At 44.2% G+C, this 65841-nt stretch overlaps 2 protein-coding genes and 1 pseudogene across 15 annotated transcripts; 1 reads left to right on the top strand and 2 right to left on the bottom strand.

Annotated features, from left to right (window-relative positions):
• Positions 1-1575: 1575 nt before the first annotated feature.
• LOC148648571 (GTPase IMAP family member 7-like) lies at positions 1576-10809 on the bottom strand (annotated as a pseudogene). The gene is made up of 3 exons (XR_015926513.1): positions 10322-10809; positions 9492-9521; positions 1576-4009 (listed from the first exon to the last, which is right to left on the bottom strand). The product of XR_015926513.1 is annotated as a GTPase IMAP family member 7-like (transcript).
• A 19354-nt stretch (positions 10810-30163) lies between these two features.
• Positions 30164-41256, bottom strand: LOC148648570 (GTPase IMAP family member 8-like). Of its 2 annotated transcripts, none has more exons than XM_088606997.1 (3): positions 39940-41256; positions 35766-36491; positions 30164-32483 (listed from the first exon to the last, which is right to left on the bottom strand). In XM_088606997.1, the coding sequence occupies exons 1-3, from the start codon at positions 39962-39964 to the stop codon at positions 31567-31569; spliced, it is 1668 nt and encodes a 555-aa protein (XP_088463123.1). In that variant the 5' UTR covers positions 39965-41256; the 3' UTR covers positions 30164-31566. The 2 variants fall into 2 exon arrangements, with proteins under 2 accessions (XP_088463123.1, XP_088463124.1); XM_088606998.1 differs by lacking the exon at positions 39940-41256 and adding an exon at positions 37719-38541.
• Positions 41257-43309: 2053 nt separating this feature from the next.
• LOC148648569 (GTPase IMAP family member 7-like) lies at positions 43310-57495 on the top strand. 12 transcript variants are annotated; one of them, XM_088607060.1, is made up of 4 exons: positions 43313-43522; positions 44347-44376; positions 47312-48124; positions 48155-49756. In XM_088607060.1, the coding sequence occupies exons 1-4, from the start codon at positions 43498-43500 to the stop codon at positions 48322-48324; spliced, it is 1038 nt and encodes a 345-aa protein (XP_088463186.1). In that variant the 5' UTR covers positions 43313-43497; the 3' UTR covers positions 48325-49756. The 12 variants fall into 12 exon arrangements, with proteins under 12 accessions (XP_088463185.1, XP_088463181.1, XP_088463186.1 ...); XM_088607059.1 differs by having other exon boundaries at positions 43310-43522; positions 47315-49756; XM_088607055.1 differs by having other exon boundaries at positions 43310-43522; positions 47312-49756.
• The last annotated feature ends 8346 nt before the right edge of the window (positions 57496-65841 follow it).

The following is a 65841-nucleotide window of genomic DNA, read 5'->3' as shown; positions in this document are numbered from 1 at the left end:
CAGAGTTTGTTCTCAGTTTCTGTTCTCTTCTGCAGCTGTTTTGAAAGTTTAGTTTCTTTAAGTCAGGCAAGTCTTTCAGTATCTGGAAAATAGAGAATTTAATCCTAGTTCAGGTGGGGAGCTGCGTCAGCATGCGCAGACTGCAAAGGAACAAGTAAGAGGTTTATTCCTGCTGAAAAGAGAAGAAAAAACCACAACATTTCCAATTCATATATTGTTAATACTAGATTAGTAGTACTAGACTGAGAGGAAAAATTAGATTTCTCTTTTACTGAAGATGTATATTTAAAATGTTATATTGTTTAATATTTTATGTGTCCCAAGTTCATATTTTTCAGGCACACTTTGAGATTTGTAGCCTTACTATATTATACTTTTCTGTCTTTACTGCAACAGAAAATTACAGGTGTGTCTAGAAGTGTCAGTCTTACAGGCATGTCTGACCCAATGTACTGTCTGAGACTGTCACTCCTGCTGAGGGCAGGCTGTGTGCAGCTCTCTGTGCTCTTGTAGACGGGTATTTCAAACACTCAGAAGGTGGTGGAAACAGTGTCCCTGAAGTCAGGTATTTGTCACACTCAGGAGTAACAGAAGAAACAACTTAAATAAGTCTAAACCTGCAAGCAGGTCGAATAAGTGTTCCGCATTCCACTCGCGCCTCTCTTCCTTCTTGCATTCCCACGCGCACACCCTGTAAAACAAGCTCACGCCGCAAGTAAACGCCAATCACCTTTCTCTCCCGTCTCTATTTTAGTTCTCCTTTTTGCTCACTATTGCGGATTTTCTTCGAGCTCCTTAGTTGGCGGTTATCTCTTGCTTTTCTCCGGTTTTTGATCTCCTAGCCTGCTTCTCGTTTTCGGTTTCGCCTTGTGATTTGGATTGCTGCTTCCTCGTTTGTACTTCCGTGTTCTGACCTACTCGCCTGCTTCCTGGATTCGATTTCGCCTTGTGTTTTAGGACTGTTGCTTCCTCCTGGTCTCTCCGTGTTCAGACCTACTCACCTACCTCCTGGTTTTCGTTTTTGCCTAGCGTATCTGCTTAGTGTCTTTCTCTTGTCTTGAGTCCTGCATAGGATCCCATTGCCCTAGCAGCCCTAATCTTACAATAAGTCCTCAGTCAGCACTGGAGATGCAGAGCTCAGATGGAAAGTAAACCAGCAGAAAGTGTTTGTACAGGTCCACCGATCTAGAATATAATCCCCGAGACGCAGGAGCCATCCGAACCAGATGACTCAACACCTGCCCTTGCTCCTCGTCACAGGACCATTGCTGTTGCCACACTCACAGGTGGATCACTAGTGGAATTCACTAGTAGGGATTCATCCCTGCTTTCCTCAGAGAGGAGCTCTAGGACTGGCTGTGAGCTCCTGTCTCCTGCACGTCACTGACACACAGACGTCTGGTAGATCTGCTCTGGAACATGCAGGTACAGCCCTCCTGAGAGCTGGCAGGCTGGCCATGTGCAAGAATCGCTCAAGACTGGGGAGAGTCAGGCTGCTGTCCTTCCCTTGAAAGCTCAATATGAAGTTGTACACAAATGTGACCTCTGATGGTGTTAATCAGTGAGGAGATGACACAGTGGAGACAGGAAGAGGTTTATTTTAAGGTTTCAGACAAACAGAAAAAGACTCAAAGGCCGTCAGTGATAAAACCATTGTCCTCTATTTCACCAACACAGTAGGTTTACTTCTGGTTTAGCTCAGTGCTCGATAACAAGTCAGCAAACAAATATAATATGTTAAACAGAAATAAAACAGATAAACCTCTGTGTGCAGCTGATTCTTGGGTTAGTAACGCACTGACAACACCTTTAATGCCAAGCTCTTAACAAGTAGGTCAGCAAACATTTTGTATTTTACAATTTAAAGGAGAACTGCAGTGTTGTTATAGTGAATTGGCAGTGATGAGTGCATTTCAAACCACAATAAAATTACTATGTGTGTTCATGTGTACAACCTCTAGTTTGTATCACAAAAGAGATGAAGTTTCAGTGTGTGTGTAGTTTCATTGTGTGCGATTTAGAACCAAGCAACAGAACTTCTGGTGATGCGAAAGTAGGCCTATTAAATTGTAAACATGGTTTAGACTAAACAACTTTTGCTGCTATATTACTCTTAAATATTTTCATGAAACCGACACGTCCAAGCTAATGTGTTTTTAGATACTTTATCTAAGTATTTTAAAAAAGAGCCTGCCAACCAACTAAAACACTCCTGTTCATTTTCAAGTTTTGCAGAAGTGCTCTATATTTACACTGGTGGTTATTCTATGGCAAATCTTTAGCTTAAAGAAATGATCTAGCAGGATGAATATTCTTGGAGGAGTGGCTGTGCTGTAGTCGATTTAAATGAACAGCTGATTTGAATGAGTTCAGCTGTAACCAATTCAACATATCAACTTCGAGACTACTGTAGTTTTACTGGCAAATACTACTTGTTTGCTCAGCATTCAGATCATGTTCAAACATTTCCTGGGTGAAATGTCTGCTGCACAACCTGTACTTATTCGCTCGTCCATCACGCTGAATCAAGTTGAGAAACTTGTCGATGGGACCAATCTTAGTGCCCATGTTTATTACCCATCTCCTGGCTAGCTGAGTATCACCTGGAAAAGGAAACAGGCTGACTTTCTGCTGATCTGGTCCTGTTTTGTGTGTCATGTTCTGAACAGCCAACTGCTTGACAGTGAGATATTGTTTAAAATATATACCTGAGTTTGAAAACACACACAAAAAAGAATTAACATACAGTAGTTAGGAGACCATGTTTCCCTACAGTGACTAGTGAGCAGGAAGGGCTGCTTTCACGTCACAATTCACACAAACTCTCGCTCTTGCCTGTGGTCCGACCAGCAGTTTCTCGTCTGTCTGCATCAACTTGGCAACTATACAGCTCTTGCACAGAGCTCAGGATTTTACACTCAGTTTGAATTTTGTAACCTTTGTGGTGGAGATTTAATACTGTGAGAAATGAGGACTGCAGTTCCCCTTTGATAAATAATAATAGTAACTCTGTGAGAGTGTGGCTCTGTGTCTCTGTCTCCTCTCACTGTACTCTGCACAGTTTCTCTCTGTTGGCTACCACAGCTCCTGCTGCTGTCCCTGCAGCCAGTCCTACAGCTGCTCCTACTGCTATTCCTACTGGCCCCCCCGGTATTCCCGCTGCTGCTCCTATCCCTGCTCCTCCTATTCCTGCACCAGCCACAATACCCAGTTTCCGCAGAAATGAGTTGTTTCTCTCTGCTTTCTTTCTGGCTTTTTTCTCCTCTTCTCTCCAGATCTCTCTCTTCTTCTTCTCCAGCTCCTCTCCCCTGTATCTCCACTCCAGCTCCTCCTCCTGTCTGCTGATCTCCGGCTCTCTCTCCCTCAGGATCCTCTCCTGTTCCTTCCTGATCGCTCTCTCAGCCTTTGGATACAGGTCATTGGTGAAACAGCCTCCTCCATTCCACACCACCATCCTGTCTATCTTCTTCAGCAGCTCTGTCACCTGACTGCGGTCCTCTGGATTCATATTGTTAAACACATGATAACGACCCCCACTGCACTGTCTGACAACCTGCTTAAGATCATCACTCTTCCTGAGAAAATCCTCAATACTTCTACCCCTCAGTCGATCCCCCTGTGTGAACAGCACCATGGTGTAATCTGCTGCTCTCTCTCCAAAGGTCTTCTGGATCAGCTTCACTGTGTCCTTCTCCTCCTGTGTGAATCTGCCCAGCTGGATCACCACCAGGAACACATGGGGTCCCGGGGAGGTCAGACAGACACAGGTCAGGATCTCACGTATGACTTCATCATTGGAGAACTGTGTCAAACAGGCCTGGAGTGTCGATCACAGCAACACTCCTCCCTGACACCTCTCCTGTGTCCTTCTCACACTGCTGTGTTACTGTGGAGGGAGAGAGCTCTGATCTGAACTCCTCTTTGTCCAGGATGGTGTTTCCTGCTGCACTCTTCCCCACTCCAGTCCTCCCCACCAGCATGATCCTGATCTCTGTTGAATCTTCCTCTCCTGCTGAACAACAAGTAAACTGTGGTTATGTATCTGATGTTATTCAAACAACAGCCTTAGATGATACATAACTCTTCAAAGTTAATCAGTGTATTGGAATGTAGGAGCTGGGTTTTCACTCACTTTTGTTTCCCTAGAAAAGAGGCTACTTATGAAACAGACTGAGTTATTTGTTGACCCATCATTGGTATGTTTAAGACAATGTGTGGAAACAGTTAAAAAGACAACATGTTGTGATACATATTTAAAATAATAGAATTTAAACCTAGGAATGTTTTTTGAAAATTTCATAACATGCCTGTAAGACCTCATCAGATATGTTAGCGATCGTTATGATAAAAATAAGGACCCTGTGCGGGGCACACGTTGGTGATTTCCCCGCGCTGCTGCAATGTTGCGAGAACGCAAGTCCTCATAATCAAAAAACCAACGGGCAGGCGAAAATCAAAACCAGGCTGGGGCAATTAAATCGAGAAAACAAATCCAAATTGCAAAGGCAGAGACATGTTCAGAATCGCGCGGGAGTCAGGATGTAAGGAAGGAAGAGAACAAGCTAAAGAAGGAGGGTGCACACTAGGGAGCTCCAGGGAGAATCCGAAAGAGGGAGCGATAGTCAGGGAAAAGAGGAGGGTTACAGTACTGATGGGAGTGAAAGGCAAAGGGAAGATTAGTTGTGGTGTGAGTGTCTGAGTGGGTGTGGGTGGGAATGTGACAGCGTTTGTGAGAGCGTGTGGAATGCGTGACAATATAATTGTAAATAATGTGTACAAGTTGGATTTCTGCAGAAAATATATTTCTGATGTCAATCCAGGGGAGAGGAACTACATGCATTCCTTGGCGGTAGGGAGCATCCGACAGCGACAGTCTGAAGGAACTGAGTCTCTTCAGTCTGAAGGGAGTGACCCACACTGACAGGCTGGAGGAACTGAGTCTCTTTAGTCTGAAGGGAGTGTCCCACACTGACAGGCTGAAGGAACTGAGTCTCTTCAGTCTGAAGGGAGTGTCCCACACTGACAGGCTGGAGGAACTGAATCTCTTTAGTATGAAAATGTGCTCCATAAGGCTCCAGTCTCCCTCTACCCGTCCCCCTGACAGATTTGATCCTACTGCTTCAGGATCTCAGGCTGCAGCTACAGTCCATCGTCATTCTCTCACTCCTCATTTGCACCACCAAATTCTCGAAGGTAAAGATGTCAATCTCATTTCTCTCTTCTTACCCAGCTCTGAGTTTAGTGATCACCGAGTACTGGAATGTGGAGATCGTGCCGTAACTCTTAAATCCCACGATTTGCTTCTTCTTAAACATTTAACCCGTGGCGAATATGTTTATTTCTTCCCTTGGCATTCCCTTGTCTCCCCAGACAACTATAGGTCCTCATATGCGAGAGCACCTATAGTTTTCTGGGAAGATTCAAGCCCGGGTTGCCCAGCCTGGGGAGGGGGGTCCCACTGGGGAACTTGGGTATAATTAGGACACAACAACAGATTACTGTAATTTATCCATGTATCACTTAGTAGCGGTACCATTAATATCTCTCAATCAAATATTCAGTTGGGTCATCTCCATTTTGCAAAACAAATATTGATGTGAAACCTTTTGTGTCATCCAATGAATAAAATGCTGATATTCAAACTTTTGCAATACATGCATTGACAGGCTTATTGTTCTGATACATCGTTGGAGAAAAATGACAAATTCCGCCAGCTGTGGTGCAACATCGAGTAAGCTACTCGCACACGAGCTTGCCAGAGTTAATCAGTTCAGCAGGTGTGACAGTGGAGCACACCTCCCACTGCACTCCCCACTCCGCGGCTACCACACCTGAGGCTCATCAGGTTTGCTATTTAAGATCCCCACGAGAGCGCGGACGGGGTTCAAGTTCTGAACCAGCGTGGTAGTGGAATCATGCATCAAAATGCATCAAAGGTAGGGCTAAGTTGAATATTGGACTAAATTAGGTTTGTTTACATGATGTTCTAACGGTAGAAGCTCATGTTCAGTGAGAAAAAAACATCTTAGTTACCATCAGTAATATGGATTAAAGTTCAGAATGTTCAGAGACTGCTGTCAGAGCACCACAAAACCAGTTAAGAAAGGCCTGCAGTAGCCTATTAATACTACAGATTACTGATGGTAACCAAGATGTTTTTTCTCACTGAACATGAGCTTCTACCATTATTTCTATTCGTCACTGGTCAAACTGATCACGTTGTCTTGACTGGTTTTATCAGCTTGGCTACCACCCATGGTCCCACTGTGGAGATGTAAAACACCTATTTGCATTCTAGGTTATTTTGTGCAATTTGCGTTATTTAACTGCATTCTTTGTAGTAGTGCTTGTTTCCGGGTGGGCATTGACGAGTCTGTTCTGCGCATAACGTAGGAATGCGCTTTGTGTTTGTTGAGAAGACCGTCTGTGGCGGTGTTAAAAGTTTTTGAAGAGGCCGAAATTCGATAGTGGCTTCTGTACATGCGTTTGTAGGGCCAAGTTGGTTTTTTGCAACCGTAAGAATAAATTACTCTAGTTTTGAATCTAGCCCATCTTAAGTTCTGTTTTTGTACAATGTTTTGAACATGGGTGTTGCAGGTATGTTTGATGCGCAGAGGTTTCGTGGCTTAATATCCCAATACTGACCCCATGTTGTGTTTTGTGTGGGAGCAAGCCCAGTTTCTGTGTTTTCTGTGTGTACCGTTTCTGTGTACTGGATGTTTCCTTTTCGTTCTCTTAGTCCGGAATAGTTTATTACCGACTTTTCAGTAAGCTTCCTAGTCTGCAGACCTTGATATGCCAGGTGATTGATCTGACATCAATTTTCTCTATTAGCTTACTTTCCAGGGCCTAGTTTTAACTGTACTGACCAGAAATGTACGGTAGGTACAGTATATTGAGACGGCTGTGACTATACAGTGTAGCGGCAATGCTTGTTAATAAGACAGAATCAAGTGTTGCTGTGCTTTCCTAAATGAGGCCCCATCTCTCTCTTCATCTCTGTGGTGCAGCCACAGAGAAACTATTCATGCAGGCTGATTTAAAGATGTTTTCTTTTGATAAGGGACAGCTCCCAAACGGGGATGCGTTTAGCTAAGCCTGGCTATCATGATCAATGGTCATCCATTGGCGCCTATCTGTCTAGGGAGTGCCAGTTGGACATCTGGACTGCATTCCTAAGTGTCAAGAGTAAGTGACTCATATCTCACCTTGATCAACCAATCAGGGACTGGCAGGGCATGGTAACACCACGTGGGTCTCCAATGCCCGCCAAACTCTCAACCAATCAGCACACATCTGTGTCTTGGTCAAAAAGGGAGCGCAAGCTCAGATCGGGGCTCTCCTTGGCCATTTTCGCGCATCCTCAGAGACAATCACGTGACAGCTGCTGTTGTCTGCACTGGGACTTGGACTTTGTTCTAAGCGCGAGGCCGAGGATCCCGTACGTACTCAGAATTCTACCAACGTGAATGCTCCGCTTGATCAACGGCAGCCTACAGTTGGACCCTCGTCGACAACCTGAATAGCTTATTCAGAAGCAGCGCTGGACCGGGAACGAACCAGCTTCTTCCCGGGCAAAAGAGTGACTTGTGAGGACCCGCGGTCACACTCTGTGCATAGAGACTGTCTACTAGCCAGCCGGACTGCTGGTAGATCCCCTCGGAGCAACGACTGCCCTGCGCGCCGCAGTTAGATTCCTCCGCCCGTCCTACTCCGAGCTGCACCTCGACTGGTTGGCCGGTAGCCAGAGGACGCCGGGACAACACCCATTGGACAACCGCTGGAACAGAGGCTGCAACAGAGCCTGTCAGCTGGTTTGGTGTTCGTGCCGGGAATTCCAAATCCATACACAGTGGATAAGTAAACCCCATGTTCTACATTGCGTCTCGAGAATTTAATTGTACCTCAACACAAGTTGTTATCAATTTGTATATTCAGTAATGTATTTACTTCTGAGTTTAGAGTAACAGTGGGTAATAACACTGATTAGCGATTTGGTAACCGAACGATATATATTGACATATATTCTCTGTTGTATATCTCTTTGTGTTTGCATCTCTTCGAGAGTATATACCTTGTATATATACTGACTCTACCATGAAGAAGGCTCAGCAGCGCCTTTATTTCTTGAGGTGCCTCAAGCGATGGGGGATGCCAATACATGTGTTGGTGAACTTCTACCGCTGCACCATCGAGAGCGTCCTCACCAACGGGATCACCGTGTGGTATGGCAACACCTCTTCGCGAGAAAGAAAGGAGAATGGTCAATATGGCCCAGAAGATCATCGGCTGCGTTCTCACCGAGATTAAACAGCTCTATGAGGACCGCTGCCGTGGTAGAATTCTGGCCATCACAGAGGACAGTCACCACCCCGGGCATGAGCTCCTCACCCCACTGCCCTCAGGCAAGAGATATAAGAGCATACGGACACTTACCACTAGATTCTTCAATAGCTTCTATCCACAAGCAGTGAGACTGGCGAACACATTTAGCCAACCCCCTCGGACCACACCCACACCATCACCATCTACCTCATTGTAATTTATTTATTGTACGTCTCCAGTCATTGTTTACACGTCTGTATTGTTTACATTCAAACTGCCTGCATGTTTACTTGCACATTGTCTACTGTTTGTTTGTACATTGTCTTGACGCACTGTTTGCACTTTGTTTTGTTTTTTACACTTGTTTTACAATCGAGAGACTTTCTGTAAGTAAGAATTCCATTGTACCAGTACCGGTTACATATGGCAATAAAGTTCAAGTTCAAGTTCAAGTTCAAGTATATTGATAACCCTCACAGTAAGGTCTGCCGCTTGTATCCAGGCAGACTAGTATATGTTTGGTGCACAATTTATATTAATAAATGTATCTCGTGTATTGAACCCGTGTGTGTGCGTTGTTAGTTGTTCTGACAATTGATTTTCTAAAAGCAACAACGAACAACCTCGTGATTACTGCTACAATTAGTAATTGTCTCAGTAAACCCATCAAACCTCTACAACAGTATTAGTTATTTATAGCACCAGTTCAATACTGGTGGGGGAGTGGAGCTGTATTGGGGTGTAATTACATCTTATGGACACCGTCTGGTAAAAGTTTTGGGAAAAAATGTAGATTTCATGTTTGATTCAAGATATAAAATGAGGAATACAGAAAGAAAAATACAAGAATTCATTCACATGAATCTAAAAGATATTGATTTAAACAGTAATCGTCTGCAGGTTTCTTCCAAGCATCAAGATAATTATTGGGCTGATCTGATTTTACTTTGTATTTGAAATGTTTTTATTTGTATTTCTTACTGTATTATGGGGTATTTATATATCAGCTGTTTCTATTTACCAGGTTCAGGAGCTCTTGATGCATAACTTTAACACAAATAGCATATCACTTAGTAATGTATGATGACTCCATCTTGGAATACACACTCACAAAACATGTCAGTCATGAAAGCAAAACTATTGTTTTAGGTTTCTACTCTACTTACCATCACAGAGGTTTAATTCACTGCCACCAGCTGTGAAGAGTATAAGAAGTATTGTGGTTCAGAACAAACACAGCACAAGTAACTGTCACAGAATATAATGTGATAGTGTCTACACCAAGATGCAGGAAATGCAGAAGTGGGAGAGACTGGGGTCTGAACTATTTGTACTGCTTCTTAGGTAGTTTTAATTTTCTAAACAATTTCTTAAAAAAAAATGACAGCAAATACAAAACTACATTTTTAAATTAAATTATTTCAAAAACGTTTTAATCTTAATACTTTTATGGGATATCATTTTACATTGACTTGTTCGTGCAGTGGCTGGTGCCTTCTGTGTGACATTTATTCCTGCTCGTGTTATGAAGACTGGTAGTGACAGAATCCTCATGCTATATCCAGTGTACATGGTGAAAACAGCAGAGCAGAACTGACTGTCTTCATATGAAGGAAGAAACGGGCACATTTTTCCTGTTCTGTAGGTAGTTATTTCTTAAGCAATTAAAAATAATCCTATCTCCTTTCATGTAGTCATGTTTTTTTGCACTTTCCTAACTCTTGCATTGGGAAGATGCCCTCAGTAATTTGTGTGCTTGACAGAAATAGACTATTAATCTCTTTGCCTGATTTGTAATCTTAGAAATAACGGCAAGACCGACTCACCCAGTAGAGGAGTTCTATCACTCATGACTGCAGAGTGTTGAAGTGTTCAGGGTGTCAGTGTGCTGCTGCTGCCTGTGTCTCAACACTGTGGAGAGTTACCATCCCTCTGTCTTTATACCTGAACCTCTGAGGTGCACCGAGTCCAATGGAAACAGACTAAACAGACTCACCAAGGCGTGTGTAACGTCCGCTCATGTCTCCAGCTCTTGTGCTGATCAGTCAGAGTGCTGCTGCTGCCTGTGTCTGTGTGTCTGTTTCAGCTGTGTGGGACTGTCCTTCTGCTCTCACGCCCTGAACCAGCGATAAACACACCCTCTGACACAGCCGCAGTGTTCAGCAGTGTCTCCTGGACTCACACAGCAGCAGTTACACTGTGAAGGGGTACAAATTGAAGAAAACGTGCTTCAGCTCTCTTGTACAGATGTACAGGTATTCATCTTAATCCAGAATAAAATCTTACACTCCAGGCACAGGTACAGAAGTTCTGTTCTCTGAAGAACTCTAGTTGTAAAAAGATGATCTTCTTAAAAGTGGGGAAAAAAGCTTGAATGTTCTTTGCTGTTCCCTTTGCCTTAGTTTGTATCATCTATAAAGCACCCAAGTTTATTGATGACGCCAGAAACTAGATTATTAATCTAAATCAGGAAGACTACAAGTACAGATTCCTCCACTAACTACTGTATATCACCCAGATTAAAAACAGCGCAGCAGTAAGGGCAGGAACTTTTAAAGTATTGAAGTTCTTAACCTATTTATAGAATCTTCAGTTTCCGTATCTTTCGGCTTCAGCACCTATTGGCAGTATAAAGGGATTAATTAATGACATCATACCCACCACTGCAGTTTACACCTGCAGCCTTCTTCGCACTTTAAAAAAGTGACTTGCACAAATAATAAATTAACGCTGTAGTCCTCATTAACCAGAAAAGCATCATCTGGAACAGGATGAACAGAACTCCCTTCCTTTCTTTGCCTCACTTGACCTTTTGCAATTCATTGTTTTTAATTGGACTCTGTTCTTTTTATAAACTCTTTGTATAAAGTGCTTTTGTCTCTGTACATTTTCCCTGAATGATTTGTTAAACCATCAGGATTACACCTTTCCTTTACTCTTCCCTGGGATACATCTGTTCTGTCCTTAAGCAGAATATTTTAAGTGTTTCGATCACTTTTATATTGATTTCATATCTGTCCCTTTGCACTAAGGTCTCTTATTCTTTAAAATATTTCAGCTACCTTAACTGTCTTATTCTTATTCTTTCTGGTTGCATGACATGGGCTTACAAAAAGCAGTTTTAATCTGTTTTAATTTGTTAGTCAAACAAGCAACAGCAGAGCAGTGGTCCTAACAGAGCTTACAACACTTCTGCAAACCTAAGTGCTGTACGCACCGTTTTAACATCACCACAGTTTCTCAGTTAGCTGAGAGGATGAAGGCCTCTTGTTTTATTTGAAGAGCTGATGAAAACACAGACGGGGTGATCTGTTAGCTCTCGAAATTCAGTACATGTAAAGCAGTCTGTATACTGGTTGTGAAGCTGATGAGCTGAGCTCACATGGTCAGGAAGAGAACAAACAGGAAACCACAGCACTCACGTCAGGTGAAGAACAAGCTCTGCAGCTGGTCTGCCTTCCTGTCTCTGCTGGTGCTGAAAGGTGAGTGCTATCATGAGCGGAAACTAGTTTGAAGACACTGGCCGTTGTGGTAAAATCCGTAACCACCACGTTGATCTCCTTTTTCTTTGCATGAAAGAATGAAAGTATTAAAAATTCTCTTGTGAAAAAGGTTGTAGAGAAATGAAATATATTTGAGAAATGTCAGTGCTTTATATCCACTAATAGACCAACAATATGGATCCTTTATAGGTATTTGTCCTCTGACACACTGACACACCCACTGTCCATACTGTTCTGTGTGAGACTGACACACTTACTGTCACACTCACTGTTACACTGTCCTGTGTGAGACTGACACACCCACTGTCCACACTGTCCAGTGTGAGACTGACACACCCACTTCTGTTATAAGCTCCATTTAGGATTAATCTTTCCTTGAGAAAATAAGGAAAGCTGGACTTTCCCCTGAGCTACAAAGCCTCTTTCAACTGTGAAGATCTGGAGAAGTGATCTGCAGTGCACACCAGGAGTTCCTCTCTGAGTGTTGCTCAGTCCCTGTCCTGTGCAGGATCTGTTTGCAGGAACAGAAGCCCCAAATCTTTAGGTCTGTCCTTTTCATTTTTTAAATGGTTTTGTCTAATTCAGGGTCATGGGGGAGCTGGACCTCTCCCAGAGAGCAATGGGCACAAGGCAGGGTGCACCCTGGACAGGACTCCTGTCCACCACAGGACACACAGGACACACACAGACACACATACCCTGGACAGGACTCCTGTCCACCACAGGACACACCAGCCAGTTTCCCCAGAAGCTAATTAGCCCACCAGCAAGTCTCCAGACTATGGGAGGAAAACAGAGCACTCAGAGCAAACTCATGTGAACATGGGGAGACCATGCAAACTCCACACAGACAGCACCAGACTGGAATTGAACCCAGGGAACTAGTGCTATGAGGCAGAAAAGCAAATCTGTGTGACACCATGCTGACACAACTTGAACAAATCCAGGAAAACAAACATGTGGAAGAGCTTGGAGCTCTTTTCATTAGCATCAGCTAAGCATTTTATTGGAATAGAAATTAGGGGCTGAAAAGCTTCCATAATCTTTACTTCTGCTGGGAGATTGTGTGACCTTCCTGTGAGACAGGGAACACAATAACCCAAAAACATGAGAAAGCAAAAGGTTTTGTTGAAAAAACAACTCATTTCTAGTTTTTGTGTAGTTAAAGCTTCTCATTTCAAAGGCTGTAGTGCAGTATGTATTTTCAGAGAGGAAATCGAGCATCCTGAGACAAGCAAACAGAAACCTCAAACTTCTACTGCATGAGGCAAACAGCACGTACCCAGACCTGATCTCTCGCACACAGCACCAGAGTTTGTTCTCAGTTTCTGTTCTGTTTTGATTTTTTTATGAGACAGAGTTTAGTTGCTTTAAGTCAGGAAATTCTTTTAGTACCTGTGTCAGATACAGTATCATTCCCGCTGTGAGTGTCTGATACAGTATCACCTGTGATACACTATATTTTATGTGTCTCAACTTGATATTTTTCAGGCACCCTTTGATTGAGATTTGTAGCCTTACTATATTGTACTTTTCTGTGTTTATTGCAAGAGAAAATTATAGGTGTATCTAAAAGTTTCACACGTCTGACCCAATGTAGGTGTGTCTGATACAGTATCACTCCCGCTGTGGGTGTGTCTGATACAGTATCACTCCCGCTGTGGGTGTGTCTGATACAGTGTCACTCCTGCTTTGGTTGTGTCTGATACAGTATCGCTCCTGCTGTGGGCGTGTCTGATACAGTCTCACTCCTGCTGTGAGTGTGTCTGATACAGTATCACTCCTGCTGTGGATGTGTCTGATACAGTGTCACTCCTGCTGTGGGTGTGTCTGATACAGTATCACTCCTGCTGTGGGTGTGTCTGATATAGTGTCACTCCTGCTGTGGGTGTGTCTGATACAGTGTCACTCCGGCTGTGAGTGTGTCTGATACAGTATCACTCCTGCTGTGGATGTGTCTGATACAGTGTCACTCCTGCTGTGGGTTTGTCAGATACACTATCGCTCCTGCTGTGAGTGTCTGATACAGTGTCACTCCTGCTGTGAGTGTCTAATACAGTATCACTCCCGCTGTGGGCGTGTCTGATACAGTGTCACTCCTGTTGTGAGCATGTCTGATACAGTGTCACTCCTGCTGTGAGTGTGTCAGATACAGTATCACTCCTGCTGTGGATGTGTCTGATACAGTGTTACTCCTGTTGTGGGTGTTTCTGATACAGTATCACTCCTGCTGTGGATGTGTCTGATACAGTGTCACTCCTGCTGTGGGTGTGTCTGATACAGTATCACTCCTGCTGTGGGTGTGTCTGATATAGTGTCACTCCTGCTGTGGGTGTGTCTGATACAGTGTCACTCCGGCTGTGAGTGTGTCTGATACAGTATCACTCCTGCTGTGGATGTGTCTGATACAGTGTCACTCCTGCTGTGAGCGTGTCTGATACAGTGTCACTCCTGCTGTGGGTTTGTCAGATACACTATCGCTCCTGCTGTGAGTGTCTGATACAGTGTCACTCCTGCTGTGAGTGTCTAATACAGTATCACTCCCGCTGTGGGCGTGTCTGATACAGTGTCACTCCTGTTGTGAGCATGTCTGATACAGTGTCACTCCTGCTGTGAGTGTGTCAGATACAGTATCACTCCTGCTGTGGATGTGTCTGATACAGTGTTACTCCTGTTGTGGGTGTTTCTGATACAGTATCACTCCTGCTGTGAATGTTTCTGATACAGTATCACTCCTGCAGTGGGCGTCTGATACAGTGTCACTCCTGTGAGTGTCTGATACAGTATCACTCCTGCTGTGAGTGAGTCTGATACAGTATCACTCCTGCTGTGGGTTTGTCAGATACACTATCGCTCCTGCTGTGAGTGTCTGATACAGTGTCACTCCTGCTGTGAGTGTCTAATACAGTATCACTCCCGCTGTGGGTGTGTCTGATACAGTGTCACTCCTGCTGTGGGTGTGTCTGATACATTATCACTCCTGCTGTGGGTTTGTCAGATACACTATCGCTCCTGCTGTGAGTGTCTGATACAGTGTCACTCCTGCTGTGAGTGTCTAATACAGTATCACTCCCGCTGTGGGCGTGTCTGATACAGTGTCACTCCTGTTGTGAGCGTGTCTGATACAGTGTCACTCCTGCTGTGGGTTTGTCAGATACACTATCGCTCCTGCTGTGAGTGTCTGATACAGTGTCACTCCTGCTGTGAGTGTCTAATACAGTATCACTCCCGCTGTGGGTGTGTCTGATACAGTGTCACTCCTGCTGTGGGTGTGTCTGATACATTATCACTCCTGCTGTGGGTTTGTCAGATACACTATCGCTCCTGCTGTGAGTGTCTGATACAGTGTTACTCCTGCTGTGAGTGTCTAATACAGTATCACTCCCGCTGTGGGCGTGTCTGATACAGTGTCACTCCTGTTGTGAGCGTGTCTGATACAGTGTCACTCCTGCTGTGAGTGTGTCAGATACAGTATCACTCCTGCTGTGGGTGTGTCTGATACAGTTTCACTCCTGCTGTGGGTGTTTCTGATACAGTATCACTCCTGCAGTGGGCGTCTGATACAGTATGACTCCTGTGAGTGTCTGATACAGTATCACTCCTGCTGTGGGTGTGTCTAATACAGTTTCACTTCTGCTGTGGGCGTCTGATACAGTATCATTCCTGCTGTGGGTTTGTCAGATACACTATCGCTCCTGCTGTGAGTGTCTGATACAGTGTCGCTCCTGCTGTGAGTGTCTGATACAGTATCACTCCCGCTATGGGTGTGTCTGATACAGTGTCACTCCTGCTGTGGGTGTGTCTGATACATTATCACTCCTGTTGTGAGCGTGTCTGATACATTATCACTCCTGTTGTGGGTTTGTGAGATACAGTATCGCTCCTGCTGTGAGTGTCTGATACAGTGTCACTCCTGCTGTGAGTGTCTAATACAGTATCACTCCCGCTGTGGGTGTGTCTGATACAGTGTCACTCCTGCTGTGGGTGTGTCTGATACATTATCACTCCTGCTGTGGGTTTGTCAGATACACTATCGCTCCTGCTGTGAGTGTCTGATACAGTGTCACTCCTGCTGTGAGTGTCTAATACAGTATCACTCCCGCTGTGGGCGTGTCTGATACAGTGTCACTCCTGTTGTGGATGTGTCTGATACAGTATCACTCCTGCTGTGAGTGTGTCTGATACAGTGTCACTCCTGCTGTGAGTGTCTAATACAGTATCACTCCCGCTGTGGGCGTGTCTGATACAGTGTCACTCCTGTTGTGAGCGTGTCTGATACAGTGTCACTCCTGCTGTGAGTGTGTCAGATACAGTATCACTCCTGCTGTGGATGTGTCTGATACAGTGTTACTCCTGTTGTGGGTGTTTGTGATACAGTATCACTCCTGCAGTGGGCGTCTGATACAGTATCACTCCTGCTGTGGGTGTGTCTGATACAGTTTCACTTCTGCTGTGGGCGTCTGATACAGTATCATTCCTGCTGTGGGTTTGTCAGATACACTATCGCTCCTGCTGTGAGTGTCTGATACAGTGTCACTCCTGCTGTGAGTGTCTAATACAGTGTCACTCCTGCTGTGAGTGTCTAATACAGTGTCACTCCCGCTGTGAGTGTGTCTAATACAGTATCACTCCTGCTGTGGGCGTGTCTGAGATTGTTGATCGGTTTGATTGTTGTGCACTACACAGTACTGTTGCATCTGAGCTGGTGAAACTGGGCCAGCTGTCTGTGCTTTGTAACATGATGGTGCATCTACAGTGGGTGTTTGAATGATGTAAAAAATCACACTTTTCCTTCATGACACTCAGTAATATATTTAGTTACAGATACAGTATAGCAACTTAACATATTTTAGGAAATAACTTGGACTGAAATTCTAAGTGCAAATGCAGTAAAAAGAAGAGAGTGATCCTCACTGTGCTGTAAGGAGTTCCTGTCAATGTACAATCTACAGTTGACATATAGCCAGCAATACAGAGAGAACATCTCTTCAGGACCGAGGACCGAGGACCGAGGACCGAGGACCGAGGACCGAGGACCGAGGACCGAGGACCGAGGACCGAGGACCGACTCAAAGCACAGCTAGTGACTCAATGCCTGAACCCTGAGGAATGTTTCCTCAGGGCTTAAATACTGTGCGATTGTTCCCTAATTGGCCCAGCCTGATCTCGTTAAGGATGGCCCCAATGAGCCTCTAACATGTGTGGAATGCGCATTCATAATTGGTGGAGCTGATGCGGCTGTGCTGGAGCTCGTCAGGGCGTAACTCCTTGTAAGTGAATGCTGGGTACTATGTGCTCACCTGTCTCTTTGTTATCAGAGAGGTATGAATCAGTGCAGAGGTGATCATGGGAACAACGCGATCATTCTGTGACCCTGTACATCTGCTTTCATTTTGATTTTTACTTCCTCATTTCTGTCTTCTGCTAGTGCCTGCTGGGTGAGCAGCTCCTCCTGTCTGTCCATTCACTCCTGACTGCAGGACTACTGCACCTCCAGCAGGAGCTGGTGAGGGCCTCTGTACAGTAACACACTTTCCCTTCACACTCTCCATTATTATATTTTATTAATCTTTGTACAGTAACACAGAGACATAAGCTCTTATTAATTTTCTTTTATTAATCTCTATAAAGTAACACTCTCCATTATTCTCTCTCATTACTCTCTGTACAGTAACTCACTCCAGTATTCTCTCTCATTATTGATACAGACGGGGCTCTGTACAGTAACACTCCATTATTCTCTCTTATTATTGACACAGAAAGGGGTCTGGACAGTAACACTCCATTATTCTCTCTCATTGTTTTGTTCCCGTGTTTTCCTCACTCTACCCCGGATCGTGTCGTCTGCATAGGGTCCGGAAAGAACGCTTTTGTTACAGGACTGTGTCACTGACTACATTAACTTCTGCGTAGACAACACCATTCTCACCAAGGACGTACACTGCTTTCCCAACAACAAACCCTGGATCACCAGCGACCTGAAGGCTCTTCTGAATGACAAGAAGAGAGCCTTTAGGAGGGGGGAAAAGGAAGAGGTCAAGCGTGTACAGAGGGAGCTGAAGCAGAAGTTAAGAGAGAGCAAGGACGCCTACAGGAGGAAGGTAGAGGACAAGCTGCAAAGGAATAGGGTGAGAGATGTATGGAGCTGCATGAGAGAGATCTCTGGCTTCAAACACGCTGGGGGTGTAACAGAGGGGAACCTGGAGATGGCCAACGAGTTGAACCAGTTCTTTAACAGGTTTGATTCTGGGTCCCCTGTGGCTCAACACCCATCCCCCCACAGCCACACGCTCCCTAACCCTTCACAGCTGCAACTGCCCAACACCTCCTCCATCCCCCCACAACCATGGCCGCCTACAGCTACAACCCCCGACGGCTGCTCACCCACCCATCCCCCGCAGCTGCCACTCTCCAACACCTCCGCCATTAACACCTGCAGCACTGACAGCGCTAGGAGCACCACCCCCCAGGCCAGGCTGACCATCACGGCTGACCCGTTGAAGAGGGAGTTGAAGAGGCTGCACGAGGGTGTAGCAGCGAGGCTTATTAATAAGGCAGAATTAAGTATTTCTGAGCTTCCCAAATGAGGCCCCATTTCTCTGTTCATCTCTGTGTTGCAGCCACAGAGAAACTATTCATGCAGGCTGATTTAAGGTTCCTTTGATAAGGTTTCCTAGGACAGCTCCCAAAGGGGGATGCACTTAGCTAAGCCTGGCTATCATGATCAATGGTCATCCATTGGCGCCTATCTGTCTAGGGAGTGCCAGATGGACATCTGGACTGCATTCCTAAGTGTCAGGAGTAAGTGACTCATATCTCACCTTGATCAACCAATCAGGGACTGGTAGGGCCGAGTAACCCACGTGGGACTCTGATGCCCATGGAACTTTCAGCCAATCAACGAGCTGAAGTTCCTCCAGGTAAAAACAGGCAACACAGAGAGCCTGAGAGATTCAGTAAGATTCAGAAGTAAAATTCAGTGGAATTCTGTGGACTTTTCTAAAGGGAATTCAAAGGAGAATTCCAGGGCAGGATGGCCCAGGAGCAGAAGGCTCCCAAGGGCAGGACATTCTCGCAGCGCGCCTCCTGACCATCCTGAGACTCAGCCCGGAAAACCACAGAACGGCCAGTGTGTCCGAGTGCCAGAACTTTCCTTTGTTCTAAGAGTCTAGAATGGAGGTTGCCAGAGAGTAACCAGAGGATCCACCTGAGGTGAGCACCAGCAGCAGGCCTCGTGAACAGGTCGGAACTGTGGACAGCTGAATCACTATTCAGAACTAGCTCTTCACCAGGAACGAACCGGTCCTCTTCCTGACTTGCTGGGATCCACAGTCATCTTTTCTCCTGTGCACAAACTTTGCTAGTTAAAGCCAACAATGAGCATCAGCAGCGCACCGTCGCAAGCCGCACAGCACAGCCTGGCACCGAGCCAGAGAGCGCGGATTGGACAGCAACAGCCTGCAACTGTTTCTTTGTGCCCGCAGGAGATCTGAATCCCCAGAGATTGGATGAGTATTCAACTTCAATGCATTACAGCTCGAGAATTCAATTGTTATCCCAACCAGTTGATATCAATTTAATTCCTAAGAGTTATGTACTTGTTTTGAGTATCTGATGTAGAAGTTATAACCAAGTGCATTTACGAAACGGTCTAAATGAATGATATACGGAACGTATGTCCTCTTGATATATGTAACTCTTTGTAACTGACTGAATATATACCTTTTGTATTCTGATAACCCTCTCGATAAGATCTGTTAGGTTTACATGCATATTCTATGTATTAATAAATGTATCCTCATGTATTAGTACCTGTGTGTGCGTTGTTTGAGTTATGTCGCATGGTTGGATTCTAAAGCCATCAAAAGAATCAACTTTGTGATTTACTGCTACAATTAATAATTGTCTCAGTAAACGCCCAAACTCTACAGAACTGGTGCCTTCAGAGAGCCACTACATTACATTATGGCAACATTACAAGGGTATGGCCACAGGTCCAGAGTTCTGAGGGCTTGTGCTGATCAGCTGAGCGGAGTGCTCCAGCGACTGTTCAACCTGAGCCTGCACTTGTTGAGAGTCCCTGTGCTCTGGAGACATCATGCCTGGTCCCGGTACCAAAGATAGGGAACCCCTCTGTCCTCAATGACTACAGACCAGTTGCACTGACTTCTCACATCATGAAGACACTGGAGAGACTGCTCTTGTCCCACCTGAGACTCCTGGTCAGATCATCACAGGACACCCTACAGTTCGCCTACCAGCCCAGTGTTGGTGTGGAAGATGCAATCATCTACATGCTGCAAAGGGCCTGCTCACACCTGGACAAGGCTGGCAGCTGTCACGAACAGGATAAGGTGAGAAAACACGAGGGGAAAAGTCATGCAATAATAAAACTGAAAAGGAACTGTGTACGTGCTCATCTCCAATTTCGCATGTTGCAGAACTTCAAGAAGAGAAGAATTCCGTGCAGCTCTCATTCCTTGTTTCAACATTGGCCTATCCAGCACACACAGAATCATTGAGATTCAGGACACTCTCCCCTTCTGTCTAATGTCTCTCAGATTCTTACTTGGCCAACCTGTCACTCTTCCAGTAACTGTTTCATATGCTGAGAGCCTGATACCAGCTCACGGATTTGTTTCTCTTTTCATTTCACTTTCACTTTTCTGCCGACTCTTGTGTTCAACCACATACAGGCCGTGCTGTCAGCAAACCTCCGAGTCTCAGTAACAGCTCTGACCACAGTGAGACAGAAAGGGAACTGTGTACGTGCTCATCTCCCCTCTCCCATCTCACAGCGCTTCACATTAGGGACTGTACCTGGCTTTATAACACCAGTATAGACCACTGGAAACACTGACCCAGTGATCACCTACTGGTTTGGCTCTCATCTCCACACCATGCAGCTCAAGGGCAGCTCAGCTCAGCTGTTCCCAGGCTGCAGACACTCTCTTCCACACTGAGGAAGCTTGAAGGCTCTCTGTAGGCTGACGTGACACAGAGGTCACAGCCACCTTCCAGGAGATACAGAGCTCCACGGCATCACTCACGTCTCCTGTCAGCAGGTATTAGAGAGGCTCTCACTCAGGAATGCCCCCAGTCCCAAATCAATAGGGTGTTCCTCAAGACTCCAGACGCCATCTCTGCTACACCATGTGGGTACGGACAGACTCTCGCTTTGTGAATACAGATCCAGCCATTCAGAATGCATGGCAGATAATGCAGTACATTTTAAAAAACGTTGTCTGACTGCACTTCTTTGTAAAACCACTAGGTTGAGCAGAGAAAGCTCAGCGTGGTGTGGGAAGCATTTGGACTGTCACCAGAAAACACCCGGTTTCAAAATCCCAGTCAATGCTGAGGGACAATCTTTTTCCAATTATAGAATTTAAGTTGTATACTGACTTATATTCATTTAAGCTGTGTTTTACACTATTTTAAATATTAAATGAATAAAAAAGAGCGCAGGGCTATTTTACAAAAACATTACTGAATTTGATATATGAAAAATAGTTTATTATTCTACTGTGGCATGTTGTGAACCAATGTGCTTCTTTCAGGCTTACATCAGCATTGAGATTTCATTCTTTGCCAAGAAGCAAGAAAGATTAAAGAAGAGTAGTTTAACATTTCTTAATTCCTCACAATAGATGGTAGTGGTGGCAAAATATAAAAAATTCAAAGTACACAGTATTCCGCCATCTTCATAATCATTTTATGCATCAAAGTCTTTAACTTGGTAACGTACAGTGTTTATGTTGGGAAAGTTTTTATGTGGTTGTTTTAACTTTATAAGGTTTATATACTTCATAAGAAGCTATAATGTTTTATCCTTTTCGAAGAATAGATAATTAGGACACTTTCCGTTATTGTGATAAAAAAAGGTATAATACTGTTACTGAGTAGAGAGATTAAATCAAGCAATCATTTCACTAATATACCTCTAAGTGCCACCTGTTGATCATCCTTGGCCAGTGAATAACTGTAAAGCGCAACTCCTGTAGCGCGTTATGGGGTTTAAACGAGCATTCTGAATGGCTACGTCTGTAGAATCATACGCGTTGTCCACATTTGAGGATAAACACAAAACTAAGCACAAAACTTTTAATTGTGAATGGTAATAATAATGTACTTTGAGAAGCTTTCTGAAGTATGAAGGGGTGGGGCTGACTGGTACGCTCTGACAAACACAGAGAGGAGCATGAAGCTTCTTTTTCCCAGGATTAGAATATCATCCGTCTTCTTCTCCTATCACCCTCTAACCAGCTCCTGCCTCTCTCCCCTGTCCTCCCTACAGATGAGATCCTATCTGTACCTACATGACTGCTGGGAATGTTGTCTCCAATTCTGCTCCCTCATTTCCATGAATTTCTGCTTCAAGTGCTGCCCCAATACCTGCACCCACTCTGTGCCCAAACATTGCTCTTCCTAGTCCTAAGATTTTATCCCAGAAGATTCCTGCTGCCCCTGCTCTTGATTTCAGTATTGCTCTTCATTTACTGTTTTCTTCAGTTACAGACTTTTCAACTGTTGTAGCCAGGACTGCTTCTCCTTTTCCTGCACCCATAGCTGCCTCTATGGCTGCTCCCAGTAACCCTGCTGCTGCTCCTATCAGATAGATAGATACTTTATTGATCCCGTAAGGGAAATTGCAGTGCAACAGCAGCTTAACACAGACAACACAGCCACAGTGTAACAAATGATACAATAATAATAGTAATAGTACAATACATACAATCCAATCAGTACAGTGAGGGGTGCACTAAAAGAGTTACTCACAGTCCGGACACACAAAGAACAAACTAGAACAGAACAGTACGCAGAAAAATCGTATCACACATATGAATATAAATATAGATGTAAATATAGATATAGATATAAATATATATATATAAATATATGTATTGCACGGGTTCCTGGCATGTATTGCACAAAAAACGGATGTAAACGGGAAAAGAAAAGAAAGAGAACAGATGTAGCAGTAGATGTTGTAGATGCCTTCAGTCCAGAAACAGGTCCCTGTCAATGTTGCCTCTGCCCAGACACACACTGGATGCGTTGTACAGTCTTATGGCAGAAGGCAAGAATGACCTCCTGTAGCGCTCCCTGTCGCACCGTGGATGAATCAGTCTATTGCTGAACGTGCTCTTCATTTCTACAAGCATGTCATAGAGGGGATGGGAGACGTTGTCCATGATGGCCTCTAGTTTGGACACCATTCTCCTCTCAGCCACTACCTCCAAGGGGTGCAGGTCAGACCCAATGACAGAGCTTGCTCTCCTGATGAGCTTGTTCAGCCTTTTAGAATCCCCTGCTCCAATCCCAGGGCCCCAGCACACCACTGCGTAGAAAATGGTGCTTGCTACCAACGACTGATAGAACATATGTCGCATCTTACTACATACATTGAAGGACCTGAGCCTCCTCAAGAAGTAAAGTCGGAGGAAAAAGGTCAAACCTACTCCTGTCTACACCCATGGGAGTGGCGTGGAGATGGTGGACTGGTACAAGTACCTGGGAGTGCACATCAACACTCCTGGAATGGAATGGTCTAAGAACATCGAGGCCATCTATAAGAATGGGGAGAACATGCAAACTCCACACAGACAGCACCAGACTGGAATTGAACCCAGGGAACTAGTGCTATGAGGCAGAAAAGCAAATCTGTGTGACACCATACTGACACAACTTGAACAAATCCAGGAAAACAAACATGTGGAAGAGCTTGGAGCTCTTTTCTTTAGCGTCAGCTAAGCATTTTATTGGAATGAAAATTAGTGACCAAAGCCTCCCCATCCATGTGAAATCTATGGCCTGTATGTAACATGTCACAATACCCCACAAACATGAGAAAGCAAAAGGTTTTGTTGAAAAAACAACTCACTTCTAGTTTTTGTGTACTTAAAGCTTATCGTTTCACAGGCTGTGGTGCAGTATGTATTTTTCATAACGACTAGAATATTGACACTCTCTATGCTGTCCTGGCTCAGAGAGGAAATAGGACATCCTGAGACGAGCAAACAGAAACCTCAAACTGCTACTGCATGAGCCAAACAGCACGTACCCAGACCTGATCTCTCGCACACAGCACCAGAGTTTGTTCTCAGTTTCTGTTCTCTTTCTTCTGTTGAAGTCTTTCAAGTCTTTTAGTTTCTGGAAAAAGGAGTATTTAATACTGGATAGATTAATATAATTTATTATTCAATTTCATTTGTTAATATTAGATGAGCAGTACAAGGCAGAATAGAAAAATAGATATATCTTTTACTGATATTATACATTTATATTTTCTTATTTTATATATCATAATTTCATAATTTCATATTTGTCATATGATTGAGATTTGTAGCTTTTCTATATTATAGCAGTACTCCAGCTGTAGGCGTGTCTGATACAGTATCACTCCTGCTGTGGGTGTGTCTGATACAGTGTCACTCCTGCTGTGGATGTGTCTGATACAGTGTCACTCCTGCTGTGATTGTCTGATACAGTATCACTCCTGTTGTGAGTGTGTCTGATACAGTGTCACTCCTGCTGTGAGTGTGTCAGATACAGTATCACTCCCACTGTGAGTGTGTCTAATACAGTGTCACTCCTTCTGTGGGCGTGTCTGATACAGTATCACTCCTGCTGTGGGTGTGTCTGATACAGTATCACTCCTGTTGTGAGTGTGTCTGATACAGTATCACTCCTGCTGTGGGTGTGTCTGATACAGTGTCACTCCTGCTGTGGGCGTGTCTGATGCAGTGTCACTCCTGCTGTGAGTGTGTCAGATACAGTATCACTCCCACTGTGAGTGTGTCTAATACAGTATCACTCCTGCTGTGGGCGTGTCTGAGTTTGTTGATCGGTTTGATTGTTGTGCACTACACAGTACTGTTGCATCTGAGCTGGTGAAACTGGGCCAGCTGTCTGTGCTTTGTAACATGATGGTGCATCTACAGTGGGTGTTTGAATGATGTAAAAAATCACACTTTTCCTTCATGACACTCAGTAATATATTTAGTTACAGATACTGTAGGTCTACACTGGTGGTGAAGAGATGTTCTCTCTGTATTGCTGGCTATATGTCAACTGTAGATTGTACATTGACAGGAACTCCTTACAGCACAGTGTGAGGATCACTCTCTTCTTTTTACTGCATTTGCACTTAGAATTTCAGTCCAAGTTATTTCCTAAAATATGTTAAGTTGCTATATACTGTACACCCTCGAACTAGAACACAGCAATGTGTACATAAGTGGATGTGTTTTTCTGCTTCACAGCATATTTGTTCTGACTTAGTAAAGAATTGCTTAAATTATATATTCTTTGTTTCTATAAAGCTCCCAGCTACTAAAGAAATGTTAAACTAAATATGATTGTAACTTCACCTGAAACAACGTGTGGCCTCTGTAGAAATTCAGTTTTGGTTCCAGCCCTGCCGACAGTCTGCCTGGGCGCGCCTGTCAGTCTCACCTTTGTGAGCGACAGCAGGGTGAACTGGATTTCTGCTAAGTCACGTGAGCACAAAGCACCTGGGCTCCTGGTCTTCCCCCATGTGCTGCTGAGATGATGTGGGAATCACAACACCATTATCTGATGTGTACAGTAATCCTACTTGTGCAATATTATGATTTAGATGACTTTGTCTGTCTCAAAGTATCCTTGATATATTGAGGTCAGACTGTCCCCCAAAGAGCACTGTCCCAGATGTACAGTACATGTCTTTGGGTCTTTGTCAAAGAGATGAACTCAAACATGAGTGATGGATGAGGATCAGGAGAATAGTTGTGTAAAGTCGTTACAATCGGACACTTTTCTTCTGTCTCCTCAGGCACTTTTCCATCTCAGCTCAACCTGCAGTCTGAGATAAACACACCTGTATAAACCTATAACTTTCAGGCCGAGTGTTTGATTGATGTGGTTTGAATACTAATGCATTCTTATCTTACTCGGTCTTTCGGTCTTGTAAAACAAGTGATTTTTAAAATGTGCTGAACTTCCATTGGTCTTCGGGTTGCTGCTGTTTTAGAACAGACTTTTTTACAAATATACTGATAGAAAAAAGAAACAACACTCATTGTTGAACTGAAATTTCAACCTTCATTGCTGAAATAACAATAAACACATGAGAATAATAGGAAAACAAAACGGTACAACAACAAAAACAAGAACAACTGTGAACATTAACAACAGTCGTCTTGCAGTCCTTCAGTGTCTTGTGTGGCCGCCTCTTGCGGCCTCCACTGCTCGACACCGCTGGCACATACAGCCACTGAGCCTCTGAACCTGCACTTGTGGGATGGTATCCCATTCCCATCCCATTTTAAAGGTGACCTGATCAGGCATTGTTCCTCCTGGACCTCATTGGGTAAAGTGCACCTAACGAGCTTTCGTGTGGCAAGTTGCAGTGTCTCACTGCACCAGCTGTATTGCTGATCAGACGGCTTAGAAGAAATTGACAACTCTTTGTGAAAGTGCACAAGCTATAACTGTAGTATTCTCATTCCAGAAAATGTTGGTTTTTCCATCAGTATATATAAATGGCCTGAAAAGGGACCTACGTACTCTATATATAAATAAAATTCCCACTTCTCTGGGAATCGGTTCCCTGTTCTCTGGGAATCAGTATTTATTGTAATAACTTGCCTTTAGTGCTTAGACAAATACATTGTTCCCCATTATGACCTCATAAAAAGGCTTCCATAAGAGACAATGTCCAGAAACAGACAAATAAAGCCCCAGCATCTCAATACAGCAGTTTATAGCTCCTTTGAATGATGAAGAATGTGTGAGATTAGTTTTGTAACAAAACATCTCACTGTGACAACAAGAGTTCACACAGTACAGTTCTTTGTTTAGAAAGTCCAGCATTGCATTCAAACAAACTAGAAAAGTTACAAATGAGAAGAGGCCAACTGATTTAAGTTTAGCAGGTCGTCCCAGCATCTCATTCAGTTGTTTCTGGAAATTAAAAAAACAGGGTATCAGCTATAACAGCTTGGCTGTGCAGGTTGTTCCACATTCCCAACTCTCATAGAGTAGGTGGTCTCAGTTTTAAATGTTCTTTCACATAGTTTCCTCTTGTACTGTCACGGATGTCTGAAGGGACGAACCCTGGAATGGCAGCAGGGTGAAATAGATCCGATGCGCAGCGGCGAGACGGGGGTTAGCCCGGGCTCAGCTGTTCAGGAGAAGCCGTAATGAAACCTAAGCCCTCAGGTAGCGGACATGGGGAGACCTGGTGCTACAGTAGGTGGGTCTCAGGACATCCGAACCTCAATGCTGAGCGAGTAGCAGAGCAGAAGCAGGAAGTAAATAGGCTACACAACAAGACACACCAGAAAGACATGAATAATCACAGGAACTAGGAACAGGAGAGAAGCAGAGCACCCTCTAGGTGTACTGGGTGTGACATGTACTCTGTTTTTTTTATTTTTTAACCAATTATTATTACAAAAATATACATTCTGTTCAATTCGCACTGCCTGTGATTTGTCAGAGGTTCAGGTCAAAATTTAGTCTTGCATGTCTGCCTCTCTGGGCATAAAAGCTCCCTGGCTGCACACAGCATGTTTCGAGCACTCCACATCTTGCTTCATCACTTTGTTGCTAGGATCTTACCTTCATTGCATTCATCCAAGACCAGAGTAGCTTTACTGTCTCTTCAGCCTCTTCTCCACTGAAGACAAGTGGGTCTGCTCTCACCATGCCTTCCATGTTTTGCTTTCAGATCTCCTGACGTCAGCAAGCCTTCCAGAAACTCCAAATATCCATTTACATATTTCCACCCCTCTCCTTCGCTCTCACTTTCTTTCTAATCCCACTTGCTCTTCTCTCTCTTTCTTTCCTCCTTTTTCTCCTTTTATGGTCAAGCATCCAGCCCATTACATCGATAGCCCCAGCTAAAATCTCTTTCATCTCTTCTCTTTCCAATTCCTCTTTTCTCTTTACACCACAGGAGCCCCTGATCACTGCCTCTCCCTCTGTCCTTCAGGTGTGAGCACATGGCATCAGCCTGCACTGGTTCTGAGCTTTCTTATTCACTGCTCACGCTGTCCCTAGTGCTCGTGTCTAGGCAGCTACAACAATGGGTTCCACACCCATCCCTCATGGTTGGCGTCCAAAAGGTGCAGTATCGGCTCAAGACTCTTCCCCCTCCCAAAGCTTCAAGCCATATGGGCAGCAGGTATTCCCTCCTTTTTTGGCAGTTCTGCCTGGATACGTTCTCATCAAAAAGCCCTGTCCCTCAGATAACAACACTCGGATGCTGTTTGTGGACTTCAGCTCTGCATTTAATACGCTGAAGCCCCATCTATTGAGTAGTAAGCTGAAGCAAATGTCTCTTAACCATAACATTGTAAGATGGTACCATTCATTTTTAACAAATCGTACACAGTATGTCAGGGTCAACAAAACTCTTTCCGCGTCACGATCTATGAGCACAGGTGCCCCTCAGGGCTGTGTGAGCTCACCAGTTCTGTTCACACTTTATACAAATGATTGTACAAGCAGTAGTCAAAGCAGCTTCATTTTCAAATTCTCAGACAATACAGCTGTTCTTGGCTTAATGCACAGCTGTGTAGATGTCAGAAATCCAAAGGTTTGTGTAATGGTGTGACAACAACAGCCTCATTCTGAATGTTAAAACAGTTTCTGATCCCAGAACAGTTGGTGATGACTCCCATGTAGTAATCCACAACGAATTTATCACTCAGGTCGACTCATATAAGTACCCAGGAGTACACAGAGACAGTCACCTGTGCTGGACTACTCATGTTGAGAGTGTTTGCTCCAAAGATCAGCAGCGCTCACATTTCCTGCGAAGACTAAGAGTGCTTGGGGTTGGACAGGAAGTAATGCTACTCTTCTACCATGCTGTAATCGAGAGCATTATCAGATATGGTATTACAGTGTGGTTTTGTAAATCAGTTCATTTAAAATCACAAATTACCGCCTCATCCAGACGGATTTGAAGGTCATGGGAGTGAAACGGCACCCCTCCATACAGACAGTCTTTGAAAAATCCCTCATCAAACAGGCAGGAAAAATGATATCAGATCCACCCCACATCCTCAACTCTGAATATCAACTTCTTCCTTCTGGCACACATTTTAGGGTTCCCAAATGTGAGTCAAACAGATACAAACAATCCTGTGTTCCACTATCCAACACAATTTTGACTCTTAAAACCCACTTGAGTGCAATATGTTTTGTGATGTTATAAAAGTTACATGTTGCTATGTGTTATACTGTACATGTGCAATAGAGTGATGTGCAATGTTCCTTATTTTGTTTGCAATAGTATAATGTGCAATGATTTTCTTCTTTTTTTGCATTCTATTCTAATTAAATGTACAGGAGTGCTGGGTGTCCATGAAAAATTCCCACAGGGGACAAAATCTTATCAATTCCATTGAGGGTACACTACACGTGTTCTGCCCACTTCCGGTGAAACAGCTGCCAAACCAACAAGCTCTTACCTCTGTTCAAAGTCTGTCTGGATGATTTTCAGAGGATGTGACAGCCCTGCAAAATAAAGCCAAAGTACTAACCATGGTAGCTCCTTATATTTGCCGGCTTGTTTCGTCTTTATTAAAACTTTGACCAAACAACTGAAATGGTGTTATTGAACAGAGGTTCTAGTGTAAGACCGATTCTAATATTGGACTTGTTATTCCCTGCTCATAAAATATCTCTGGCAGGATACAACTACATTTATTTTTCTACCACCCCTCTCTCCTCCTAACATCACTGTTGCAAAGTTGTCTTCGTGGTTCAGTACTTGTTTGTGAGGGGGTCTGATGGTGCAGACACTTCCTCAGCCAGGTGATTTAAAGAAAGGAGGGAGGGTGGTTTTGCCAAAAAGCACCTTAAAGATTCTGTGGCCAAGTGGCAGAGGTGCTGTGGTCAGATGAGACCAAAATCAAACTTTTTGGTAGGAATGCAAAACGGTACGCCAGGTGAAACCCAATACATCTTACCATCCAGGGGGCACCATTCCTACAGTAAAGCACGGTGGTGGCAGCATCCTGCTGTGGGGGTGTTTCTCTCCAGCTGGGACTGGGGCACTTGTCAGGACAGAAGGGAAGATGGAGGGAGCAAAACACAGGCAAATTCCTGAAGAAAACCTGCAGCTGGTGGTGGTGGAGGGGAGTCCCCATTACCTGTAAAGCGCTTTGAGTGGAGTGTCCAGAAAAGCGCTATATAAGTGTAAGCAATTATTATTATTATTATTATTATTATTATTATTATTATTATTATTATTATTATTATTATTATCCAAACAGACTCAAAGCTGTAATTAAAGCAGGTATCAGGCAGACAATAGAAATACTATTGCACACTTATGGTTTAAGAGTATTTTTCAATTTCAGTTCAAGCTTTATTATTCACTGGGGGAAAGTTTTTTTCAGCGCAGTGCCATAAAATACAACAAAAGACAAACATCTCCAACAAAGAGGACAATACAGCAGTGTTTCAGCAGATCAGAGAGAATAACTTCACATTGTCTGAGAGAGATATTGCAGAGGGGGTGAACAATTTCACACCTGGGAACAGAGGTGTCTCCAATATAGGAAGAGTAAATTCACACTGGAAGGGGTGAAACACACACACACTCAAAATTTGTCACCAGGAGGGTTGATCAACAGGGAGTCCACTATAAGAAAGACAGACTTGTAGTGTGTGGCTCCCACTGAAAACACACACTGTACCCCTCTCACTCTTCTATACCAGGTTACAGATGACTTGAGATTCTTTCCAATTCATCTCGTACAGCCTGGACAAGCAAGTGCCTATTCTCTGACACCTACTGTAGATATCATGTCAGGACACCAGGGTCAGCCCCCCATTCTCACTGACAGCACCCCGCTATCGATAGTGACCAGCGGTCAGACACCAGGCTCAGCACCCCACTCTCACTGACAGCACCCCCAGTCTCACTGACAGCACCCCGGGATCAATAGTGACCAGCGGTCAGACACCAGGCTCAGCACCCCACTCCCACTGACAGCACCCCCAGTCTCACTGACAGCACCCCGGGATCAATAGTGACCAGCGGTCAGACATGAGGGTCAGCACCCCACTCTCACTGACAGCACCCCGGGATCAATAGTGACCAGCGGTCAGACACCAGGCTCAGCACCCCACTCTCACTGACAGCACCCCCACTCTCACTGACAGCACCCCGGGATCGATAGTGACCAGCGGTCAGACACCAGGCTCAGCACCCCACTCTCACTGACAGCACCCCCAGTCTCACTGACAGCACCCCAGGATCGATAGTGACCAGCGGTCAGACACCAGGCTCAGCACCCCACTCTCACTGACAGCACCCCCAGTCTCACTGACAGCACCCCGGGATCGATAGTGACCAAGTAATCATGACCTCAGTCTAACATTTAACTGAACAACAGCACATCTTAAAACACTTCTACATTCTCTATCTGGGAACTTTTATCTGTAGAGGAGAGCCCCCCCACCCTACTGGTCCACTAACAGATAACAAAGTTTATTTCTTTCATATCAGATCAATCCTTTGCAAAATAGCGAATTTTTCTGTACAACACAGTTTTGGAAGTTTCATCTCCACATCTACCAATTCAAAAGCACAATTAGTTTAATAAAATGTTGGTCACATTTCACAGTCCAAAAAAGCACTAATGATCTTTGAAAAAACTTTATTGAAAACCAGAAAGAAATAAGAAATTTCCCAAAGGGCCGGAGTCAGACTGCAGGTCTGTACATCTTCATCTCACTGTATGAAGCACCTCCTCACTGCTGGCTCTATTGTACTGCCCCACACTGCTCCAACACCAGCCCCCACTGCAGCTCCTATGGCAGCTCCCACTCCTATTCCCACTCCTATTCCCACTCTTATTCCCACTCCTATTCCCACTCCTCCAGCCAGTGCTCCTATTACTGCTCCAGCCAGTGCTCCTATTACTGCTCCTGCCACTGCGCAAACTATCGCGGCTCCTACTATAGACCAACCGTTTGTATCTAACTGCTTTCTGGCTCTTTTCTCCTCACGTCTCCAAAGCTCCAGTTCCTCTTCCATTTTGCGCATCTGTCCCTCTTTCTCTGTCAGGATCATCTTCTCAACCATGTCACAAAGCAGCTCTTTTATCAAAGCCAAGAGCTCCCTGACCTGAGAGCCGTCTCCCCTGTCAGTGTTGTTGAAGAGGTGACACCTGTTCCCACATTTCTGAATGATGCTCTGCAGGTTCCCATCCAACTGGACAAACTCCTGGAGACTCCTGCCTCTCAGCCTGTCTCCGTGAGTGAAGAGGACCACTGTGTGCCGGCTCACCCCCTCTCCCAGCAGCTCCTGCAGGGTCTCCACTGCTCTCTTCTCCTGCTGGGAGAAGCGGCCCAGCTGGATGACCAGGAGGACAGCGAGGGGTCCAGGGTCAGACAGCTGGACAGCTCTCTGGATCTCTCCTCTCAGATCCTCTCCAGAGAGCTCAGTGTTGAACAGGCCTGGGGTGTCGACCACAGTGACTCTTCTCCCACACACCTCTCCCTGTGCCTCCTGGCTGCTCAGAGTGAGTGAGGAGGGGCTCGTCTCTGATCTGAACTCCTCTCTGCCCAGGATGGTGTTTCCTGCTGCACTCTTCCCCACTCCACACATACCCACCAGCACCAGCCTCAGAGTCTGTGCTTCAGTATCTGTAACATAAGCAAACAAGATTGTTAAAGTCCATTTTGACATCCTTAAATAGGAACTCATCTTACAGATATTCAGTATAGGTATGCCCTGTAGTCTGTGAGTGTTTGTTCAGGGGGACACACCTTGATTTCTACAGCTGAGTGAGAGACATAGCTCTGCTTTCTTAACTTTATATTGAGATTATATTTATACAGATTCCCCAGTACCCTGTCACCAGGTTTGTATTTTGTGCACACAGGCACAGCATTCATGTTGTCCTCAGAGCTATGTACTGTACTGCACGGCCTGTGGGATACAGGATCTCTGCTCCTACTGTTGCTTCTGCAGTGCCGAATAGCTCTCGAGCCAGCTGGTGGTAGTGATGGAAAGGGTGATTTACAGGAATGAGACCTGAATAAGGAGGAACTGGACAGGAATCCTGGTTAGCATCTGGGGCCAAGTTCTTAAACTACTGAAACTGGAAGTGAGAAAATACTTCAGCAATACTTTTGAGACAGCCTGGGAATGTGAGGTGCAAAAGCTAGAAATTGGTTTACTGTATATTTGACCAAATGGAAATTGTAGGAAAACCGGCCGTTCAGGGACGCCAAATATGTAATCATAGCCATAGCAAAATTAAATGTAGTGGCTCTCTGAAGGCACCAGTTCTGTAGGGTTTGGGGATTTACTGAGACAATTATTAATTGTAGCAGTAAATCACAAAGTTGATTCTTTTGATGGCTTTAGAGTCCAACCATGCAACATAACTCAAACAACGCACACACACAGGTACTAATATACGAGGATACATTTATTAATACATAGAATATGCATATAAAACTAACAGATCTTATCGAGAGGGTTATCAGAATACAAAAGGTATATATTCAGTCAGTTACAAAGAGTTACATATATCAAGAGGACATACGTTCAGTATATCATTCATTAAGACCGTTTCATAAATGAACTTGGTTATAACTTCTACATCAGATACTCAAAACAAGTACATAACTCTTAGGAATTAAATTGATATCAACTGGTTTGGATAACAATTGAATTCTCGAGCAGTAATGCATTGAAGTTGAATACTCATCCAATCTCTGGGGATTCAGATCTCCTGCGGGCACAAAGAAACAGTTGCAGGCTGTTGCTGTCCAATCCGCGCTCTCTGGCTCGGTGCCAGGCTGTGCTGTGCGGCTTGCGACGGTGCGCTGCTGATGCTCACTGGCCTGCTAGTTAGTGTTGGCTTTAACTAGCAAAGTTTGCACACAGGAGAAAAGATGACTGTGGGTCCCAGCAAGTCAGGAAGACGACCGGTTCATTCCTGATGAAGAGCTAGTTCTGAATAGTGATTCAGCTGTCCACAGTTCCGGCCTGTTCACGAGGCCTGCTGCTGGTGCTCACCTCGGGTGGATCCTCTGGTTACTCTCTGGCAACCTCCGCTCTAGACTCTTAGAACAAAGGAAAGTTCTGGCACTCGGACACACTGGCCGTTCCGTGGTTGTCCGGGCTGAGTCTCAGGGTGGTCAGGAGGCGCGCTGTGAGAATGTCCTGCCCTTGGGAGCCTTCTGCTCCTGGGCCGTCCTGCCCTGGAATTCTCCTTTGAATTCCCTTTAGAACAGTCCACAGAATCCTCTCCAGAATCTTACTGAATCCCTTCTGAATCTCCCGAATCTTGTTGAATCTCTCAGGCTCTCTGTGTTGCCTGTTTTTACCTGGAGGAACTTCAGCTCGTTGATTGGCTGAAAGTTCCATGGGCATCAGAGTCCCACATGGGTTACTCGGCCCTACCAGTCCCTGATTGGTTGATCAAGGTGAGATATGAGTCACTTACTCCTGACACTTAGGAATGCAGTCCAGATGTCCAACTGGCACTCCCTAGACAGATAGGCGCCAATGGATGACCATTGATCATGACAGCCAGGATTAGCTAAGTGCATCACCCTTTGGGAGCTGTCCTTATCAAAGCACCCTAAATCACCCTGCATGAATAGTCTCTCTGTGGCTGCACCACAGAGATGAACAGAGAAATGGGGCCTCATTTGGGAAGGCTCAGAACACTTAATTCTTTCTTATTAATAAGCCTCGCCGCTACAAAATGAATGACCGATTTTTTGCTCTTTATGCAGAGCTGTAGAAATCTGAGTTGTTCTCAGATCTCTTATCACTTGATGATTTTTGAATAATGTAAATATACTGACCATAAGTTGAATTCTAAACGTGTTCTAGAGCCCCCAGTACCCCAAACGAGATAATTGAGGCGATTGTGTACTTTGCCATCCTGTTTCCCTTCTTAATGTGGACGTTAAGATCCTTGCCAAATTTCTAGCACTTCAACTGGAATCCGTACAGACCTCCATTATCTGAACAGATCAAACTGGTTTTATTTTAGAAATGTGTATTTAGATGTTTCAACAGGGACACTCCCTTGTCTCTTTTGATGCAGAAAAAAGCTTGAGTAGGACCATGCTGAGTAGGATTACTAATTTAAGACCATGAATCAATTTGGCTTCGGTTCCATTTTTGTTACTTGGATCAAACTGTTATACTTAAGCATGTTGAAATCTTCTAGCCTTTCTTGCCAAATGCTCTGAGCATGAACTCATTCTCATGAAGCAGGACAAATATACTGTACATTACCACATTCAGTTTTCCCATATTACTGGCTATTTACATTGGGCAGTCATCTTTAGCAGCTCCCTGCACCTGCCATGACGCCTGCTCTTTCTCCTGCTCTCCTGAAGTCAGTTTTCCCAGGAACCTCAAACTCCAGAACATCAGCTGAAGCTTGCTCCTTCCTCCACGCCTGCCATGCTGGTCTGATCTCCATATCTCACACAACTTGTTCACTCATGTCTTCACAATGGCATCCCTTCTAGTTCCACATGACCTCGCCTGGGCACTCTAATCTATCCATCTAACCTAATCTTAACAAGCTGCATTTTCTCACTACAAGGCATTCACCTGTCATTGATTTGACTCTTGAAGCATTATGTCTTCTGCTCATCCTTGGTTTCAACTGCTGGCCATAACTGTCACCCTCGTCAACATCCCTGTTTCTCAGACCTCTCTGTCTGCTCTTATGACTCAATTGTATCCTTAAACTGGAAGGAGCAGTCAGGTCAAGGAGTTCACGTCCACTATTTCAAGCTACATTCCGCTATTAGCCCTAATGAGCCTCTGTATTCCTGCTACCCCCTTTGTTCACCCCATACAGCTGTCTTGTGTGGGGCTCCTCCACACTGCTGCCTACATCGCCCCAGATGTGGTGAATCAAGCTGGTGTCAGAAATGTTCACTCACCTTCATTCTCATGACTGGCATGCCCATCCATCCCTTCTTCCTGGATTTTCCACATCTGAAGATCCTCCATCTTCTTCTCCAGCTTCTGTATCTTTGGGTTTCTCTTCCTCAGGATTTTCTCCTGCTCTTTCGCGAACTCACTGTCTGGCTTGGTAGTCATGTAATTATCTTGATTGAATTCCACTATCCTCTTTATCTTCTGCAGCAGCTCTGTGACCTGAGAGCGAGTTTTCAGATCTCTGTTGTCAAAGACATGATACCTGTTGTGGCATTGCTCGAGGAGCTCAGCAACGTCGTTTCTTTCAATAAAGTTCTCACTAGATCTTCCCATGAGCTTGTCTCCATGGGTAAACAGCACCATCGTGCAGTCAGAGGCTCTCTCACCAAAGATCTCCTGGATCAGTGTCACTGACTGCTTATCATCCTCTGTGAAGTTCTCAGGGTTGATCACCACCAGGAAGATATGAGGTCCCAGGGATGCCAGCCACGCACACTTCAGTATCTCCATTGTGGCTTCATCAGAGAGATTCGTGAGCAGTGAGCCTGGAGTATCAATGACATCCATGCGTGTGTCGCCCTCCAGATGTCCTTTAATTTGAGTTGAACTTGTGGGAGAAGTGAACTCCTCTGTGCCCAGGATGGCGTTTCCTACAGCACTCTTCCCCACTCCAGGCTTCCCCACTAAAACAATTCGCACATGAAGGTTTTGAGTTGGGGTTTCATCTCCTGCGAAATAAAAAGTTTAGTTATTTATTTTTACTGAGTGTCCACCCAGGCCAAGTACTGAATGCTAACAGATCAAGTGATTTTCACATGGGGGCAACACAGCTCTCTGTTGCACCTGTTGCTGGTTAAGATTTGTCTTCAATTTGCTTGAAGTGGACAATCATTAGATAGTGTCTTGGTTATGTCAAGATCAACCTAAGAGAGCCCACATGAATGGTGTATTCTCAAACCAACTTGTTTTAAATACAGGTGCTCCCCATGGTTGTGTATGGTCACCTCTTCTGTTCTCAATATACACTAATGAGTTAAAGATTCAGAGTAGCACAGCCAGTCTGATTAAATATGCAGATGACGGTTCTTGTGGGACCTCTGGGTGAGCAAACTTACTTTAAAAAATCAGTATCCTTGAAAACTGGTGCCAATGCAGTGCATTGGAAATAAATGTGGTCAAAACTAAAGAGCTTCTTTTCAGGGCTAAAACTGGTGGATTTTTGCAAACAACAGTCCTCAAGGGTCAGTCTGTAGAGGCTGTGGAGAGTTTTAAATATCTGGGAGCACACTGATCTGAGGCTGAGCTACACAGAACATAGACAACATTTTTAAGAAAGCAAGTCAGAGGCTGTTTTTAATCCAAAGACTCAGGAACTTTAATGTAAGTCAAAATGTCCCAGAGATGGCAGCTCTCTCCATAAAAGCTCAGATGTGAGCATCCTGTCATCTAACACAACTGTCTGGTATGGAAACCTGGTGTTGAAAAGCAAAACCAAACTGTCCAGGATTGTTGGCAGGACAAATAATTGGGAAACAGCAGCCCCAGCTGCGATTGATATCATAATACAGGTCTCAGAACGGCCAGGAACATCACAGGACTCCACACACCCCCTCCACTCCCCATTCATAACACTCCCATCAGGGAGACGGTACAGGGGACCAAATTCAAATGAAAACATTGATACGTATAAGAATCTTCTGTTCCTTCTGTAATAAAACTACTTAATGTGTGTAAATGGAGTTCCCCCTCTCGCTGTTTATGTATCCACTGATGTCTGTATCACACACTGTTGTGATTTCATGTGATTTTGTGGCTCTTGTGTTTTGCTTGTGTGTTCTGTACTTGTGTAGGAGCAGCCAAAGACATTTCCACAGCAGTGGACAGTACAGTATCTATCTGAATAATAAAGATTGTTTTAACCAGAAGGAGGGAGAGAAGAGACGGGGAATTCTCACCCCAAGTAGCGGACTGCTTAAGGTTTCAATCTTAAGGATTCAATCTCTAAATCAGTTGCCTGGGGACAGGAAGCTCTCTCAGTGTTTTCACCTGGACAGTGAAGTGGGACACAGACACAGCGATGTGAAAAAGAAAGTACAGCCCCTTACCATTCTGTTTCACACATGAAGACTTTTCTGACCTTCATCTAGTCCTCACCGAGTCCCAACAGTAGATCTATCTCACCTCATGTGACAGATACACACAGGTTTTACTTTATCATTATTAACCTGAAAAATCAGCCTACATTCAGAAGCCTAGGGTGAAAAAGCAAGTGCACCCTTACCGCTTCCATACCAGTTACAAAGGTGGTTAGAACCAGCTGCTGCTAAACAAGTGCAGATGACTACTTGATCAGGAAGTGCTTCCACCTGTTCAGAAAAAGTGTTTCCTGTTAAGCATGGATAACATATTTTTATCCCTAAAAAAAGAAAGATGGTTTTCCTGTAAGTGCTCAGTAGGATAAACTGCTGTTATAGCTATACATGTACTGTATGCATGTGTTATGCAAGAAGGTACCTCTACAACACACTGTATGTTGTTGGGTCACTACAAATGAAGCACATCAGGGCTTCTCCTGCTGCCCCCAGAGCTCTGGAATCCTCTCCCCAGGAATATCAGAGAGTCACCTTCTCTAAACTCCTTCAAATCCAGACTCAAACCCTTCTTTAGAAGAGCCTTTACTGAACTGGTCCCATTCTTCACCCCTCTGCTCCCACTGCTTAGTACCACCACCTAGTGCCTCCTCTGGTCATGGTCGTCATCCCTCCTCTAGAGGGCGCTCCCACTTTTCTTGCATTTACTTTTTCGGCACATACACCTGCCCGATGTTACCCTCTTAAGTCTGGTGTCTTCGTGGTTCCTGGCTCAGCTTTGGCAGCCAAACACCCGAAAGCCCTCCTACCCTGGGGTCCAGGAGTGGCCCAAGGGCACAGGTTTCAGGTTCTTATTCATGCTGATCTTTTGGGACACCCTACAACGTACCGTAGACAGCACATTATACACACTAATAACAGAACAATAAACATGTTGTAGTGAAAAACAAACATGGCAGACCATGCAAAAAGCACAGACGTGTATTAAGGCACTGCAGTTAGCTGTGGAGTATGTGTACTGCAGCAGGAGAGGAGCTATTTTCAAGGCTAGTGCTCTGTGCTTTAATAGTGTGGTACCTTTGGCAGACGCAGGGGGAAGAACAGTCTGTGGCCGGGATGGCTGGGATCCTGAATGAGGAATTGGGCTTCATTGTGACAGCGGATGGTGTGGATCTCACCGAATGATGGTCCATCACATACTATAATCCTCTGTGTCCTTGCCACAACCCTTTGTAGTGCATCTCTGTCATGTGTGGTAGTACTGCTGTACCACACAGTGAGGACACTAGTGAGGACACTTTCTATGGTGCTGCAGTAAAAGTTCACGAGGAACTGCTTCCCCAAACCGCATTTCTTTAAGCACCACAGAAAGTGCAGGTGGTATCGTGCCTTTTTCAGACTGGCTACAGTGTTGTGAGACCAGGCCAGGCCAGTGGAGACCTGCAGGCCGAGGAACCTGAAGCAGCTGGCAGTTTCCACTGCTGTGCCATTGATGTTGATGTAGGTCTCCTGAATCCACAATGATCTCTTTTGCCTTGTTGACATTCAGGGTCGGGTTGTTGTCAAGACACCACAGTCACTCCTATACACAGACTTATCTTTGTTATTGATCAGCCCAATAACTGTGGGCGATGTAGTTGCTGCTGTATGTGGCTGTACAGTCATAGGTGAACAAGGAGTGTAATCTAGGACTGAGACAGCAGCCTTGTGGGGCTCCAGTGTTTAGGATCGCTGTAGAGGAGATATTGTTGCCCGTTTTCACCACCTGAGGTCTGCCCATCAGTAAATCCAGTTTCCAGTTGCAGATGGAGTTACATAAGACCAGATTCCTGAGTTCTGGGACACATTTGGTGGGAACAATTGTATTAAAGTTAAACACAATCAACCTTAACAATTAATGCCTTTAACTAGTTAGTTTTAATATGTTTTATTGCTCCAGCTGTAACAGTTTCAATTCTAAACTGAAGCCTGAGCTCTGGTCCCTGAAACAGGTACATAACCCTGTGACACCAGACAAGAATCAGCAGCTCTCATACAGGAAACTGGTTTCCTACTGTAGTGGTATAATAAAGGGAAACATATTTACCGAATCTGGAGTACTGGCCACCCATGTCTGCAGCGTGTTGATCAGCTCAGTGAGTCAGTGTGCTGTCCTTATCTCTGTACCCACAGTGTGAGAGACTGCTCCTCTGCTCTCAGACTTTATTACTCTGAGTCGTCAGACACACCCAGTAACTGGCTCAGCCAATCACTGCAAGACAACTTCTGAAGGGGGTGAAACTGAAACTTCAGGATGATGTGATGTAAACTCTCACTAAGATCCACTTAGTAACAGTCTTTCTGACTCACTGTATACAGTTGTGAGATAGAGTTTGTGAAGCCTTTGGAATCATCTGTATTCCCGCATTAACTATTAATTGTGATCTGATCTTTATCATAGTTATAATAAACATAAACTGATTACACAAATAATACAATCATACTTTTACTTGTGTATATTGAATACATTGTTTAAACATTCAATGTCTGTGCTGGAAAACATATGTGAACCTTTAGATTTAGTAACTGGTAACCTCCTTTATCAGTAATGATCTCAACCAAAAGTTTCCTGTAGCTGCTGATCAGTAAAGATGATTCCAAAAGGTTCACAAATTTTTCTCAACTGTAGCAGAATTATTCTACAGCCAGTCGTGAACATTTAAAGATTCTAGTTGTGCCAAAATACTGTGGTCAGCAGTTATTGCCAGATTTTACCCAAATTGCCCATCAGATCTTATTACTTGTGAATTCTAACAAAGTTATAATACAAATTCTAAAGTGCACTTGCCTATTTACACATGTACAAGTCTCACGCCCTGTAGCACATCACTCTGATACAAGCATTCAGTATTTCTCCGTCATAGTCAGGTGCATCTTGCATTTGGTGTTACTATAACCTCACCATCATGCTCATCCAGGACCAGAGTTCCTCTCGCCTCTCCAGCCTCAATCTTTCACTCAAAGACAGCAGCTCTGCGCTTCAAGCTGCGTTTTTCTGTCAGGTTTCCTGATGTCACCAAGCCCTCAGCCTCTCGCAGCAGCTGCAGTGGCTACCCCCTGGCAGAGTCATCCTCTTTCTTCCTCTCCATACTCTCCTGCTCCATTCTCCCTCCCGCTGCAATAAGGGCCCAGTTTCTCTCTGCTGTTTTGCCTCTCCCCTGCCCACCCCTCTTTCTCTGTTCATGGCAGGAGCCCCTGTCTCTGTCCCACTCTGCCCCGCAGACAGATCTGGGCTTCCTTGCTCACCCCCACGCTCGGGCCGAGCGGCTACAGCCACAGGAAACTTCCCTCCTTTTCCCTTTGTCAAGGTGGAACTACGCAGCGCGTGATTCGTAAGGTGAGCACAGGTGGAGGATGGGAGAGAGAAACCGGAAGGTGCTGGACAGAACACAAAGAGAACGTGGTGCAAGCAAACGGTCCAGAGCCATTATGCAAAACTAGCAAGGTTAGGAGCCTAGCACACACTGAAACAGAACAGAGGGATCCAACCCAGGGCCCAGAACAAAGCTGAGTCGGTAACAAGAGGCAGTGTTGAGAAGGAGGATGAAAATGTATGCACTTAAATACACAAACACTTGCACACAGGTACAGGTGTGCAGAGCAGGTTGCATCAAGTCTGAAAGAGAAAACGCAGACAAAAATCTCACTATTTTTGAACAGTCAGGAGGCAAGTCTTAGGGTTATTTGTGAGAGAGTTAAGAAAACGCAGTTGATGAGCAATAGTTGCAGATTCATAGGTACATCAAAGAAAAGCAAAGAAATAAACTTTACAGTATGTCTTTCCTGTACAGAGCCTTGTCTGTATCAATAATGAGAGAGAATAATGTGTGACAGTGGGTGTGTCAGTCTCACACAGGACAGTGTGGACAATGAGTGCACCGGTCTACATATTGATTGTGTGGACAGTGCAACAGAGGACAAATACCTATAAAGGATCCATATTGTTGGTCTATTAGTGGATATAAAGCACTGACATTTCTCAAATATATTTCATTTCTCTACAACCTTTTTCACAAGAGAATTTTTAAAACTTTCATTCTTTCATGCAAAGAAAAAGGAGATCAACGTGTTGGTTACGGATTTTACCGCAACGGCCAGTGTCTCCAAACTAGTTTCCACTCATGATAGCACTCACCTTTCAGCACCAGCAGAGACAGGAAGGCAGACCAGCTGCAGAGCTTGTTCTTCACCTGACGTGAGTGCTGTGGTTTCCTGTTTGTTCTCTTCCTGACCATGTGAGCTCAGCTCATCAGCTTCACAACCAGTATACAGGCTGCTTTACATGTACTGAATTTCGAGAGCTAACAGATCACCCCGTCTGTGTTTTCATCAGCTCTTCAAATAAAACAAGAGGCTTTCATCCTCTCAGCTAACTGAGAAACTGTGGTGATGTTAAAACGGTGCGTACAGCACTTAGGTTTGCAGAAGTGTTGTAAGCTCTGTTAGGACCACTGCTCTGCTGTTGCTTGTTTGACAACAAATTAAAACAGATTAAACCTGCTTTTTGCAAGCCCATGTCATGCAACCAGAAAGAATAAGAATAAGACAGTTAAGGTAGCTGAAATATTTTAAAGAATAAGAGACCTTAGTGCAAAGGGACAGATATGAAATCAATATAAAAGTGATCTAAACACTTAAAATATTCTGCTTAAGGACAGAACAGATGTATCCCAGGGAAGAGTAAAGGAAAGGTGTAATCCTGATGGTTTAACAAATCATTCAGGGAAAATGTACAGAGACAAAAGCACTTTATACAAAGAGTTTATAAAAAGAACAGAGTCCAATTAAAAACAATGAATTGCAAAAGGTCAAGTGAGGCAAAAAGGAAGGGAGTTCTGTTCATCCTGTTCCAGATGATGCTTTTCTGGTTAATGAGGACTACAGCGTTAATTTATTATTTGTGCAAGTCCCTTTTTTCTTATTTTTTTTTAAGTGCGAAGAAGGCTGCAGGTGTAAACTGCAGTGGTGGGTATGATGTCATTAATTAATCCCTTTATACTGCCAATAGGTGCTGAAGCCGAAAGATACGGAAACTGAAGATTCTATAAATAGGTTAAGAACTTCAATACTTTAAAAGTTCCTGCCCTTACTGCTGCGCTGTTTTTAATCTGGGTGATATACAGTAGTTAGTGGAGGAATCTGTACTTGTAGTCTTCCTGATTTAGATTAATAATCTAGTTTCTGGCGTCATCAATAAACTTGGGTGCTTTATAGATGATACAAACTAAGGCAAAGGGAACAGCAAAGAACATTCAAGCTTTTTTCCTCACTTTTATGAAGATCATCTTTTTACAACTAGAGTTCTTCAGAGAACAGAACTTCTGTACCTGTGCCTGGAGTGTAAGATTTTATTCTGGATTAAGATGAATACCTGTACATCTGTACAAGAGAGCTGAAGCAGGTTTTCTTCAATTTGTACCCCTTCACAGTGTAACTGCTGCTGTGTGAGTCCAGGAGACACTGCTGAACACTGCGGCTGTGTCAGAGGGTGTGTTTATCGCTGGTTCAGGGCGTGAGAGCAGAAGGACAGTCTCACACAGCTGAAACAGACACACAGACACAGGCAGCAGCAGCACTCTGACTGATCAGCACAAGAGCTGGAGACATGAGCGGACGTTACACACGCCTTGGTGAGTCTGTTTAGTCTGTTTCCATTGGACTCGGTGCGCCAGGGGGTGTGTTCAGGGCTCTCAGAGGTTCAGGTATAAGACAGAGGGGTGGTGAGTCTCCACAGTGTTGAGACACAGGCAGCAGCAGCACCACCACCACACTGACACCCTGAACACTTCGACACTCTGCAGTCATGAGTGATATAATTCCTCTACTGGGTGAGTCTGTCTTGCCGTTATTTCTAAGATTACAAATTAGGCAAAGAGACTAATAGTCTATTTCTGTCAAGCACACAAATTACTGAGGGCATCTTCCCAATGCAAGAGTTAGGAAAGTGCAAAAAAACATGACTACACTAAAGGAGATAGGATTATTTTTAATTGCTTAAGAAATAACTACCTACAGAACAGGAATGTGCCCGTTTCTTCCTTCATTTGAAGACAGTCAGTTCTGCTCTGCTGTTTTCACCATGTACACTGGATATAGCATGAGGATTCTGTCACTACCAGTCTTTATAACACGAGCAGGAATAAATGTCACACAGAAGGCACCAGCCACTGCGCGAACAAGTCAATGTAAAATGATATCCCATAAAAGTATTAAGATTAAAACGTTTTTGAAATATTTTAATTTAAAAATGTAGTTTTGTATTTGCTGTCGTTTTTTTAATGAAATTGTTTAGAAAATTAAAACTACCTAAGAAGCAGTACAAATAGTTCAGACCCCAGTCTCTCCCACTTCTGCATTTCCTGCATCTTGGTGTAGACACTATCACATTATATTCTGTGACAGTTACTTGTGCTGTGTTTGTTTTGAACCACAATACTTCTTATACTCTTCACAGCTGGTGGCAGTGAATTAAACCTCTGTGATGGTAGAGTAGAAACCTAAAACAATAGTTTTACTTTCACGACTGACATGTTTTGTGAGTGTGTATTCCAAGATGGAGTCATCATACATTACTAAGTGATATGCTATTTGTGTTAAAGTTATGCATCAAGAGCTCCTGAACTTGGTAAATAGAAACAGCTGATATATAAATACCCCATAATACAGTAAGAAAAACAAATAAAAAAATTTCAAATACAAAGTAAAATCAGATCAGCCCAATAATTATCTTGATGCTTGGAAGAAACCTGCAGACGATTACTGTTTAAATCAATATCTTTTAGATTCATGTGAATGAATTCTTGTATTTTTCTTTCTGTATTCCTCATTTTATATCTTGAATCAAACATGAAATGTACATTTTTTCCCAAAACTTTTACCAGACGGTGTCCATAAGATGTAATTACACCCCAATACAGCTCCACTCCCCCACCAGAATTGAACTGGTGCTATAAATAACTAATATACTGTACAGTCACAGCCATCTCAATATACTGTACCTACAGTACATTCCTGGTCAGTACAGTTAAAACTAGGCCCTGGAAAGTCAGCTAATAGAGAAAATTGATGTCAGATCAATCATCTGGCATATCGAGGTCTGCAGACTAGGAAGCTTACTGAAAAGTCGGTAATAAACTATTCAGGACCAAGAGAATGAAAAGGAAACATCCAGTACACAGAAACGGTACACACAGAAAACACAGAAACAGGGCTTGCTCCCACACAAAACACAACATGGGGTCAGTATTGGGATATTAAGCCACGAAACCTCTGCGCATCAAAAATACCTGCAACACCCATGTTCAAAACATTGTACAAAAACAGAACTTAAGACGGGCTAGATTCAAAACTAGAGTAATTTATTCTTACGGTTGCAAAAAAACAACTTGGCCCTACAAACGCATGTACAGAAGCCACTATCCAATTTCGGCCTCTTCAAAAACTTTTAACACCGCCACAGACGGTCTTCTCAACAAACACAAAGCGCATTCCTACGTTATGCGCAGAACAGACTCGACCAATGCCCACCCGGAAACAAGCACTACTACAAAAAATGCAGTTAAATAACGCAAATTGCACAAAACAACCTAGAATGCAAATAGGTATTTTACTCCTCCGCAGTGGGACAATGGCTGGTACCCAAGCTGATACAACTAGTCAAGACAACGTGATCAGTTTGACCAGTGACGAATAGAAATAATGGTAGAAGCTCATGTTCAGTGAGAAAAAACATGTATCATAACAATAAGCCTGTCAATGCATGTATTTCAAAAGTTTGAATATCAGCATTTTATTCATTGGATGACACAAAAGGTTTCAAATCAATATTTTTTTTGCAAAATGGAGGTGGGCAGGGAGATGACCCAACAGAATATTTGATTGAGAAATATTAATGGTACCACTACTTAGTGATACATGGATAAATTACAGTAATCTGTTGTTGTGTCCTAATTATACCCAAGTTCCCCAGTGGGACCCCCCTCCCCAGGCTGGGCAACCCGGGCTTGAATCTTCCCAGAAAACTATAGGTGCTCTCGCATATGAGGACCTATAGTTGTCTGGGGAGACAAGGGAATGCCAAGGGAAGAAATAAACATATTCGCCACGGGTTAAATGTTTAAGAAGAAGCAAATCGTGGGATTTAAGAGTTACGGCACGATCTCCACATTCCAGTACTCGGTGATCACTAAACTCAGAGCTGGGTAAGAAGAGAGAAATGAGATTGACATCTTTACCTTCGAGAATTTGGTGGTGCAAATGAGGAGTGAGAGAATGACGATGGACTGTAGCTGCAGCCTGAGATCCTGAAGCAGTAGGATCAAATCTGTCAGGGGGACGGGTAGAGGGAGACTGGAGCCTTATGGAGCACATTTTCATACTAAAGAGATTCAGTTCCTCCAGCCTGTCAGTGTGGGACACTCCCTTCAGACTGAAGAGACTCAGTTCCTTCAGCCTGTCAGTGTGGGACACTCCCTTCAGACTAAAGAGACTCAGTTCCTCCAGCCTGTCAGTGTGGGTCACTCCCTTCAGACTGAAGAGACTCAGTTCCTTCAGACTGTCGCTGTCGGATGCTCCCTACCGCCAAGGAATGCATGTAGTTCCTCTCCCCTGGATTGACATCAGAAATATATTTTCTGCAGAAATCCAACTTGTACACATTATTTACAATTATATTGTCACGCATTCCACACGCTCTCACAAACGCTGTCACATTCCCACCCACACCCACTCAGACACCCACACCGCAACTAATCTTCCCATCGCCTTTCACTCCCATCAGTACTGTAACCCTCCTCTTTTCCCTGACTATCGCTCCCTCTTTCGGATTCTCCCTGGAGCTCCCTAGTGTGCACCCTCCTTCTTTAGCTTGTTCTCTTCCTTCCTTACATCCTGACTCCCGCGCGATTCTGAACATGTCTCTGCCTTTGCAATTTGGATTTGTTTTCTCGATTTAATTGCCCCAGCCTGGTTTTGATTTTCGCCTGCCCGTTGGTTTTTCGATTATGAGGACTTGCGTTCTCGCAACATTGCAGCAGCGCGGGGAAATCACCAACGTGTGCCCCGCACAGGGTCCTTATTTTTATCATAACGATCGCTAACATATCTGATGAGGTCTTACAGGCATGTTATGAAATTTTCAAAAAACATTCCTAGGTTTAAATTCTATTATTATAGAATAATATGTATCACAACATGTTGTCTTTTTAACCGTTTCCACACATTGTCTTAAATATACCAATGATGGGTCAACAAATAACTCAGTCTGTTTCATAAGTAGCCTCTTTTCTAGGGAAACAAAACTGAGTGAAAACCCAGCTCCTACATTCCAATACACTGATTAACTTTGAAGAGTTATGTATCATCTAAGACTGTTGTTTGAATAACATCAAATACACAACCACAGTTTACTTGTTATTCAGCAGGAGAGGAAGATTCAACAGAGATCAGGATCCTGCTGGTGGGGAAGACTGGAGTGGGGAAGAGTGCAGTAGGAAACACCATCCTGGGGAGAGAGGCGTTCAGATCTGAGTGCTCTCCCTCCACAGTAACACAGCAGTGTGAGAAGAGGACAGGAGAGGTGTCAGGGAGGAGTGTTGCTGTGATCGACACTCCAGGCCTGTTTGACACAGATCTCTCCAATGATGAAGTCATACGTGAGATCCTGACCTGTGTCTCTCTGACCTCCCCGGGACCCCATGTGTTCCTGGTGGTGATCCAGCTGGGCAGATTCACACAGGAGGAGAAGGACACAGTGAAGCTGATCCAGAAGACCTTTGGAGAGAGAGCAGCAGATTACACCATGGTGCTCTTCACACAGGGGGATCGACTGAGGGGTAGAAGTATTGAGGATTTTCTCTGTAGGAGTGATGATCTTAAGCAGTTTGTCAGTCAATGTGGGAATCGTTATAATGTGTTTAACAATGAGAATCCAGAGAACCGCAGTCAGGTGACAGAGCTGCTGGAGAAGATAGAGGGGATGGTGGAGAGGAATGGAGGAGGCTGTTTCACCAATGACCTGTATCCAAAGGCTGAGAGAGCGATCAGGGAGGAACAGGAGAGGATCCTGAGGGAGAGAAAGCCGGAGATCAGCAGACAGGAGGAGCTGGAGAGGGAATACAGTGGAGAGGAGCTGGAGAAGAAGAAGAGAGAGATCTGGAGAGAAGAGGAGAAAAAAGCCAGAAAGCAAGCAGAGAGAAACAACTCATTTCTGCGGAAACTGGGTATTGTGGCTGGTGCAGGAGTGGGAGCAGCAGGGATAGGAGCAGGAATAGCAGCAGGAGTAGAAATAGGAGCAGCAGTGGGATTACTGGGGGGGCCAATAGGAATAGCAGTAGGAGCATCAGCAGGACTGGCTGCAGGGGCAGCAGCAGGAGCTGTGATAGTCAACAGAGAGAAAATAAAAGAAGTAGCAGAGAAGTGCAGTGTGCAGTGAGAGGAGACAGAGACACAGAGCCACACTCTCACAGAGTTACTATTATTATTTATCAAAGGGGAACTGCAGTACTCATTTCTCAGAAGGAGTATTAAATCTCGACCACAAAGGTTACAAAATTCAAACTGAGTGTAAAATCCTGAGCTCTGTGCAAGAACTGTATAGTTGCCAAGTTGATGCAGACAGACGAGAAACTGCTGGTCGGACCACAGGCGAGAGCGAGAGTTTGTGTGAATTGTGACATGAAAGCAGCCCTTCCTGCTCACTAGTCACTGTAGGGAAACATGGTCTCCTAACTACTGTATGTTAATTCTTTTTTGTGTGTGTTTTTAAACTCATGTATGTATTTTAAACAATATCTCACTGTCAAGCAGTTGGCTGTTCAGAACATGACACACAAAACAGGACCAGATCTGCAGAAAGTCAGCCTGTTTCCTTTTCCAGGTGATACTCAGCTAGCCAGGAGATGGGTAATAAACATGGGCACTAAGATTGGTCCCATCGACAAGTTTCTCAACTTGATTCAGCGTGATGGATGAGCGAATAAGTACAGGGTGTGCAGGAGACATTTCACCCAGGAAATGTTTGAACATGATCTGAATGCTGAGTAGACAAGTAATATTTACCAGTAAACCTGTCTCGAAGTTGATATGTTGAATTGAATACAGTTGAACTCATTCAAATCAGCTGTTCATTTAAATCGACTATGGCACAGCCACTCCTCCATGAATATACATCCTGCTAGACTATTGAAAATGAAAATGAACAGGAGTGTGTTTTAGTTGGGTGGCAGGCTCTTTTTTGCAATACATAGATGAAGTATCTAAAAACACATTGCCTTGGACGTGTTGGTTTCATGAAAATATTTAAGAGTAATATAGTAGCAAAAGTTGTTTAGTGTAAACCATGTTTACAATTTAACAGGCCTACTTTTGTGTCACCAGAAGTTTTGTTGCTTTGTTCTAAATCGCACACAATGAAACTACACACACTGAAACATTGAGGTTGTACACATGAACACCTACTGGTCATTTCATTGTGGTTTGAAATGCACTCATCACTGCCGATTCATTATAACAACATTGCAGTTCTCCTTTAAGTTGTAAAGTACAAAATGTTTGCTTTTTTCTTGCAATTTAGTCATTTTTATATTTTGTAATTACCAGTTAATCTGACCTACCTGTTAAGAGGTTGGCATTAAAGGTATTGTCAGTGCGTTACTAACCCAAGAATCAGCTGCACACCGAGATTTTACTGTTTTATTTCTGTTTAACATATTATACTTGCTTGCTGACTTGTTATCGAGCACTGAGATAAACCAGAAGTAAACCTACTGTGTTGGTGAAATGGAGGACAATGGTTTTATCACTGACAGCCATTGAGTCTTTTTCTGTTTGTCTGAAACCTTAAAATAAACCTCTTTTTGTCTCCACTGTGTCATCTCCTCACTGATTAACGCCATCAGAGGTCAAGTTTGTGTACAAGTTCATATTGAGCTTTCAAGGGAAAGACAGCAGCCTGACTCTCCCCAGTCTTGAGTGACTCTTGCACACGGCCAGCCTGCTGGCTCTCAGGAGCACCGGCTCTCAGGAGCCCAGGGCTGTACCTGCTTGTTCCAGAGCAGATCTACCGGACGTCTGTGTGTCAGTGACGTGCAGGAGACAGGAGCTCACAGCCAGTCCCCAGAGCTCCTCTCTGAGGAAAGCAGGGATGAATTAATGTTCCACTAGTGATCCACCTGTGAGTGTGGCAACAGCAATGGTCCTGTGCCCAGGAGCAAGGGCAGGTGTTGAGTCATCTGGTTCAGATGGCTCCTGCGTCTCAGGGATTATATTCTAGATCGGCGGACCTGTACAAACACTCTCTGCTGGTTTACTTTCCAGCTGAGCTCTGCATCTCCAGTGCTAACTGAGGACTTATTCGATCTGCTTGACAGTCTAGACTTATTTAAGTTGTTTCTTCTGTTACTCCTGAGTGTGACAAATACCTGACTTCAGGGATATTGTTTCCACCACCTTCTGAGTGTTTGAAATACCCGTCTACAAGAGCACAGAGAGCTGCACACAGCCTGCACTCAGCTGGTATCAGACACACTCACAGCAGGAGTGATACTGTATCAGACACACGCACAGCAGGAGTGATACTGTATCAGACACTCACAGCAGGAGTGATACTGTATCAGACACACGCACAGCAGGAGTGATACTGTATCAGACACTCACAGCAGGAGTGATACTGTATCAGACACACCCACACCAGGAGTGATACTGTATCAGACACTCACAGCAGGAGCGATACTGTACCAGACACACTCACAGCAGGAGTGACACTGTATCAGACACTCCCACAGCAGGAGTGACACTGTATCAGACACTCCCACAGCAGGAGTGACACTGTATCAGACACTCACAGGAGTGATACTGTATCAAACACACTCACAGCAGGAGTGATACTGTATCAGACACTCACAGCAGGAGTGATACTGTATGAGACACTCACAGGAGTGATACTGTATGAGACACACCCACAGCAGGAGTGATACTGTATCAGACACTCACAGCAGGAACAATACTGTATCAGACACTCCCACAGCAGGAGTGACACTGTATCAGACACTCACAGGAGTGATACTGTATCAGACACACCCACAGCAGGAGTGACACTGTATCAGACACTCACAGGAGTGATACTGTATCAAACACACTCACAGCAGGAGTGATACTGTATCAGACACTCACAGCAGGAGTGATACTGTATGAGACACACCACAGCAGGAGTGACACTGTATCAGACACTCACAGGAGTGATACTGTATCAGACACACCCACAGCAGGAGTGATACTGTATCAGACACCCACAGCAGGAGTGATACTGTATCAGACACACCCACAGCAGGAGTGACACTGTATCAGACACACCCACAGCAGGAGTGACACTGTATCAGACACTCACAGCAGGAGCAATACTGTATCAGACACACCCACAGCAGGAGTGATACTGTATCAGACCCTCACAGCAGGAGCGATACTGTATCAGACACACCCACAGCAGTAGCGATACTGTATCAGACACACCCACAGCAGGAGTGATACTGTATCAGACACTCACAGCAGGAGTGATACTGTATGAGACACTCACAGGAGTGATACTGTATCAGACACTCCCACAGCAGGAGTGACACTGTATCAGACACTCACAGGAGGAGCGATACTGTATCAGACACTCCCACAGCAGGAGTGACACTGTATCAGACACTCACTGGAGTGATACTGTATCAGACACTCACTGGAGTGATACTGTATCAGACACTCCCACTGCAGGAGTGATACTGTATCAGACCCTCACAGCAGGAGCGATACTGTATCAGACACACCCACTGCAGGAGTGATACTGTATCAGACTCACTCACAGGAGTGATACTGTATCAGACGCCCACTGCAGGAGTGATACTGTATCAGACTCACTCACAGCAGGAGTGACACTGTATCAGACACTCACAGGAGGAGCGATACTGTATCAGACACTCCCACAGCAGGAGTGACACTGTATCAGACACTCACTGGAGTGATACTGTATCAGACACTCCCACTGCAGGAGTGATACTGTATCAGACCCTCACAGCAGGAGCGATACTGTATCAGACACACCCACTGCAGGAGTGATACTGTATCAGACTCACTCACAGGAGTGATACTGTATCAGACGCCCACTGCAGGAGTGATACTGTATCAGACTCACTCACAGCAGGAGTGATACTGTATCAGACACTCACTGGAGTGATACTGTATCAGACACTCCCACTGCAGGAGTGATACTGTATCAGACCCTCACAGCAGGAGCGATACTGTATCAGACACACCCACAGCAGGAGTGACACAGTCTCAGACACACTACATTGGGTCAGACATGCCTGTAGTAAGACTGACACTTCTAGACACACCTGTAATTTTCTGTTGCAATAAACACAGAAAAGTATAATATAGTAAGGCTACAAATCTCAAAGTTTGCCTGAAAAATATACATAAATATACATAAAATATAAAATTTTAAATATACATCTTCAGTAAAAGAGAAATCTAATTTTTTCTTTCAGTCTAGTACTACTAATCTAGTATTAACAAATGGATTTGAAACGTTTCAGCAGGGAATAAACCTCTTACTTGTTCCATTGCAGCCTGCGCATGCTGACACAGCTCCCCACCTGAACTAGGAACTGAAAGACTTGCCTGACTTAAAGCAACTAAACTTTCAAAACAGGTGCAGAAGGAAGAGAACAGAAACTGAGAACAAACTCTGGTGCTGTGTGCGAGAGATCAGGTCTGGGTACGTGCTGTTTGGCTCATGCAGTAGCAGTTTGAGGTTTCTGCTTTCCCGTCTCAGGATGCTCGATTTCCTCTCTGAAAAATACATACTGCACCACAGCCTGTGAAATGAGAAGCTTTAGCTTCACAAAAATGAGACGTGAGCTGTTTTCTCATGTTTGTGGGGTATTGTACACGGTGTAAAGGCACTTTCATAAAACCCATTCTGATGCCTTGAAATAATACACTGGAACCACAGAAAGACTGATCAGACAAGGGCAGTGCGTCCGCAACAGTCTGGGACTGGGCTGCGCCTGTATCTCTTAGTATTTGAATTATTTTCTGGTCTACCTGTTAGCGAAACCAATCCTTCCATAATAAATGGTTCACAACTAGGGTCAGGGGGATTGTTTTTGCTAGACGAAGGAATAGCAGAACAGGAAACAGTCTTAACAAACCCAGCACTCTTAGGATTGTTGCTGCTGCTGCTTACGGTTCAAAGACATGCCATCAGCAATAACATGACCTTTTATTGTGGCAGTAAAAACATTCACGCTCCTCTTTAGGACGTGGGGGACTAGTTTTTACTGGGGGAGACCGAGCTTGTGAACTGGGAGCAGACAAAGTCTTCTCCGCAGACACAGACATGAAAACGTTTCTGTGCATGAGCACAAACTCATCTGCCAAAACAGCAGCTTGCGATAAAGTAGTTACTTTGTTCGTTCAAATACACAACCACACGTTCAGGTTAACAACCTTTAAACTCCTCCAGCAAGACTAACTCACATAACGAGTTAAAATCATTCACTTTGCTGGCTGCGCACCACTTATCAATGAGAACGCCCTTCTCTCTAAATTCAACGAAAGTGTGGCTCAACACTTTCTGGTGGTTTTGAAATCGTTGTCTATACGCCTCAGGAACCAGTTCGTATGCACGTAGGATTGCAGCCTTCACAGTATCATAGTCCAATCTTTCTTCTAAAGAAAGTGTAGAGCAAACTTCCTGAGCTTTGCCCACTAACCTACACTGCAACAGCAGTGACCAGACCTCCTCAGGCCAGCGAAGCGATGTAGAAACGCGCCCGAATGCACCAAAGTACGAGTCAGCTTCCGTCTCCCTGAACAGAGGAACTAAAGCACTGTGCTTACTTACATCGAGGGTGGTCGAGAGTGGATCTTCCACAAGAGACACACTAGAGGCCTCGGAGTGGGGCGGCTGCGCAGCAGGAGCATTCCCTCTTGCTTCTAGCCCAAGCTGTCGGAGCTTAACCTCTTTCTCCGCCTCGATCTCCATCTTACGAATTGCAAGGCGCAATTCAAATTCTGCCTAGTGCTCCTGGGCTCTTTCCTGCGCCCCCGGACGAACTTTCAGGCGAGTCTCGCTTTTTGACCCAGTGGAGACGGGAGAGAACGGATCAAAGGGAGGCAAGGTGGCCTTGACCTCAGCCACCCCCGGCACCTGGTCCTGTTCTTCTACAACCATAGCAGGGTTAGCACCGGCCCCAGGAGAACCGGCATCCTCGCTCGCTAGTGCAACGACCTCTAACTCCTCCACCTATCCATCACAGCTCTCTTGATGTTCCTTCTCCGATGCCTGAATCCGGAAGCGATCGGCAACTTGGAGCAAATCGTCCTTCCTACACCTGTCCAGCTGCTCAGAGGAAGGTTCCTCCACAAACTTTCGCAAATTGAAAGGAGCCATAACTACCTTGCGTGAGAAACACAATCCAAATCTCTCAATCCAGTCCTTATTCCACAAAATACCAAATAACACACACCAGTCCAAAAACGTACAAAAGTACAGTGTGATAACAAGGGTTGGTGCAAAAAGTGATTATTTTAAGGTGAATAAGTGACTGGTACGTAATAAGACACGATAACACACAGGGGTAGGGAACTAGAGTGGTGCCGAAGAAAAAACAAAAAACAAAATGGAGCTGGCTAAGAAAGTTATGAAGGTCTTCCCAGCGGATATTGAGGAACGACAGAGCGATTGTACATAAAAATAATCTTTTAGAAGAACTGCCTTCCCAAGCGTGCTGTGGAGCCCGGTGCGACACCCTGTCCGCTCACTGGCGCCCCCTGGTGGCGGTGGCAGATCCGACCGGTACCGGGCGGCTGGCAGGTGTGGTCGGAAGCGGTATCTGGCCCGGAACCGGGGTGCTGGGCTTGCTGGTTCTTCTGCACTGGGTTTTCAGGGAAGGAGTAAGTAAACGTTGAGTTAAACGCTGAAGAGAGAAAAGAAGAAACGCAACTTTCGGGCGTCTCCACGGTCGTCTTTAAAAACGAAAGCAAAAGCCGTTTTTATTTCGCGATTCTGAAACCCCAGAAGAACAGACAGTGCGCTGCTGCCTGGAGCCGGAGCCGTTTTTTATTTCTTGTTTACCGTCTTTTTAAAATCGCTCCCGGGTTTCTGTCGGGAGATCGGCTGTGACAGCTGTGTGTGACGGGACTTTGCTCAGGGGCTGGTGTTCAGCGAAGAGGATTAACACCGTTTTCACCAAGGTTCCAGTCCAGCACCCGAACCGCAGAAACACACACACACCGGTTCAAGACGGGAGTCCCGGAGTCCGGCAACTGAGGCGTGAAGATGACCGCGGGTGAGAGTCTGGCTTCTCTCCTAAACCTGCGCTCTGAGCGGACCGGGTCTTAATGGGGCTATTGAAAATAAAACGGTGACCGCTGTAAGAGTACGATATTAGACATACAGATGAAAAGGCTCGTTTAGGACCGCGCGTTCTTCTTATGTGCACTGGATATTTCTAAAAGACAGACTGAATGTAATATCGGCATGGTCCATCCTTTAATCTAGAGTGGATTAATGTCCCATCTATTACTTTACCAAACCGGCCTCTCTTCTGATGTCTCTCTTATGTCTTTATGTCGCGATACGCGAGTTGACTAGATTAGTTGCAGTGCTGGTTAGACTCCACAGCGTTTGCAGTTTTCCGCTGGCAGGCCCGGGAGAGGAGACGGACACGATCAGTTTAGAAGCGCTCAGATCAGTCCCGTCTCTCATTGTCCACCAAGAGGAATAGGACGCGGTCGCCAGGCAGGATGACGGCGCAGGTCACCCGGCTGGACCGTGTTATGCTCTTCGGGACTGGTGTGCTGTACAGAGGAATTAAACAAGCTGATGGGACAAGACAGAGAGTCCGGACCCAAGCACCTCTTGGCTATCCTGGAACCAGCACCGGAAGTGCTTTTTAAAACGGAGGAAAAATAAAAATAAAAACACACGTTCAAAGTCAGACTGGAGGGTCGGATCTCTAGCTCGGATCGACCGACAGCAGCTTTGTCTTGGAAAAGTGTGTTCAAGCTGTAAAGAGAGAGTACAGAAAGATTGAGCTGAGCTCAACTGTGACGCGTTAACAATCGCATAAAAACGTGGTGAGGAATGAAAGTTTAATGTCATTCCCAAATGCCTTCGAACACATTTTAACGTGTAGGACTTTAGCGCCTTTTTTTCACCCAGAGTGCTGTGGAACAAGCTACTCAGCCCTGTTGTTGGAGCTGACACCCCAGCTCCTCTGGAGGCACAGCTGGATTCGAGCCAGTCGTCCGGTGATCTGACAGAAAGACAGTCAGCAGCGCTTTGATCTGACCAGCTGTTTCCTGAAAGATGTCAGTTTCACTATCTTCTCTGGGCAGCTTGTTCCACTCTCTCACCACCCTTTGTGTAAAGAAGTGCCTCCTGTTTTTCTTTGACCCTGTATTCACGGTGTGTCCCAGTTTTCTGCATGAATTTGACTCATTGTAAACGGCCTGTTTTTCAGTGGCCTCAGACTCTCTCAGAGTAGTGCTGGTTGGGCTCAGCGGAGTGGGGAAGAGTGCAGCAGGAAACACCATCCTGGGCGGAGAGGAGTTCAGATCAGAGCCCAGCCCCTCCTCACTCACTCTGAGCAGCCAGGAGGCGCAGGGAGAGGTGTGTGGGAGAAGAGTCACTGTGGTCGACACCCCAGGCCTGTTCAACACTGAGCTCTCTGGAGAGGATCTGAGAGGAGAGATCCAGAGAGCTGTCCAGCTGTCTGCCCCTGGACCCCACGCTGTCCTCCTGGTCATCCAGCTGGGCCGCTTCTCCCAGCAGGAGAAGAGAGCAGTGGAGACCCTGCAGGAGCTGCTGGGAGAGGGGGTGAGCCGGCACACGGTGGTCCTCTTCACTCACGGAGACAGGCTGAGAGGCAGGAGTCTCCAGGAGTTTGTCCAGCAGGATGGGAACCTGCAGAGGATCATTCAGAAATGTGGGAACAGGTGTCACCTCTTCAACAACACTGACAGGGGAGACGGCTCTCAGGTCAGGGAGCTCTTGGAGAAGGTGGAGAAGCTGGTGGAGGAGAACGGCGGGGCCTACAATCCCATGACCAAACCACGCGCTGTGGGCAGGTGGATGCTGATCCACCTGGTCTCAGTGCTGGCAGGGATGGCGGTAGGGGCTGCCGCGGTGCCCAGGGAACAAGCATGGGTGGCAAGGGTGGCACTGGGAGCCCTGATTGGGGGATTGACAGGCATCTGCCTCTCCAGCCTCTCCAGCTTCCTTCTTGACCCGGGAACACGGAGATCTGCCGGCTCTGAGGAAGACCGCCGAAAAGACCGCTGAGGATCGCAGTGACCGCTAACAGGCCTCTCCGGCACAGCTCCGGGGTCTGCAGGAGGTGACCGCTGGGCTGGACAGGCAGCACGTAGTGGTGACCATTGTCCACTGTGCAGCATGTTCAACACGGCAACAGGACCAACTGGACAGTTCGGAGACCCAGCCCGTCTGTGAGTCAGTAAACCGGACAAGGTCATCGCTGTCCCTTCTGTCCTACAGCACAGTGACACTGGAAAACTGCTGCACAGCTGAATTTCAATAAAATACAGCAAAAATAAATGTCACTGTTCCTCATTTTGTTCTCTTTAACATCATTATTGAATCACCTCATAAAACACATGATTGAAAGAAATATAAAGGTGTAGTTTAAGCACTGTATAAAAAGGGATCGTACTAGTTTTATCTGCTCCACGTATTTCCTTCATCTCATCCCCAGCACTCTCCCCAGCTGTACTGTCCCTATGGAATCACAGTGCGACTTCCACTACTTCTTCACTGAGCAATTAGCGGTTCGTTAAGCAATTGATTTCTTCCTGTTGTAGCCCTGATCTGCCTGCAGTGTCAGGTGTGTATGTTGGGTCTTAAAGACTTGATTCCTTTACCGATACAGTAAACACAATCACTTTCTTCTTAAATCCCTTTTTTAAGAATCCATATGAAGGCAGTTCATATTCACCTAATTGAAGTGGGACACATATACATGTTCAGGGTAATAGTGCTTCATTCCTTCGGGGAATGTCTGTAATACTCCCTGGAAAATGTTCCTTTAGCTGCATCCTGCCAGTCACCCTAAAGGGCTCAAGGTCTGTTAAAGTATGATAAGAACTCACTTTCTAAAGCCAGCAGTATTTTGTTTTCTCCTTAAGAAGCTGTTTAGATCAACTTCAAGGAACAGGATGAAAACCATCTGTCTATAACAAAACCACCCCCTTTCATGTACTGTATAGTACCATGTGTATCTACTGTATACTGCATATAATAATAATAATAATAATAATTGCTTACACTTATAAAGCGCTTTTCTGGACACTCCACTCAAAGCGCTTTACAGGTAGTGGGGATCCCCTCCACCACCACCAGTGTGCAGCCCCACCTGGGAAACTGTAGCAGACTGTAGGGCAGTCTCTACTCAGAGCTGTGTGCACGGATATCCGTAAGACTCTTTTCTGTTCTCTACAGTACGTCCATGGCCGTGTCCCCGTTCCCGTGTGACGTCACTCGCTGGGCGCACGGCTCAGGCTCAGAATGCTGTCTTTATGTCGGCAGATCATTTTTCAGGAGAATGTGTCATTCTCCGCTCGCAGCTTGATGAAATTGAATCTCTTCTCGTCCCTCCCTGCACAAAAGTAGCGACACGTCGCGCTCCTTCATGCTCGACTCGAAACGGGCGGAGTAAACGCAGGAAAACTTGCCAAACCTTCTCTGTTTATTCAAAGCTTTATGCTAATAAATACTGTATTTCATATCGTCTGTCCCAGTTCAAAGTACGCGGAACATAACGCGTTCTTTCACGTTCATGCAAAATCAGGTCAATTTGGCAACGCCTCAAAGCTGTGTACTGTAGCGCCCTCATCAGGCGGTGATGGGCACTGAGTTGACGAGCAAACTGAAAACTGAGGTTTAGCGATATTAACGCGTTTATGAATATCATGACTGGGCTGGTTCTTTCTCCTCCGGCGCAGATCGAAGACGAAGAAGGAAGTTGAATCGTGAGCCCTCGCCTGAGAGTAGTAAACATAATTCCCTTCCCCCTCCCGCAAAAAGAGCGTTTTGCGATATGTGTAAGTATGAGTATTTAAACGCCAGAACTACAAAAAAAAAAGGAGACAGAAGATTAAAATACAGAAATAGACACTCCACAGCCAGAGGAATTAACAACTGTAAATTAGAAATTATACTTTTTACATATTTCTATTGTATGTCTTGCCTTTTGATTTGAATTTCTAATAAATTACTGTTTTATTTAAATTATAATTTAAAAAAGTATAAATATTTATTATTATTATTAGTAGTAGTAGTAGTATTTGCTAACTTCTTCGACTGCAAGCTGTAAAAGTGCGTTTTCGCCGAGGCTTCTTGGGGAATGTTCTAGAAACCTGTTGCGCTTATTTGCCGTGTGCTGACTTGGCTCGGTTGTACTGTAGGTATTTCGAACGTGAAACAGTATCTGTCCATTTTTAAAAAATAGGGGGTGGTCACATGTGCGCTAAGTTTGCATCAGAGCCGAAGTATTTTTCGAAATCTGGCTTTTGTCAAGTGGCTCTCAGTCTTGATCCTGGAGCTGGGGTCTGATCACCGTTTCGTCTCAACTTCATACGAAACGTCTGTGTGTGATACTGCCTCCAAATCCGGAAGCCCAGGGAGTAAAAAAAAGAGAGAGCTATGGTATCTCGCAAGTCCGACTTTACATCTCAGAATTGCGACTTAAAAACACAGAATTTCGACTTTTTATCTCACATTTGCGACCTCGAAATAGCCCATATTTCACTGTCTCCCCTCTTGTTATTGTAAAGAAGAATGAAAGAAGACTTTCGGTACTGTCTTGTCTTACTGGTCTTGTACAGTGCCCTGATAAAAATCAAATTAATGACACTCGTTTTTATAGAATCCCATTTCCGCCAGTGAGGCTTCCATAGTGCCCGGATGGAATAGTGCACGGTGGGCTTTAAAAAAAAAGTTTTTATTTAAACACCAGAAATACAAAAAGACAGAGGCCGAATATGAAATAAGATACAGAAATAGACACTTCACATCCAGAGGAATTCACAATTATAAAAGCTGAAACGTATACGTTTTACATATTTCCAGTGTATGTCTTGCCTTTTGATTCTCTACATTCCTAATAGAATTGAAGTAAAAAAGGAATTCAACTTTAAAAGATTAACAGAGGGAGCAGTGTTGGACCATTTACTTCTGTGGATGAAGTATTTCGCCAACATGATTAACAGATTAATAATAAAAACATATCCTTTATCCAAATCAGATCTAACAAAATATAGTATAATATCAGAATCTTGCAATTGAACATTTACCTCTAAATGTTTAACAATAACATTTTGGAAATCAATCCAAAACAATTTTGGTAAAATTCCTTTTTACTTAAGAAAGTCTTCTTTAGCTCAGCTGGCAAGACCTGGGTTCGAGCCACTGCAGTGAGGGCACGAGCCCTGGAACCCGAATCGGTTACAACAACAAGAGGACAGACAGTGAAATATGGGCTATTTCGAAGTCGCAAATGTGAGATAAAAAGTCGCAATTCTGAGATACAACGTCGCAATTGCGAGAGACCGTAGCGCCTCTTTTACTCCCTGGCGGAAACGGGCTTCCATACTGATCAGTGTACTGGTTTAGTCTGTTGGGTTTTTTGCTGTTAGTCCAAGGTTTCGAAACCACATATGCAGCCATTTTGAATTCATGGTGTTTTCTCGACATACAGCAGCGCTTTTATTAAGTTTCGTTTTCCCCAAAAATAATTTGACGCAAGACCGCTACTCTGTAAAGCCGACAGGAAGCGCAGTGAGTTTAATTTCCGCAGCTTCCTGGGACTGTCCGACATTTCGGAAAACTATTAACCCTACTAAGTAGTAAATTACTAACCCTTTAATACCTTCCTGCGCTATAATCATGCAGTTTGCATACGGTACTAGCGACAAAGAATTTCTGTAAATACAGTGACAACATTGAGACAGGTTGTTACCACAACTCTATTTGAGAAATATCATAATACTCTGTGGCATTTAGAATTTTAATTACAGTATATGGAATTATTTTAACTGTGTAAAATAGTCATTAGAAAAACAAATTTAGCTTTCGATTATAACATATTTTTAAAACAAAAGTGGTCAGATTAGTGGGTGGCAGGGCTCGGGTGTCAGGAAGGGCCGGGAAGTGAGGTCCTGGCACGCGATGACTGTGGTGCCGCATTACTCGTGGGTCTGAGGTGCAGTTTGTGGCGCAGGAGGACTTGTGAGCTCTGGAGCTCAAATCCTTAAAGCAGCAGAGGCTTATAAATCCATCTGAGGCTTTTTCCAAAGCATCAATGACAAGAAAGAGTCATTCTCTCAATGTCATACACCCCTCCCTCAAATGGAGCCCATGGTCCGTGTCCTCGGGTGGATGTGGCTTTGAATCATCGTGAGTTAGCTTGGAAAGTATACACAGCACAGGCCAGGTCAGGCCCATTATTTAAAGGGCACCCGTTGGATCTGAACCTTCAGAGTTATTTTTCTCTTACCCAGCACACAGATTAGAAAGAAATAGAACAAAAACAGGGGAAAAAAGTCTTCAAAAATAAATTCTTCAAATTGAGGCACATCTAGGGTATAAATTCTGTCTTCTCTTAAATCTCTATCTTCGATAAAAACAAATTGAGTGATTGAAATAGAGTTCTGTATGGTTTTTATTATGAAGATAGGACCTGGAATGGTTTTATCAGCCTTCCAAAAATGTAAAAGGTCCATGTCTTTTTCTTTCTTGTAATGTGTGCAGTAATCATTACACTAATTTGTTGCTTTAACAAAATAAAAGAAGTGTGGCTTTTTTTGAAAATAAAATACAGGGGGTTTTGAGTGAGGTGTGGTATCCATCCAATGTGTGCTGCCAAAGAACACAGCATTGCTCAGCTCCACTTGAAACTGCCTGAAAGGCTTTCACCCTTTTTCAGCTTGGGATTAACCTGCCCCTTTTCCTCGGTAGTGATGGGTTTCTCTTCTGGCTCTTGCTATGAGTGCAGGAGGTAACCCTGTTACACCGGTGCCAGGATAGTGGTACTATAATGATGCCCCCATTGCTCAGAGTGTGTGTCGGCAAGTACAGCTGTATCCCAACCTGTAAACATGGCAATATTTTCCCCTCCAGTTCCTGTTGGAAACCAGTCCCCTCCCCTTTCATGTTCTAGCTCAAATGTATGCACAAAGCACTCCATCACTCCCCTCAACTGTATGTTTCCATAAAGCACTCCACTACTACCTTAAATCTATGTGTAAAAATAAAGCACTCCATGCCTGAGGGCCACATAATGTTTGTCCAGCTTTACCATGGCTGTACACATAACTGACTTCAGTTTACATGCACCTCAAAGTGCAGAATATTTAGCACTTGTATCCTCATTTATGAGGAAACACATACGTATTGTGGTTATTAAACATGCGTTTTATGCAGCTTTTTAAAACAACTCACTTTATAAGTAATTCTATTTTTTTCTAATAATTTAATACTAATAAAGCAGAAATTTGATGAAAGATACCCATGTCGCGAAAGAAAAACTTTGCAAAAAGACTTAACGCTAAAAGTTAAAAGCGCCTTGATTGACTTCTGGCCAGATACAGTTGCCCCGGCTGTGTTTCTGAAACAACGCTTAATAGCTTTTTGCTACATCCCCAGACTGAAAAAAAAACCTTGTTTCTATACATGAACAGACAAGTCTTGAAACTGTGTTTATACTACATTCGCCTCCGGGCATCTGGTACCAGGAAGCAAAACGACATAAAATCACTTATTATCAACGTCTGGTAGTAGCGTGAAGAACTTGGAGATAAGTGGAGGCGATTTAAAATTTAAAAAAGGACTCATATTTTGGCAGAATGCTCAAGGAATTACAGTTAACCACGAAGAAATAACAAAGCAGGTATTTCAGCTGCTTGTCACTTCGTTTAATGTTACTGCTATACTCCAAATACGCTACTGTGGTAGCTGAAGGACTTTTATTTTGATTGAAATCCGGCTATTTACATACACTTCCGGATCATTCGTGTCGCTTAATGTAGCTTACGACACGTGACTTGAAGCTAGTTCCGTTGAGCGCCGCGAATGATCCGGAAGTGTATGTAAATAGCCGGATTTCAATCAAAATAAAAGTCCTTCAGCTACCACAGTAGCAACATTAAGCGAAGTGACAAGCAGCTGAAACACCTGCTCTATTATTTCTTCGTGGTTAACTGTAATTCTTTGAGCATTCTGCCAAAATTGTAGACTCGCTTAATCTAGCTAGCATGACGCTACTGAGAAACAAGAGCGGGCAGCGCTCTGTTGGTATTTTTAGATATTTAAAGAATTTGAGTACATTTTAAAGAATTTGTAAATTCTTTGAAACACGCAGTAGTTTTATGCACTCTACACTTATGCAGGTAAAATCTTGCAGACGTGAGAATGACATTTAACATTATATGAACTTTTTTATTTTTATTCAGAACTCCCAAGAACAATGTCCTTAAAATTTAAATTTTTATTTCTTTAATTCACCGTCCTTAGAAGTTAAATTAATACGAACACTAATATAATTTGACCAAGAACAGACAGAATGCCTGAAAGCTGTTGTGTGATGACACAAGAAAAAAATGTGTTCAATATCAGAGACACAAAAACTGCAGATGTTACAAAGTTCAATCTTTTTCTCAGGAATTCTTTAGAAGAATATGTCTTTAGTTTTTGAAGAAGTGGAAAGAGCAGTATACAGTGCCTTGCGAAAGTATTCGGCCCCCTTGAACTTTTCAACCTTTTGCCACATTTCAGGCTTCAAACATAAAGATATACATTTTTTATTTTAGGTGAAGAATCACCAACAAGTGGGACACAATTGTGAAGTGGAACGAAATCTATTGGATTTTTGAAACTTTAACTAATAAAAAAATGAAAAGTGGGGCGTGCAAAATTATTCGGCCCCCTTGCGTTAATACTTTGTAGAGCCACCTTTTGCTGCGATTACAGCTGCAAGTCGCTTGGGGTATGTCTCTATCAGTTTTGTACATCGAGAGACTGAAATTCTTGCCCATTCTTCCTTGCAAAACAGCTCGAGCTCAGTGAGGTTGGATGGAGAGCGTTTGTGAACAGCAGTTTTCAGCTCTTTCCACAGATTCTCGATTGGATTCAGGTCTGGACTTTGACTTGGCCATTCAAACACCTGGATACGTTTATTTGTGAACCATTCCTTTGTAGATTTTGCTGTATGTTTGGGATCATTGTCTCCGTCCCAGTTTCAGGTCTTTTGCAGACTCCAACAGGTTTTCATCCAGAATGGTCCTGTATTTGGCTGCATCCATCTTCCCCTCAATTTTAACCATCTTCCCTGTCCCTGCTGAAGAAAAGCAGGCCCAAACCATGATGCTGCCACCACCATGTTTGACAGTGGGGATGGTGTGTTGAGCTGTGTTGCTTTTACGCCAAACATATCGTTTTGCATTGTGGCCAAAAAGTTCGATTTTGGTTTCATCTGACCAGAGCACCTTCTTCCACATGTTTGGGGTGTCTCCCATGTGGCTTGTGGCAAACTTTAGACGAGACTTTTTATGGATATCTTTGAGAAATGGCTTTCTTCTTGCCACTCTTCCATAAAGGCCAGATTTGTGCAGTGTAAGACTGATTGTTGTCCTATGGACAGACTCTCCCACCTCAGCTGTAGTTCTCTGCAGTTCATCCAGAGTGATCATGGGCCTCTTGGCTGCATCTCTGATCAGTCTTCTCCTTGTCTGAGCTGAAAGTTTAGAGGGACGGCCAGGTCTTGGTAGATTTGCAGTGGTCTGATACTCCTTCCATTTCAAGATGATCGCTTGCACAGTGCTCCTTGGGATGTTTGAAGCTTGGGAAATCTTTTTGTATCCAAATCCGGCTTTAAACTTCTCCACAACAGTATTACGGACCTGCCTGGTGTGTTCCTTGGTCTTCATGATGCTCTCTGCGCTTTCAACAGAACCTTGAGACTATCACAGAGCAGGTGCATTTATACAGAGACTTGATTACACACAGGTGGATTCTATTTATCACCATCAGTCATTTAGGACAACATTGGATCATTCAGAGATCCTCGCTGAACTTCTGGAGTGAGTTTGCTGCACTGAAAGTAAAGGGGCCGAATAATTTTGCACGCCCCACTTTTCATTTTTTTATTAGTTAAAAAAGTTTCAAAAATCCAATAGATTTCGTTCCACTTCACAATTGTGTCCCACTTGTTGGTGATTCTTCACATAAAATAAAAAAATTATATCTTTATGTTTGAAGCCTGAAATGTGGCAAAAGGTTGAAAAGTTCAAGGGGGCCGAATACTTTCGCAAGGCACTGTATTGAGTAAAATTGATAACCCTAACCCTAACCCTACCTTTCCTCTGATGAAGGGGAGGAATCTATGCTAAAACCATCTGATTGTGCCTCATCACATTTCTTCTCCAAAATATTGGAAGTTCCTATTCTGACCAGTGGTAATAGTGGATTTATATTATTATAAGAGCCAAAAATGCAGTTGGAAATCCATCTATAATTCCTTTAAATTGTTTCAGGTTATATTCAATATGATATTTTTGAACACAATCACGATATTTATACAATTCTGCATTAGCATCTAATAAATGCACGACTGAACAAATACCCTTATTCAACCAGGATTCCTAAAATATTCTCTTTTTTGAGCAACATCTTTTGTATCTTTCCTAGAGAGAGCAAACAAGCAGCTGCTTTACTACTCATGAAAGAATGTAACCAGTTGTCAATAGCATAATAACGATACTAGTATGTAAAAAACTATATAACCACATTTCAATACTTCCTTAATAACATTAAACAGGCTGTGTTCTGTTTCAGAGATAAGTGTGTTACCTCTGATACACTTCCTCAGCAACACGTATACTATTCACACAT

This window comes from Lepisosteus platostomus, chromosome 14, assembly GCF_059453375.1.
Source record: "Lepisosteus platostomus isolate fLepPlt1 chromosome 14, fLepPlt1.hap1, whole genome shotgun sequence".
NCBI lineage: Eukaryota > Metazoa > Chordata > Actinopteri > Semionotiformes > Lepisosteidae > Lepisosteus > Lepisosteus platostomus.
This window is presented reverse-complemented; position numbering and strand designations above follow the sequence as displayed.

Coding starts and splice junctions, on each gene's coding strand:
- LOC148648570 (XM_088606997.1), bottom strand. CDS start 39,964: ATGGGTGGCCAGTACTCCAGATTCG. Junction 36,492..39,939: donor TGGCCAGTACTCCAGATTCG/GTAAATATGTTT, acceptor TTTATTTCGCAG/GAGATGAAACCCCAACTCAA. Junction 32,484..35,765: donor TGCCAGTCATGAGAATGAAG/GTGAGTGAACAT, acceptor CTTATGTTACAG/ATACTGAAGCACAGACTCTG.
- LOC148648569 (XM_088607055.1), top strand. CDS start 43,498: ATGAGCGGACGTTACACACGCCTTG. Junction 43,523..44,346: donor CGGACGTTACACACGCCTTG/GTGAGTCTGTTT, acceptor TACTCTTCACAG/CTGGTGGCAGTGAATTAAAC. Junction 44,377..47,311: donor TGAATTAAACCTCTGTGATG/GTAGAGTAGAAA, acceptor CTTGTTATTCAG/CAGGAGAGGAAGATTCAACA.